Source organism: Odocoileus virginianus, chromosome 10, assembly GCF_023699985.2.
Source record: "Odocoileus virginianus isolate 20LAN1187 ecotype Illinois chromosome 10, Ovbor_1.2, whole genome shotgun sequence".
Classification (NCBI taxonomy): domain Eukaryota; kingdom Metazoa; phylum Chordata; class Mammalia; order Artiodactyla; family Cervidae; genus Odocoileus; species Odocoileus virginianus.
The window spans coordinates 35,746,802-35,818,511 of NC_069683.1; the positions used below are offsets into that span (position 1 = coordinate 35,746,802).

General features: G+C 48.0%; 1 protein-coding gene and 1 long non-coding RNA gene across 2 annotated transcripts; both read right to left on the reverse strand.

Moving 5' to 3' along the window:
- Positions 1 to 411: 411 nt before the first annotated feature.
- Positions 412 to 50,871, reverse strand: DKK3 (dickkopf WNT signaling pathway inhibitor 3). Its single transcript, XM_020904943.2, has 8 exons — positions 50,707 to 50,871; positions 49,875 to 50,102; positions 42,960 to 43,097; positions 40,091 to 40,174; positions 5,609 to 5,701; positions 4,153 to 4,297; positions 2,822 to 2,978; positions 412 to 2,010 (listed from the first exon to the last, which is right to left on the reverse strand). Exons 2-8 carry the CDS (start codon positions 50,085 to 50,087, stop codon positions 1,791 to 1,793), a joined length of 1,050 nt encoding a protein of 349 aa, XP_020760602.1. The 5' UTR covers positions 50,088 to 50,102; positions 50,707 to 50,871; the 3' UTR covers positions 412 to 1,790.
- Positions 12,993 to 16,528, reverse strand: LOC110144841 (uncharacterized). Its single transcript, XR_011489799.1, has 3 exons — positions 16,442 to 16,528; positions 16,186 to 16,300; positions 12,993 to 14,134 (listed from the first exon to the last, which is right to left on the reverse strand). It is a non-coding gene; the product is annotated as an uncharacterized lncRNA (long non-coding RNA).
- Positions 50,872 to 71,710: the final 20,839 nt, after the last annotated feature.

Below are 71,710 nucleotides of genomic sequence, written 5' to 3' on the forward strand. Positions count from 1 at the left end.
TGCAGGCGGGTTCTTTACCATCTGAGCCACCAGGGAAGCCCAAGAATGCTGGAGCGGGGAGCCTGTCCCTTCTCCAGGGGATCTTCCCGACCCAGGAATTGAACTGAGGTCTCCTGGATTGCAGCCAGATTCTTTACCAGCTGGGCTACCAGGGAAGCCCCAGAAGGGGCTTACAATTCCATTTACTCTTCCAGAGACAGTGAAGCACTGACATTCTTGAGGACTAATCCCCATCCAAAAATGGTTAACATTTCTAAAATATTTTGATGCTTCAATTGCCTGGAAAATTTGCCTTATGGAGGTTTTTTTTTCCTTTTTGGACAATGCAGTTCTTTTTTTTTTTTTTTTTTTTTCTGGCTGAAAGGGTTTTCTATTTAAAGTCAAAAAAAGAAGTCCAAGAGTTACAAAAGAGTAGTTTAAGTGATTTATGCTTGGTTTCTAAATGCAACATATGTGTTTATACATAATTTAAAACTCAAAGAAAGCATGCTTATACAATTGTGACTTTAACATTTAATAACTCTGGATGCATACATGATGGAAACAGTCCATGACACCTGAAAATATCATTTATGGAACAGCATACAATTCAGTGCTCTCAGCTTGGATATTACAACCGTATTTCATAGAGCCTTGCTTGGTTTGATTTTCTCCATGTGGCTGATAATGGTCCTCAGTTGTTGGTAAGTGATTTTACAAATTTAATTTATAATCCTGGCCCTACGATTACCTAAGTACTGTTTCTGGCAAGTTAACATATATTATGCTCCAGTCATGTGTACTTTCAAAGCTACTGATGTGACTGAGTGCCACAGGGGGCCGTGTTAGTACTTTCTGTCTCCACTAGAATGACAGCCACCCCCACAGCGCAGGGCCTGTTGTATTTCTAACAGTAGAAGTTTAACTTTACAGGGACATGTGAACCAGTCTGACTTTAGTTCCAGATGTGCCTCAAAAAAAAAAAAGAGAAGAAAAATCTCATCCTCCTCACAGGGGGCACTTTTGGCACACGGAAGCTGATGGGGAGCAGTAGGGTGAGCACGGGGCATGGAGTCACACCTGAGCAATCCGCTGTGGTCTTCATGAGCTGTGTGACTTGGGCAAGCAAGATGACATCTCTGAGCCTCCAAGATCCTGACTGACGGGGAGACCAACATCCCCCTTCAGCAGGCTGTGGTGAGAGGACATGGACTGCTGCCCTGGCACAGAGGTAGGAGCTGAGTAACACTGCTGAGAGGACGAATGCAGGCAACGCGGAAGACATCTCACCTGCAGCAGCTCAGGGCAGCACGTGCCTGTGCCCACGGCGTGAACAGCATGACAGATTCACTGGTTGCATTTTCACAGGTTTACATTTGCAAAGCAGGGCATCCTTCTCCACGTGTCTGAGAGTCCACATTCCCCTAAAACCCATCATGGGGAAATTCTGCATCCTCTCCCATCCCCTCCCCCCGAAAAACACTCAAGGCAATGTCATACAAAACAAAACGTGCCATCTGCCAACCAGCAGAGGCGGAGCTGCCAATACTTTGGATGGACCAGTTTAGCAGCCCTGTTCTGCTTCAGCCTCCCACACCCCAGTATTCCCTGGGCACCACAGCTGTGATGATGCACAGTGGGGCAGGGCGTGCTGGACAAGGGTGCAGCCCCTCATGTTGTTTCAAGCCAGAAGGAAAATGGACTGGGAAGAGGCCACGGAAAAAAGCCTGGTGAGCCCACACCTAGGGACACAGCTGGGGAAATAAATTAGCTACTTCTATTGCACATCTACCCACACAACAGGCCTGGGTCTAAATCTCCTCTTCCTCCAGCTGCTCAGAGGCAGCCCCGGGCTCCCCGAGAGCCATCTCCACTGACAGGCTCCTCTCCAGATTCTCCAGCTCCCGGCGCACTTCCTCCATGAAGCCGCCATCTTCATACTCATCAGGGGCCCCTCTGGGCACCAGGCTCTCCCCGTCCTCGTCACGGCCGCCAATGAAGGTGGGCTTGCACACATACACCAGGCTGTGGCTGTGGAGGGAGAAATCGGGAACCCTCCAACTAAGGCCCCGCCCTCTGCGCGACCCCAGCTCAACCTCCCCTAACCCTTGCCTTCAAACACGCTGATGGAGGGTCACCTGTGACAGGTGTCCTCAAACGGCAGCTCTCCCGTGTCTAGCGCAGGTCTGTCCTCCTGTGACTGACCCGCTGGGGCAACCCCAAGGACTCCGAGGTCTGACCGCTTACAGCCCCCTGCCTGCCCAGGCCCACAGGCAGAAGCAGCCCCTGAGAGCTCACCCGCTGTGCCCATGGGGAGCCCTGGGCCTCGTGGGCTGAGCCCAGAGTCCTATCTGCCTGCCCAGTCACCCTGGATTCTGCTGGGAAAGAAGGCAGAGCAGCGGCCGCTGAGTGAGACGCACACTGAGAAACCAGCCTCCAGCAGGCCTGATGCCTCGCATCCCTCCGTGGCCTCTAACTCTGCTGGCCGCTGTCCCGGGTCCCCGCCTGCCTCTCTGACTGCACCTTCTGTCTCCTCTGCCCTCTTCTCTGGTCGTCGTCATGATGGGCCTGGGAGCCCTCCCCACCCAGTCTTTTCTGAAGAGCATCTACCCAGGAGGCTTCAACTCCCCACCTGGATGAGCCCAAATCTGTACCCTGGCCACACTTCCTGAGCCCTCATTCCAGAGATCGCTATTGGGCCCTCCATCTGGAAAACCCAAGGACACCTCAAACTAAACCTGTCTTAAATCCACATCGCCCCCCAACTTCTGCTCCTGGGTCCCCACTGGGTGGCACCTCCTCTGCTTTCGGCCCTCGACAGGAAGGGCAGGTGGGGCCTCACCTATGGGGCTGGCAGAGGAGGCCACTGGCACATGGGCATCGGTCCAAAGCTCCATCGGGCTCCAGCTCCCAGGTGATGAGGTCCAGAAGCCGGCTGGCAGGGTCGTGGCAGAGTTCACCCTCCACGGGCAGGGGTGTGCACACAGGAAACAGCAGACCTAGAACCGGCCAAGAGCCACGTCTGCATGCCCAGCACCAGGCAGGCACCAAGAGAAGGATCAGAGAAATGGGGTGCAGCCCCCCACCTTCCACTGTGAATCCCAAAGTAGGTGTTAGGATTGAAGACATGGAATGATAGGAAACAAGAATAACAGCATGGCCTCAGGAGGGAACAAGCTGAAAAGGCTTGAGCAATTAGGACTGCCTGCAAGAGATGGGCTTGTGCTGGGTTTTGAGGCCAGAGGTCTGAAGAAATTAAGACTGGAAAAGAGCAATGAAGTATTTTTGGACAGGCAAGAATTACTGCAACAAAATACACATATATGTGTTCAAAGAAAAACAATCTGGAAGGATATAGATAAGACTTATCTGTACCTTCTAGTTTTCCTACACTGAAAATATATTTGTATAATTAAAATATGAAAAGTATGTGTGTATGTGTGTGTGTATATATATAATATAAAAAGAAAACAGAAAAATAGGAAAAAAAGGGGGGTGGATACACAATCAACAAAGGCCTGAGGCTGGGCTGGTGAGAAAGGTTGAGGCAATGAGATTCCCAAAAGACCTGAGGAGTGAGTGGAGAGAAAAGGAGGACAAGTAAGCTGGACCAGCGAAGGCCTTGGAAAGCCAACTGAAGGGTCTAATTGAAGTGACAGGACAGGAGCAACCACTGCTCCCAGAGGAATCTACCAGCGAGCCATGTCCCTGAAGAAAACTGCTGGGGCAGCCGGCACCGGTAGACTGGGGTGGAGGAGGGGCTAGGGGAGGCCTTCAGAAACACCCGTGGCTGGGAGAGCACTGAGCCAGCCTCACCTGGGAGGGGCAGTGGAAAAGGGGGCCACTGGCAAGAAAGTGGGTGGGCCTGGGGATGAGAGGAGTAGGATGCCCTCATCCACACATCTAGAGGTGTCCCTCCCTCAGGCTTATGCATCCTGAAAGAATGTAGTTTCGAGGCATCACAGCCCCCCTCCCCAAATGAGACAGGGACACAGAGAGCTGGCCTTCGGCCCCAGGCAGAGGTCGTGGGGCTGGGACACGTAGCAGTGAGTACCGGGGACCGTGCGCAGGAGGGGGTCCCTGAAAAGGTGTGGTGGCATGGACGGGGCCCCCGAGGCCCGGTGTGTTGGCACTCGGGACAGGGCTTGTCCAGCGCCGAGGGGAGCCGCGCACCTCTCTGGAAGGCACAGCACAGCCCCGGCTGGCAATCCCTCTGGTTGTCACAGATGGTCCCGTTACCGCCCGCGGCAGAAGCTTCGGTGCAGCGACCCCACACGCAGAGCTGGTCTCGGCAGCACTCGCTGTCTCGGGTGCAGACCTGCAGTAGGAGGGAAGATATACGATCCGGCTGCTCACAGACCTGGGGAGGCCAGCCTGTTCCGACCCCCGATCCTGGAGAGAGCACAGGTCAGCTAACCCACATCCTCCTCCCATTACAGACAGGAGGAAGCCAAGCTCCTAGGTCTGGGGGCCTTTTAGGGGTGCCAAGGGGGGCGGAGGTGAGAGCTGGGCAGGTAGAGGACATGGCATCTGCAGCTCGAGATTGTACAAAGGATGGTCGCATCGTCTCGGTTCCCCCACAGACTTGGACCTCGCCTCCTTTTTGTTAGGTAGGAAGAAGGCTTACGGCCCACAGACACAGGCCATGAATCTGACTGCCTGATTAAGGCCCCAGCCTGGGCAGCCCCATGGATGGGCGGGCCCTGGGCGCCTCGGCCCTGGAGTCACACAGAGAGTGTGGCACCCAGCAGCCGCCCAAGGGCAGGTAGGGCCAGGCGGGGCAGCAAGGAGCCCTCGACTTCCTAAACTTGTTATGAGGGAGGGAGGGAGGATTAGTTGCTCAGTCATGTCTGACTCTTTGGGACCCCATGGACTGCAGCTCACCAGGCTCCAGCATCTATGGGATTCTCCAGGCAAGAATACTAGAGTGGGTTGCCATGCCCTCCTCGAGGGGATCTTCCCAACTGAATCCACTCTCCTGTGTCTCCTGCATTGGCAGGTGGGTTCTTTACCACTAGCACCACCTGGGAAGCCCTATCAGGCCGTGTGATTGCCTTAATAACAGCAAGGACAAGAAAGTCTATATATGGCCTGGACTAAAGCATCTGTTGGGCAGAAGTAAAGTCTCTCTTCCCCAGCTTCCTGTTTCCTGGTGGAAGCTCCATCTGGAATATGCTCTGGCTTCTTCCTGGGCCCCCTTCTACCGTCTCAGAGCAGACTGGGAGGAAGATGTTGGGGGGTGGGTTGCCCCTTCCCTGCCCAAGGGCTGCCCTGCTGCTGCTGGCTGTGTCTACTGGGATGGGTCTTCCCCAGGGAACAGACGACGTGGGGCCTCCTCCTCAGCCCTCTCTCCCCATCTCTGGTATCTGTGAGGCAGGCGATGGGGCCAGAGATCACTAGGTGGGCAGAGTGGCAGCATGTCTGCAGACAGCTTCCTGATCACCCCAGGAGTCAGCCCCACTGGGCACCATGGACTGGCTCTTTCAAGTGTGGCCCTGGCTGGGCCCTTTAGGAGGCTTTCGGGGAGCCCCGCTGAGAACCGTGGGCTGCTGGCCGCCTCCCCCAGGTGCCCCCGCCTGGGGCCCCACGGCTCAGGTGCTGCTGCCCCGGGGTCTCTGGGCACACTCACGGCCTGCTGGTCCCGGCACGGCTGGCAGGAGTACTCGAAGCTGGAAAACTGGCAGTACCTGCTGGGCCCGCAGTCCTCGTCAATGATGCACTCCTGTGGGGGGAGGAGGGAGCGGCTTCGTCACTGACACGCAGACCAGCTGACCCGCGCGCCCGGGAAGGGCCAAGCCTGGAACGGCCTGCAGGCCAGCGGGGCCCTCACCCACCCCGCACGCCCAGGCTGCCGCCCTGCAGGGAGCCGCACACGGCGGAGTCTGTGTACAGCCCTCCCCCTCACACACCCGGGGCGGGAGCACAGAGACGCTGGGCCATTCTTGAAGGCAGAGCAGATGGATTTAATGAGGAGAGCTAATGGGCTCCAGGCTCAGGCGGCTGCACAGGAGGGCTGGGGTCCAGGCCCAGCAGGCCCCTGCTGACGGTGCGGGCAAGGGCTGCAGAGACTGTGCACCGGGGCGGCTACAGGGGGCCCTCCCGGGGGGCCTGGTCTGGGGTCCAGGGCTGCCCAGCAAGGAGCTGCCAGTGTGGAAGGAGGAGGGTGTGGCTGGCACCGCGCCCTCTAGCCCAGGTGCCTTCTCAAGGCTGCCAGCCCTGCTCGGCAGGAGAGAGAGTGAAGAAAGGCGAGAAGGCATCTCTCCACCCCAAGGCCCAGGAGAGGGAGGAGGCCCCGGGAGAGGCTGCTGTGGCCCGGCCAGTCAGCCGTCACTGCTACTTTAGCTCCAGACCTGCTGTCAGGCTGAGGCCTGGGGACTGGCAGCTTCCGAGGGAAAGAAGGGCAGAGGAAGTGAGGGGCATCAGATCAACCACAGACAACCCCTCATGGGGCCAGCCCCGGCGGGCTCCATGTCCCTGACCTCCCTTTGTGACTCCACCACCGGGGAGCAGGGAGGGGTTACTTGCCCCACGCTGCCAAGCTGGAAACTGAGGCTCGGAGGCCAAGGGGCCCCCCAGGATAGTACAGTATTCAGGGTAGGGGGGCTCCCCTCCACCACCTGCCCTTGGCTATGAGGGGGTTTAGGGCTCCAGATGCAGCTGTCTGAGACCCACGGAGAGAAACTCTCCTGAGGCAGGTGTCCTGGGGCCCCAGCAAGCCTTCTGGAAGGGTCGAGGGGAGGGAGGGACCTGCCTTCTCCTTCTGCCTGGGCATGTGCCATGCTGAAAGCAAGCGTGGAGCCAGACCCAGAGAGGCCCAGATGAGCGGGCCCTGGCCTGAGCGCTCTTGAGCTGAAGTACCTAGGGCTAATGGGTGTGGACAGGGGACCGTGAACAGGGTCTTCTAAGGACACCCCCAGGGTGAAAGTGTGAGTACAAGCCTAGGGATCAGCAGGGAAGCTCTGGCCAGGCAGCCAAGGGAAAGAAGCTCTGTTCCTAGGAGTGATAGGTGTGTCCCCTGGTCAACACTGCAGGCCTGAGAAGATGGGCATTCAGCCCAGGGCATTTGTAGGCTTGGCCCCTGAACTGGACAGCTGTAGCCCTGGCCTGGCACTGATCCCCAGCCTGGCACACCCCAGAGCACAGGTCATGCTTCTGTTCACCAAGCAAGGCTTGCCCAGCAAAGAGGACCATCAGTCCCAGCGGACAGCATCTCCCCACTGCCCCTCTGAGGGATGACGAGGAGGAGGCCAGCCTGGGGACACGGTACAAGTCACCCGCATGTGCCAGGCTCTGCGCTCACCAGGGGCTCCAGCAGGGACCAGGGCTCTGACGCCTCTGAATAAGTGGGAAGTGATTTGAATCTCTTCTGTCACTTCTCAAAAAAACTGTCCAAGTGTAACCGAGCAGGGCCCTCTGGGGCCTCCCTGGGACAGACCCCCATCCCCTGGCCTCTGTTGGCCTCTTGTTGGTAGAGTAACTTTAGCCTTTTAAGGCTTTCCCTGAGTTCCAAAGAACTCCTGTGCCCTACAGCAGATTCTTATTAGTTATTCATTTTATATACAGTAATGTGTATTTGTCAACCCCAAACTAATAAGGACCCGCTATGGAGCACAGGCAACTCCACTCAATACCCTGCAATGGCCTATGTGGGAAAATAATTAAAAAAAAAAGAGTGGCCGAATGTAAATATAACAGATTCACTTTGCTCTACACCTGAAACTAACACAACGTCCTAAATCAACTTTACTCCAATAAAAATTAAAAGCAAAAACCCTTCTCTGAAATCCACCAGGGATTTCAGGTCTTTTGTGTTCTAGCCACTGGCACTCCCTGCTTGGCCTTACAACAAAGGCTGCACCTTCCTTCACCACGACCTGGTGTCAGCAGATTGGCCTAACTGCATGTGGGCAAGCGGGCCCAAGTTTGGTTCAGTAACAGAAAGAGAGCATACGGCCCATCACCCTGCAGAATGACCTAAAACTGCTCTTCTCTGGGTCTCCCCAGAGTCCCATTCATCTTGGCCCAGCAGCCCACCCCTCCACCCCCCGCCCATGGCTTCCATCACCATGGGAAGTGCAGCAGGTCAGCAAGCAGGCGCTGCCTCTCAGAAGGAGTCGCTCTTGTCCCCGGCTCCCAACGCAGCAACCCAAAAAGGTCAGCATGCCGCCACTGCTGTTCTTACTGGTGAGAAAACTGAGGCTCAGAGACGGTGGCAGAGCCTCCTGAATCAGGGGCTGTGCCGGGGGCAGGGCTCTCAGCCTGTGTGACCCCAGAGTCCATAAGGAAAGCACTCAGCCACCGAGCCTTCCAGAACACAGACTCGACTCAGCCAGTTCAACCAGAGGCATCCTGACATATTTTCCAAAACAGAACAGCAAGAGCTTGGTGTAGGAGTGAGGGAGAGAAAAGCAGAGCGCCCACAGGCACCAAGGCTGTTCTCTGAACTGGGCTACATTTCGAAGCACTGAGATGCAAACGTGAATATAAGAAGGCCCTTGCCCTCGGAGATTTATCATTCAATTTTAAAAAGGCAACCCAGCAGAAAAGGAAAGAAGGGTAAGAACCGACAACTTACTGCCAGAGAAACTAGTTTGTTTTCCTCACACAGAAAAGATATTTGACCTCACCAATAACCAAGAAGACATGACTTAAAAGAGCAGAGTACCATGTTTTCACTTAGAACAGAAACAAAAGGCTGATCCTATTTGCAGAAGGCAGAATACTGATTCCCCCCGCCCCCACCCTACACAATGTCCACATCCTCCTCCCTGGGAGCTGTGGGCATGTCATGTTACATGGCAAGGGGATAAAGTCATGGGTGGAAGTGTGCTAATCAGCTGACCGGACGTAAGGAAAGAAGCCCAGGTTATGCAGGGGCATCCAGTGTAATGGTAAGGGGCTTACTGCATTGTAAGGAGCAGCAGAGTCAATATCAGAGCAAAGCCATATGCCAAGGCCCCACCCACCGAGTCATCCAGACCTCACTGGCTTGAATATGGATGCACCATGGACTGCAGATCAGTATCTCTCTAGACCTTCCAGAAGGACCACAGCTCAGCCAACACTTTGATTTCAGTCCAGCATTGGACTTCTGACTTACAGAACTATAAGATAATAAATTCCTGCTGTTTTTAAACCACTACATATATGATAGTTTATGATAGTGGATATGATAGCAAGGAGCTCAAACCAGTCAGTCCTAAAGGAAATCATGAATATTCTTTGGAAGGACTGATGCTGAAGCTCCAATACTTTGGTCACCTAATGTGAGAGCCGACTCATTGGAAAAGACTCTGATGCTGGGAAAAACTGAAGGCAGGAGGAGAAGGGGATGACAGAGGATAAGATGATTGGATGGCACCACCGACTTAATGGACATGAGTCTGAGCAAACTCCAGGAGATGGTGACGGACAGGCAAGCCTGGCGTGCTGTAGTCCATAGGGTTGCAAAGAGTCAGACATGACTGAGCAACTGAACAACAACAAATACGATTGAACAAGAAATATACAATAAGTTGTGATAGAAGCAATAGGAAACTAATATAATATCCAATGTAGGTAATATCCAATAGGGATTTGAGAAACTGAGCATTGCCAGATGGTAATTTGGGGGTTATTAAAATTGAAGTAGATATGCTTTGCAGGCAAATTCATCAGCATCTATCAAAAATGTGAAAGCATATAGATCCTTTGACTGAGTATGCCCACTTGGGTAGCTATCCTCAGAAACACTCCACATGTGCAATATCAGAGTTCAGGGATGTTTCAGGCTATATTGGTATATGTGCAATCCAGAATAATGGAAATGCCCAATAAGAGGGGACTGATTAAATTACTGTACAAGCATTTTGTGGGAAAATGGCACCAGGAAGATATTAAAAAGGGTGAGGTAGTTTTTTGCACTGTGATGTTTACCATCCATCAGTAAACAAAACAAGCAAGTGGAAGAAGCATGCAATCCCACTTCTGTAATGCAGAATAACAACATGTAGGACACGTGTCTGGACCCAGCACAGCGCCTGGCACGTGGGGGCACCCGATGGATGTATGTTGAGTGGATGGAAACACTCGTACATTCCTGGAGCAAACCGGCCTACAAAAAGATGACTGTTAGCAATGATTTGGGAACCAAAGCAAGAAAATATGCATATTCCATTAATTTGATTTCTCATTCTCCAAGAATCCTATATGGAATTTTCACTATATACTTTCTCTTCCAGATCTTTAATTAAAAAGATAATGAGCTGGGAATTTCCTGGTGGTAGAGTGGTTAGGACTTGGTGCTTTCAATACCTTGCAGCATGGCAAAAAAAACAACCCAAAAAATGAGCTAAGACCCTTTCCTGTTCACAGCTCTCCATGAAGAAAAGAACAGGTTCATCCTCAGGAACATCTTTCTTTCCCTGAACTGACTCCTATGCAGAACAAGGCAATCCCTGCAAAGTCACAGTGAAGCAAGTAATTTTTTTTTCTACGTATGGAAAATTTTTCAGCATGGAACTTTGACAAACACTTCTGAAAAATCCAAATGCACTAAAGAGACGGTTTCCTTTGCTGACATGTTTCTGCTACCTCCAGGGGCTCTGGCAGGTTAGATCAGCATGACTGTCGCCCAGGAAAGCTCCATGCTCTGTTAACGGTCTGCCAGCTTGCTTGTTGTGGGTGTGTATTTCCAGCAGCCTCTAGAAATGCTCTTTGAGAATTGTGATCATACTGGAAACCTTGGAACTTCAAACTGTGAAGAACCCCTAAAGGCCACAAGAGCAGAAAGAGAATTCTGGTTTTACCACTTCATAGCTATGACCTATCTCACGGCTCTGTGGTGCTGAGTTCATGCTCCGTGCATGTAGCCATAGCAACAAAAGACAAGGCATCCTAACCGCATCGTAGCCATAGCAACAGAGGACTGGGGATCCTAATCCCCTCAGTGCCTGATTTCCCCAAGGAGACTCCTTGCCAGGGGACTTGCTGTCAGCAGAAAGGCAGGTCTAAGCAACAGGGGCTGATGCCTCTGCCAACAACTCCCTATCTTGACCCCTGCCAGCACTTGGGCATTCCACACCTAATCCTGACCAGTCTCTATCCACAGAGTGTCGCTAAGATTAGGCAGCTCCCTGGACCACTTGTAGCAGTGAAGCGTCTCAGGCAGGGTGGCCTCTTTTTGTATGAAGACCAGGCTCTCCATATGGTAAGGCTGTAAGTTGGGGTCTCTCCTGAGGACCCCTCAGTGGTAGGGGGCAGGGTCCCACCTTCCTTGGTGTTAGAGACTTGGGAACAGGTCAGGTCCCCCTGCCTTAAGCAGAATTCCGTGGATGGGAGGGGAAGACATGGGTTGGTCCTCCCAGAGCCAGGCCTGATGTTGAGAAATCCAGGATTTTATTATTTTTAATAATTCTAGCTTCTTTTACCAGTGCTCAATGGATATGTTCATATTTGAGCAGAGGTTTTAAAGGAGTCTCCGTCCCCAGCTGGACATAGTGTGGCTGAAGAGGTAAGTTCTGAAGTGAGAGGCCCATGAGTGGGGAGAGAGGCTCGGCTGTGACCTGTCTAACAGGTGGTGGATGTTCTGGGTTCAGGGTACCTCTCAGGTCACTGGGTCTGCAAGAGAGGCTCCATGCTACACCCACAAGGTGAAATTAAAGTTGCAGAATGAAGGGTCATATAAGTACCGCAGAGCAGGTGGGATGAGGTGCTGGGACAAGAGGACAAGCTGAGCCCACACCAGCCGCCCACAGCGTCCGAGCACCAGGCCCAGTCACCGTGGGGCCGCTGCTGCAGCCACCCCGCACCACTGCTGAATCCCCCCAGCGTGGGCCTTAGGATCCATGCTTCCCAGATGTGGAAACTGAGATTTAAGGTGAAGAATCTGCCCAGGGTCACCCAGCCTAGACGTGGCGTTGTGAGTCCAGGCCAGTGGGTCTGACCCTAAAGACAGGATCTTACCATCTCCTCCTGAGAGGATCACCCTTCTTCCCTCCCTTCAGCACCGACCAGCCTCCTGTCCCTCAATCCCAGCTTAGCAGAGCCTGCCTGGGACAAGGCCTGGGCCCCACACATTGAGACAGGAGGCAGGAACTCAGGGCCAAGGCCACAGGCGTTTGGGCCTCACATGTCACAGAACCAGCTTCTTCAGAGGCTCCTCTGTCCTGGCCACTCCCTGTCTGTCCCCGTTCCTCCCTCCCATCCTGGTAGGGGAGACTGACCAACAGCCTGGAGGCCTGCCGTCAGGGCGGATGCCACTCGGGGGATCGGGGCTTTGTTGCTCTGAGGATGGAGCTATATTTAGAAGGCTCTGGCCAGCGGCCTACACAGCACTCAGCTCAGATGCCGGCAGGGAGGCCGGGAACATGCTGGAGATCTGGCAGGATGCTGGGCCGGGAAACGGCCCTGGGGCTTCAACACTATCATGAAGTAGTGGGAAATGGCGGAGGAGCCATTCTACATCTTTGAGTTTCCATTTCAGAGTTTCCCCAGGGGAGGCAAAGGAGGAAAATCGCACAGAAACCCTGCGAGGCTTTCTTCGGCTTCTGTGTGGGCAAACGAAGGGGGCACAGCATCTCTGACCCTCCTGCCGCCGCACTTCACTTCTCGTGCTGGCCAGGAGGATTCCTGCAGTCCCCAGGAATCCAGACTCTCCTGCATCATGAAGCCTGAAAGAGGAGGCCACTGGGGACCCTGCAGGGGCTGTCCACAGCCTCCTCTCAAGCCCAGGGCTCTGAGAAGCAGCCCGTCTTCAGAGGAACAAGCCCAGGGCACATGAAATGAGGGCCCGATGGCCCTCCACCAGCTCAAGCTCTCTGGCCCTCGTAGCGTCTCCCACTGCAGCAGGGAATGTTCAGAGAGCACCTGCTGCATGTCAGCACCTGCTGGGGCTTCCATGACTATCTCTGTCCCCACAGCCCCGTGAGGTCACTTCATGCCCCCCAGCACATGCCTGGAGAAGTGGAGTTGTCCTTCAGTTGAAAATACATAGATAAACCGAAGGCCAGACTCCACTTCGCAGGTAAGGAAACTGAGGCTCAGAGCCCAGGGTCTTTGATGTAACTGGCAATGCTAAGATTTAAACTCAAGTCCATGAGACCCCCAAGCTGAGACACGCTCCTTCCATCACACCCTGTTGCCTCTAAATGCACAGGTATGGATTGAATTATGCTCCCCCCCAGTTCACACGCTGAAGTCCTGATGATCCCGAGTATCTGGACTTGGGATACTGCCTGTCCTGTCATAAACAAAGGATGCTTCAGCCGTCAAGCCATCACATGACGGCGGCCCCGAACTGTGAGCCCTGAGGGAACTCAGGATGCAGACAAACCAAAGGGGCTGCCCAGGGCCAAGCCCTCAGTCTCACCCCCAGCTGTGCTCCCAGAGGGAACTCAGGATGGAGAAAAGCAGGTCGTTAGCTGCAGGTAGCTGAGGTGCCCATCAAAGGAGTGACTTCAGTGAACCCAGACTCTTTCCTCTTCTCATACACAGAAAAGCACTAAATTCCTTAACGTGAGATGTCTGGTTTTCTTTAATTAATAGTCACCTTTTGATGTTCTGACTACCTCGTCTTTGTTACAAAAACTCCTATGCACCCTGGCTCCCCCCGCCCCACCCTTGCCTCTTCAGAATAGTCCCTCGGAGTCATCTCAGGGTCCCATCTCCCAGGCTTGACGTCCTCAGAATGCTCACAGAATAACACAAAACTCTCACCCTGCAGGTTGTGCTTTTTTTCAGCAGACATGTCTCAGAATGTGACCATATTTAGAAACAGGGTCAGTGCAGATATAATTACTTAAGACGAGGTGATGAGGCTGGGCCCTAGTCCAACATACGCAGCATCTTAATGAAAGCGGGAAATTCGGGCACAGAGACAGACGCTGGAAGGAAGGAAGACCTTGTGAAAAATGGAGAGAAGATGGTCATTGACAAACTGCTCCCTCCCAGCCCTCAGAGGACCCACCTCGGCCAACACCTTGACTTCAGGCCTCCAGCCTCCTGAGCTGGGAGACCACACACTTCTGTTGAGTCACCTGGTCACCCAGCTTGTGGTCCTTTATTTTGGCAGCCCTAGGAATCTGACACCCACGGCCCCAACAAGCCTGTGGCCAAATCTCCTCTCTTCCAGACCTTCCAAATACGTCCAGCCTCTGTTGCTGAGCTTCCAATTTCCCTGGGCGAGGTGACAGAGGAGATGGGGTCAGAACAGATGCCTGTTCTGAAGGATTTTGACCCCAGCGACCAGAACAAAGGCCTTCTGGCTGAGCCCCCTTCAGCCAGAAAGTCCTGGCTGGTTTGGATGAATGCTCTTCTCCTGGCCCGAAGTGTGGGGTGCTGATGCCAAGCCCTGAATGCTCCTGGGATGCGAACACAGTACAGTCTGAGATAAACGAACGTCCCTCCCAGCTGTAGGACTGTTCTCTGATCCCCAGTCCTCCTGAGCAGAGAGACAGGCCCACAGAGAAAAGCAGACCATGGGCACAAACTGTCCTGTTGTGTCCAGGATGGGGGGCTTCTCAGGACTTAGGCCCTGCAGTGCCAACATTGAGAAAGCCCTGGGCACTCCAGGAGCACACCCCCAGACCTGTCTCTCCTGTCGCTGCACTCACCACACTGCTGGTTACTCCGTGTCCTCCACCCCCTCAAGGCCACATGGCACCTGTGTACCTGGGGCGGCATGAGTGGGGAGACGCAGGCTTTGGGGCTCAAGTCTGGATTTGAATACAGGTTCACTTACAAGCTGGGTGATCTTGGGCAAATTACTGAGCCTTGGTTTCCTTATCTGGAAAATGGAGAACCTTAAGAGGTTGTTGGACAGATGGAAAGAGAGAAGACGGGCACGCACTTGGAATGGCGTTTGGTCCTCAAGACTTAATCCTCTGGGCTCAGCTCTGTTTGCAGTTTAACTCACTGCAGGAGCTCAAAAGGTGACCATGGGAAGGCTTACGTAAGCTTTGAGCTTAAGTTCGGGCCAGGGGATCTCATTCTACAGTGATACCTTCCTACTGAAAAGATCCAGGATGTCAGGTGAAACCAGGACTCTCAACCTATCACCATGAGACAACCTTCTGCTTCACCCTGGAGCCCTTGGCTATGGAGGAGATACAGGCGAGGAGGACAGGTGTACAGACCTACAAGGGGACCTGGAATACAAGCAGGCATGCAAGGGGCTGGGAAATACATGATTCAATTTCACCCTGGGTGCTAGGCACTGTCTTTCAAAGTGAGCAAGAGAAGCTCAATTTTACAGACGAGGAAACCAAGGCAGTGAACTCACTTGCAGAGGTCATGGGTAAGAAGTGGTAGGGAGCGCCACTCAAGCCCAGGAGTCCCACCGACCCCAACCCAGTGCTCTAGGGAGATAAAAGCAGGCCCCAGGGGCCCAGACAGAGAGGCAGGAGGGAGACGTGTGGGACACGAGGCCTCTGGGGGAGGCGGGGAGCCGCCAGCTCTACCTCCAAGGGAAGGCAGGGTCCCCAAGTCTGGGCCCCTGGTGCAGGCGCCTGTAGCGTGAGAAGTGATGCTGCGAGCGTGCAGCAGGCCGTCTCTCCTTCATTCTACAGGGTCTCCCCGCTCCCCCGCGTCCTTCTGTGACCAGGACCAACTGCAGGAGCCTATAAGACTCCCGTGCCATTTGTCTCCAGCACAGCAGGGCCCCCAGCCTCTCCTGGATGCTGCCTTGGAGACTTTCAGCCAGCTCAGGGCAGGCAGGGGCCGCAGACCTCACCCAGGGCTCTGGCCTGACCCACAACACAGAGACCGCCCTGCAGAAAAGCACGGGCCAGAGCCAGAAGCCAATGCCAGCTGTCATTATCCTAAGCCCCGGTGTCTGCAAAGGCCTTGGGGCTCCTGGGGTTGCTCCACCAACCTCTCTTCCCCAACCACACAGCCCGGAAAGAGGAAAACGTGGCCCCGCTGGGCTGAGCAGGCCAGATGCCAAGAGCCGCACGCTGAGGCCCTTGGTGGCTGCATCACTAGGGACCTGGGCCCCGAGATCTCCGCTCCGGCCACCCCACCGCCCCCACCCCGGGCTCTCAGGGGAGATCTTCACACCCACAGGTCTTCAGAGATGGAGAGCAGGTGTTCCAGACTGCAGCCGGGACAGGCCACAGAGTCGGCCAGGCTCACACTCCAGGAACCACCCAACACATTCTTTCAGCCTGAGCCACGTTTCCTCTGGAGAACTTACAACCACATCTAATTCCAAAAAAGCTTCTAATTCACCTGTCTGAGTTGTGTTTAACCAATGGAGTGCTGTCACCTGCCACGGTTAGAAGCAGTCGAGTGAGCCCCTCACCCTCTCCCTATCTACGTTTCTGAGGCTTTGAGTTTGCATGGCCTGAAAAAAAAAAAAACAGACTGGATCAGGCCTGACCTTTGCCCAAGGCACACGGAACACAGTTAGTGCAGAAGAAACCTGCTGCCCGACTCATCAGAAGCCTACTCATAATTGTTCTGAAAACTGCTCTGGCAGACGGACCTGGAGAAGGCTGAGGTTGGACTAATTCAATCAATGTCAAATCGGAGGAGACGGGCAGCCCTCCAGGCCCGGGGAGCAGCCAGACTGCATCTGTGATGGTGACATAATAACCAAGTGTGACAAGGGCAGAGGTGGATAAAAAACAGGTGTGTCCCCCTGTGACCTGAGACAGGGGGGCCCAGAGTCCCGTCACGGGGAGGTCTCTGCCCTGCCTGCCCTAGCCAGACCTGGAAAGGTGGACTGCCCCCTCGGCTGAAATTTCCACTCACCCAGCAATGCTCGGACAACCCACTCGGCTCCCTAAGACCCTGACAACAGATGGGAGGACCCAGATGGGTCCTCACCATTCCTGCCACTGGAAAGAGATGCTCCTCACCCCTGCAAACTGAAAACTACACATCAGTGAGGTCCGAGCTCAGTTAGCAAGAGGGCCAAGGATGTCCAGTGTCTGGATCTGCAGGGCTCAAGGGTCCTGGACTCTGGATTATTCACCCAGGCTATGAGTTCCCATGAGAACATCTCCCTGCTTATACTCTATTTTGTAACTCACAGTCTCTCCACCTTCCCTGCCAACCATGACCTGGGTCCAATCTCTGTTGGCACACAGTTCCCAAACTGCTTTCCAGTCCAGGTTCCTTATCTCCTCAAGGCCCAACTTTGATCCCTGCTTCTAGAATGCCCTCACCTCCCCACTCTGCCAATTCATCTTCAAGGAGCAGCACAATGTGTCGTCTCAGAGACCCTCCTGACCCTTCCCAGGGGGTAGTGAGGGCCCATCTCCTGGGTGCCCCCCCACCCCCAGCATCCACCCCAGTGAAAGCTGGGTGGAAAGAGGATGACATTCAGGTTCCAAAGACCAGCAGGCATTTGTAAGACTTGCTGATCCTGACAGTGGAAGATTCAAGACTCGAGCTAGGGGTGGGGGGTTGGTTCTAGTGTCTGTAATTGGCTTTTCTCTCTGAGGGATGACCCTGTCCAGCATCAGCCAAGGTGACCTATGGCTGGCTGGTCTTTGGTGTCTCTAGGCAACCCAAGGTGGGTCATCATGACTCAATTTCCAAAGCTGTCTTAGATCTTTCACTTGAGTCACCAGCCTCATCTCACCAGAGCACTTACAGCATCTTTGGACTGTTTCTTGAAATAGGTAGTTGGAACAACAGAAAGCGCAGTTCCCTCAACCATCCTGTCCACCCTCGAAGAGCACCTAGGCTCACTTCTAACAAATCGGGTGCGGTGAAGCTGTGACTTTCAGGCTTAGGTCACAGGCAATACAGCCTTTTCTTGACTTGTCCCCTCTTCAGATGCTCGCCCTCTGAACCAAGGCTCTATGCTGGGGGGAAGCCCTGGCTACATACGTGGAGAAGCCGCAGCACCACGAATATCCCAGGCAACAGCCAGAAGCATGTATGTGAAGAGTTTCTAGAAGATTCCAGCCTTAGCCACTAAGTCACTCTGGCTTCAAGTCAGAGCTCTCAGACTATGGAACAGAGATGAACCATCTCACTGTACCTGTCCAAATTCCTAGCCCCTAATCCACAAGCATTCCACAGGCATGGTTGTTTGACACCGCTGAGGCTGGGGTAAACAGATCACCCAAGCAACCCTCTTGGGAGAGAGGATGGGCCCTCCCAGCCAGAGGGATCTGGGTGTCATGGGAGATCTCCCAGGAGCCGGCTGCAGGGAGTCATGACAAGAGTGTTTATGGAAAGGCACGTCTTGGTTCTTGTTTCCATAATCTTTTTCGCTGTGCTGGGTCTTTGCATGGACTCTTCATTGCAGCAGGCAGGCTTCGTGAGGGCTCAGCAGTTGGGGTACTCGAGCTTAGTCGCTATGAGACAAGTGGGCTCTCAGTTCCTTGCCTAGGGATGGAACCTGCACTGGGAGGTGGGTTCTTAACCACTGGACCAGCAGGGAAGTCCCACAAGGTTGTCAGCACTGGTCTACAGAGCTGCCTCTGCAGACCTCTCGGCCACCTCGGAGAAGTCTCGTCACCTTCCTCTTCCCCCTCTCCTGGTTCGGGGCTGAAATACTAACAGCTGGTGTGGCTCACGTTTTCATGCAGATTCTGCATCTCCTTCTCTCCAGTCCTGCTGAGCCTCAGCCGCTTTTTGTGATACTTGCAAACAGAATCAGAGGTCCCCTCTGTGTTGGCATTTTCCCCAGATGCTCCCATGCGGTTGCAGTGGGGTGGGGTGTCCAGTCAGGGCCTGTGGCAGCCACAGATCTGTGTCCCCAACCTCACACAATTCCTCATACAGGCCCTAAGGAAATCACCTCATGCATGCACGGCAGGAAAGTCACTTTAGTCGTGTCAGACTCTTTGCGACCCCATGGACTGTGGCCCACCAGGCTCCTCTGTCCATGGGATTCTTCAGGCAAGAATACTGGACTGGGTTGCCATTCCCTCCTCCAGGGGATCTTTCTGACCCAGGGATTGAACCTGCATCTCTTGCATCTCCGGCACTGAGAGGTGGGATTTTTCTTTTTGTTTTTTTACCACTAGCACCACCTGGGAAGCTCACTTTCAAACAAAGCAGTTCCGAGGATGAAACTTAAATGAAATCTACATTCACCTGCCCCCAGCTAAGCCTGGTACAGCTCACACAACTGGCTGTGTGATTCCTTCTTCATTCATTCAGGGGAAAGAATAATGTGGGAGATGAACCAGCAGTAGAGTGGGTTTCAGGGACAGTGTACCAGTGTCTGCTCAGGCTTCCCAAGAGTTAAGCTAAGTAGGTTCTGAGAATGTTTTTACTGCTAAGTTACATTGGATTCTCCTTGCTGTCCAAGGGACTCTCAGGAGTCTTCTCCAGCACCACAGTTCAAAGACATCAATTCTTTGGTGAGGAGATTAAACCAGTGAATCTTAAAGGAAATCAACCCTGAATACTCACTGGGAAGACTGATGGTAAAGCTGAAGCTCCAGTATTTTGGTCACCTGATGTGAACAGCTGACTCACTGGAAAAGTCCCTGATGGTGGGAACGATTGAGGGCAGAAGGAGAAGAGGGCATCAGGGGATGAGATGGCTGGACGGCATCACTGATGCAATGGACATGAGTTTGGGCAAGCTCCAGAAGATGGTGAGGGACAGGGAGACCCGGCATGCTGAAGTCCATGGATCAAACATGACTAGGCAACTGAACACCACCACACTGGATTCTACTTAAGATCCTCCCTCTCTCTCTAGGGAAGGATGGAGTTTCTTCAAATTTACTCAACTGGTTTCTTTTCACTCTCTTCACATGAGTCCATGAGCTGACTTGGCCCAACCCAGCCCCTTCAAATTGTTTTTCCTTTGCCTCGGGAAGAAAGTCGTGAAAAGCGTCATGTCCTGACACACCCTTAGCCCTGGAGAGAGTGTCTACATAAGATCTAGTTTCTCAAGACTTCACCTTAACAGAACTGTAGTCTTTAGTACACTTTATGGCTTGCTAACCAAACTCAAGAAGTTTCTATATATTTTAAGAGGACACTAATATCCATTAGCAAATACTTGATGCTTGGGTAATCATTTTTGGAAAATTATATTTTAGTGAAGAATATGATAGTACTTTGAGTCACTCGACTCCGTAATAAAATAACATACATGATTTAAAAAAAGATCTAGTTTCTCAGAGGAGATCGTTCTGAGGCTCAATCCTGGCTCACATGCTGGAGAGAAGTGGGCTGCTGGAAACTAGCCCATCTTCCTTCTCTTCTTTGTTCTTTGTTCATCTCAGCAGCTCGGGGCTGAGTCTGCAGGGCAGCAGGTCAAGTCTTCTCCAAGGAGGAACAGACTCCAGGAGCCGGAGTCTCAACATGCTAAAAATCTCCGATGGACATGTCCTGTGTCCTCAAGCTGAGCTGCTGGTGAAACAGGACTCAGAGGGAGACAGAGGTCAGGAGACACATCAGGAGGTGACTCCGGCCACCAAGCCCCAGCCAGGGCCTTCCCAGAGGAAGACTCGCCTCCCAGGAGTCCTAAGCCATGGGGGTCTGCAGGCTTCCCCCCTGGGCCGCCTGGTGTCAAATGGCAGGTCTGGGACCACTGCACATTCCGACCCTGAGTTTGGCCTGAACTCTGCACTTTCAACCCTGCACTTGCAAAGCTGGTGATCCAATTTTTTTCAAACTTCAGTGTCCAGTGAATGAATGGGTCTATAGAGTCTTTAGGCTTCAAATCACCTGAATGGAGGCTGGCATTGCTGGGGTGTGGGGGTCAAATCCCATCTACAGTGGGGGTGAATCCCACTCCAGGGAATGCAACAGACAGATCTCCTTCAGTAACCTCCCCTCCACTGGGGAGGCCACATCTAAATCTAAACAACTAAGAGGCCTCAGTACAGGCACTGGCCACTATAAAAACAGGGAGGGAACTTAACATTTTTCATGCCATGGACTCTTATGACAGCTTAGCAAAGTCTATAGATTCTCGGAATTATGCACTAGGTGAATAAAGGAAAACACACAAGATGACAAAGGAAAATGACTGCACTGAAATGCCATTATCAAAATATTTTGAGATACAGTGTTTTATGGACTTCTTTACTAACACAGTGAGCAGTAAGATTTACTAGCCAGTCTGACAATAACCTTAATTTCTAAGCAGCAATGCGTGTAAATGCTATTTCAAGTCATCTGCAACAGAGGCAAGAGAGCACAAAATCCACCTGACTGCTTCTGGGAACAAGGGTAGCACTAATGATAGTGTGGTTGGCTGTCTACTCCCAAGACTGAAGGAAGTGCCACTTGAATATAAAAGCTGGTGAAAATCAAAGTGCATTTCTTTTCCATGAGTTCTGTCCAGATTTAGGTGATTGTAATGCATATCCAAGGTTAAGAACTGTTGCTTTAGAGTCACCCATCTAGTACCCTTTAAAAAAAAAAAAAATACATCTCAGGACTTCCCTGATGGTCCAGTGGTTAAGACTCCAGGCTTCCACTGCAGGGAGTATGGGTTTGATCCTGGGTCGAGGAACTAAGACTCTACATGCCATGCATTGCTGTTGTTCAATCGCTCAGTTGTGTCTGATTCTTTGTGACCCCATGGACTGCAGCACACCAGGCTTCCCTGTCCTTCACCATCTCCTGGAGTTTGTGCAAACTCATGTCCATTGAGTCGGAGATGCCATCCAATCATCTCGTCCTCTGTCATCTCCTTCTCCTGACTTCAATCCTTCCCAGCACTGGGGTCTTTTCTAATGAGTCGGATGCCATGTGGTATGGCCAAAAGAAAAAGAAAAACAACTCAAAGAATTCCTTCAACTTTCTTTACGGAAAATAAAAAGGGAAAGATTAAGAAAATGTAAATCAACAGGAAGCAAAAACAAAGTTGGTTCCCCCACTCCATGCTGAAAAAGTCACTCTCCCAGCCGACTGCCAGGCTGCTGGGTGGGGAAGCAGACTGGCATCCACCCCGGGCCTCGAATGGGTTTCCAAACCCCTCGGTCCTGGCCTCTTTCCTGCCATCAGCAATTATGCGTTTCCTCCCCCCAACACTCCCCACAAAGTTCACCACAGTGAGGACTTAAAAGGGGACTTGTGGAATTGTTAAACCTTCCAAGTCGAACCATTTGTGCTAACGAGCTTGGAAAAAGCTTTAATATGTTTCAGTCATGGAAAAACATATGCTCTGGTTCTGCTCACAAGTGGCCATGTCTCATTTTGCTTCATCTTCGTGCAATGGCGGGGGGCACAGGAAGCTACGGCTTCAAGGGGGAGGCGGCGGGCCAGTCTAGGGAGAGTGGTCAAGGCACACCTAGACGTCTGACATCATCACGATGGCCCCAGGCTGCCCACCGGGACACCCATGCTGAGGAGTCCAGCCCCATCACCAGGCCTGCTCCAGCTCTCCAAGCTGAGACCCAGCCACAGGCTATAAAAAGGACCCACTACAGTGGGCTTCCCTGGTGGTTCAGGCAGTGAAGAATCCGCCTGCAATGCAGGAGACCTGGGTTCAATCCCTGGGTCAGGAAGATCCCCTGCAGAAGGGAACGGCTATCCACTCCAGTATTCTTGCCTGGAATATTCCATGGACAGAGGAATTCTCTGGACAGAGTATTCCATGGACTGGCGGGCTACAGTCCATGGGGTCACAAAAAGAGTCAGACATGACTGAGCAACTAAGCATGCGTGCATATCCCTACAGTGGTGGGTCCTACAGCTTCCTTCTCAATTCTCCTTGCTGGGTAAATCATTTAGTGTCACTGGACTACAATTACTTCATTTGTAAAATGATGACAAAACCAAATCGATTATGTTGCTATGAAGATTGAGTGATAAGCATGTCCACATATCATGGCCTGGACCAGACCTTCAGTTACTATTAGTGACCTCCCCTTCTGTAAAACAGTATACTTAGAAGAAGGCTAGGCTTTGGAATAAGACAGAACTATTTCCAGATCCTAACTCTGCCACTTACTGGCTGCACAACCTTAGCAATTTGTTCTGTGCTTCCTTATCTTTCAAGCGGGACTGGTACCCACTGTTTAAGGTGGGTTTGGTAAGAGTGAAGGAAAATAGCTTCTAGGAAATGGTCCACAGCACCTGGCACATAGTAGGTGCTCAATGAATATTCATTCTCGTCCTTTCTCTTGCCCTCCAAATCCCAGCAGAACTGTCAGGGGGAGGGGAGCAGCTCTGCCCAGGCCGGCACCAACCATGACTACTGGCCTTTGATCCAGCCTTTCTGCTGTGGGGTGTGGATTCTTTCTGGGGAAAGAGGTCCAGCAGATGGGACCCAGGATGGGGAAGAAACAGGAACCCAGAACAATGGGAGAAGCAAACGTCTACTGGACTTGGAGGAGCTGACTCAAAGGCCTGTTGCTTGCAGGGCCAGAGAGGGATGGAGTCTGCTGGGCCCCACCCACCTGGAGCCGCCAGGGCCCCACTGGCCTGGGGAGCAGGCCTCCCCAGTCTGTGAGGCAAGATGTTTTTCCATCCTGACCACTAATCACCAGGCAGTGGGCTCTCTCTGCCTTTTGTACCTGCTTCCTTTTCTGGGAGGCCATGAATAATGAGACTATGGAAAATTCAGACTGTGGCTGTATTTTCCACATCACATCACTGAAACGTGTCAGTGGCCAGACTTCAGATACGGGCACCCGCCACCCACTTAAAAGCTCCTCCTCGGTGGTTTAGAATGTTTCCCTTCAAGTGCATGATTCTCACAATCGACCGATGGCGAGAACTAAAGCAAGTGGGTGAGAGATTCCACGGTTCCCTAACCTGATAGCCTCTCCTGGTGACCCCAAGGGAAAGACCCCCTGGGTTTACTGCCATGCAGTAGTCCTTTCATGGTTTTGGTTTTTTATTTTGAACATTTTGGGAGAAAAGGGGTGTTCAATGACTCTGTATATAAATGATGGGAATGCAACTAGATGCAGAAAGCATCACGATAACCTCTTCAAAACCACCCCAAATTATGGCTGCAAACTTCCATGACCTTCCCTATCAGAAATATATCTTTATATTGAGAAGGCCAAAGTTTCAGAGGAATAGGAACATTCTACTGTTCAACCATCTACCATCTAGAGAATTTAACTTCTTTAACTCCAGTGTCCTCATCTGTAAAATAACACCCACCTCTCAGTATTATAAAGATTAAAGAATACATGATGTAAAAACACCTGGTATCCAACCCAGAAAACAGTAGGTGCTCAATAATATAGAAGAACACATGAAGGCAAGAAAAACAGAGAGGACCATTTTTTTTCAAGCAAATAAAAACTCATCTACATATTTGTAGCTCTTCGCTGAATCTTATCTTCAATGATGGCTACTTCTGTTCATAGTCCCCAGCTTACTCCTTGGTCATATAACTTTCATCTGTTAAATGTGTTCACTCAACTACTAAGCGCTGACTCCCTATTGATATAGAGGTAAACACAACAGACAAGGCCTTCTCAAGTTTGTCTTCTAGATGCTTCTCCTGGCTACCACTTCATCAACTTCTGATGTTGCTTCCTAAACCTAAGAAGACCCCTCCCCATTGGTCATCACCAACTTCTCAGCATTAGGCAGACCATACACCTGGTTACTAATCTCAGATGCCACAGAAGCGATGACACAAAGGCCCTGCTTCCTGAACAGGAAACTCCAGGTCCACACAGTGTATTAAAAACCCAACTAAACTGGATCAGTTCAGTTCAGTCACTCAGCTGTGTCTGTTTGTGACCCCATGGACTGCAGCACACCAGGCTTCCCTGTCCATCACCAACTCCTGGAACTTGCTCAAACTCATGTCCATTGAGTAGGTGATGCCATCCAACCATCTCATCCTCTGTCGTCCCCTTCTCCTCCTGCCCTCAATCTTTCCCAGCATCAGGGTCTTTTTCAAATGAGTCAGTTTTTCACATCAGGTGGCCAAAGTATTGGAGTTTCAGCTTCAACATCAGGCCTTCCAATGAATATCAGGACTCATTTCCTTTAGGATTGACTGGTCTGATCTCCTTGCAGTCCAAGGGACTCTCAAGAGTCTTCTCCAACACCACAGTTCAAAAGCATCAATTCTTCGGTGCTCAGCTTTCTTTATAGTCCAACTTTCACATCCATACACGACTACAGGAAAAACTATAGCCTTGACTAGACAGACCTTTGTTGAAAAAGTAATGTCTCTGCTTTTAAATATGCTGTCTAGGTTTGTCACAGACAACTGGATATGAGGTCCCAACTCCATCAGTTGCATGATTTAGAGAAAATTATGTGCCCCCTTCCAACCCCATCTCTGTTTTCCCATCTGTACAATGAGAGATATGGTCCACAGCAGGAAAGGGAAATGGATTTCAAGAAGAGTGCTTTTCCATTTGGTTAATAGCTGCTTGAAGTGCTGCTATCTCAGGTTCTGAAACTCTGGGCTCATTCGGAAATAACCACAGTTGACTAGTGATGTCTGCCACGTGTGTGGCAGTGGGAAGGATGGCAATGTACGTGCCCATGTTTTCAACTCTGGTCTACAGGAGCTCAAATGACCCTGTAAATTCTGCCTTTTATACTTCTGAAACTCAGTGAAATCTTGCTTCACTTTATCTTTGACACAAGATCTTTCTTCACACACAATAACTTTTTCATCTGTTTGGTCTAGCACCTGAGAAAGCTTCTCAGTTACTGGGTTTCCAGGCACAGAAATCTTGCAACAAAATAAATACATGTACTAATTTATCACCACCATATTCGGTAAATCACTGCTTCTGGACCACAGAGGTCCAGGAAATTAGGTCAGAAAGGAGAATCTACATTTATTCAGTTCAGTCGCTCGGTTGTGTCCAACTCTGTGACCCCATGGACTGCAGCACGCCAGGCTTCCCTGTCCATCAGCAACTCCCGGAGCTTATTCAAACTCATGTCCATCAAGTTAGTGATGCCATTCAACTATCTCATCCTGTTGTTCCTTTCCCTTCCTGCCTTCAATCTTTCCCAGCATCAGGGTCTTTTCAAATGAGTCAGTTTTTCACATCAGGTGGCCAAAGTATTGGAGTTTCAGCTTCAACATCAGTCCCTCCAATGAATATTCAGGACTGATCTCCTTTAGGATTGACTAATTGGCCTTCCTTGCTGTCCAAGGGACTCTCAAGAGTCTTCTCCAACATCACAGTTCAAAAGCATCAATTCTTCAACATTCAACTTTCTTTACAGTCCAACTCTCACATCCATACATGACCACTGGAAATACCATAGCTTTGACTAGATGAACCTCTGTTGGCAAAGTAATGTCTCCGCTTTTAATATGCTGTCTAGGTTGGTCATAGCTTTTCTTACAAGGAGCAAGCATCTTTTAATTTCATGGCTGTGATTTTGGAGTCCAAAAAAATAAAGTTTGTCACTGTTTCCCCACATATTTGCCATGAAGTGATGGGACCAGATGCCATGATCTTAGTTTTCTGAATGTTGAGTTTAAGCCAACTTTTTCACTCTCCTCTTTCACTTTCATCTAGAGGCTCTTTAGTTCTTCACTTTCTGCCATAAGGGTGGTGTCATCTGCATATCTGAGGATATTGATATTTCTCCTGGCAATCTTGATTCCAGCTTGTGCTTCATCCAGCCCAGCATTTTGTATCATGTACTCTGCATATAAGTTAAATAAGCAGGGTGACAATATACAGCCTTGAGGTACTCCTTTCCCGATTTGGAACCAGTCTGTTGTTCCTTATCCAGTTCTAACTTGACCTGCTTACAGATTTCTCAGGAGGCAGGTCAGGAGGTCTGGTATTCCCATCTCTTGAAGAATTTTCCTGTTTGTTGTGATCCACACAGTCAAAGGCTCTGGCGTACAATAAAGCAGAAATAGATATTTTTCTGGAACTCTCTTGCTTTTTCAATGATCCAACAGATGTTGGCAATTTGATCTCTGACTCCTCTATCTTTTCTAAATTCAGCTTGAACATTTGGAAGATGGTCACATACTGTTGAAGCCTGTCTTTGAGAATTTTGAGCATTACTTTGCTAGCGTGTGAGATGAGTACAATTGTGCAGTAGTTTGAATATTCTTTGGCATTGCCTTTCTTTGGGATTGGAATGAAAACTGATCTTTTCCAGTCCTGTGGCCACTGCTGAGTTTTCCAAATTTGCTGGCATATTGAGTGCAGCACTTTCACAGCATCATCTTTTAGGATTTGAAATAGCTCAGCTGGCATTCCATCACCTCCACTAGCTTTGTTCATAGTGATGCTTCTTAAGGCCCACTTGACTTCACATTATTGGGCTTCCACTGAGTGCCAGATTCTTTCCATGACTTATCTCTTCCTTCTAAATACCCTTGGTGAAGTCACTAACTCCTCCTTTCACAGAGCAGGAACCAGTGCTCAGAGCAGTGGGGCAGATCACCCAAGGAGCAGAGATTCCAACCCATGACACTTCAGACTCCAAATCCCACTGCTCTGTTCTCCCATAAAACATACCCAAATGTCATGTTTATTCTTTCTCTTCTCTTCAGGAGGTGGAGGTGAAAAATGAAACTGACAGTGGGTCTAGACAGAAAGATGAGATCTGGGCAAACATTTAGATGACTCAATCCTCATCCATCATTTTTCCTACAGTCTGCTAGGGATGGGATCAAGAGAAGATACTCCTGCCTGATTTGGGAGACCAGCTCAACTCATCAGGTTTGGGGCATGACTGTGAATTCTCTGAGAACATTAAATACCTACCTCTGCATCCCAAACCTGCATCCCAAGTCAGTTCCCTTCCATGGGCTCTGCCTCTGATCCCAGATGCCCTGTCCTCTGGCCCACCTCCCAGAAAGCCCTCTCTACCACCAGTGGGAGTTTTAAAAAACTGCACACCACCACAAAACCCTCTCCGTGGAGGCCTGAGCTGCTACCTGGGCTCCCAGCAGTCTGCAGTGCCCTGACAGGAAAGCGGGATTTCCCCAAAGCTTCTGGGATTCTTGTAGGAGACATTCTGGGGGATTTCACAAAGGAGGGTGTCGATGGGGCGTAGATTCCTAACCATCAGGAAAACCGCATCTTTGGATCCTAGAGATGAATTTCCAAGGATACAGCCTGAACCTGCCTACACCTAGCTGGTGGGTGAGCAGAGGTGGAAATGGTTTTCAGCAAGTAGGCGACAGGCTGGGGCTGTGAGTTAGCGCTTAGTTATATCTCTGCTTATTGGTATCAGTTACACCTCAAAGACACCCCTGAGACTATGGCGGCCATGCTGCAGAGGCTGCTAGTGGGCCCAGTGTTGGGAAAGCACTGTCTTGACCTAGGACAACAGAGCCCAGGAGTTTTAGTAAGCCCTTCAGCTTACACTGGGCCCAGGACTTCTCTCAAGTCTACAGTCATGGAAACCAAGAGGTAACACAACATTCTATCTCAGGCTCCACCGGTGGCAATGTACACTGGCATAGCTGCTATGGAAAATAGTATGACAGTGCCTCCAAAAATTAAAAATAGAATTATAACATCATCCAGCAATTCCACTCTGGGTAGACACACAAAAGAATTGAAGACAGGGACTCAGAGAGAGATGTGTACACCCACACTCATCGCATATGATTCACAACAGCCAAGAAATAGAAGCAACCCAAATGTCCACTGACAGATAAATGAAAATATACACACAGTGAAATACTGTTCAGCCTTCAAAGGGAAGGAAATTCTGACACATGCTACAATATGAATGAACCTTGAGGACATAATGTTAAGTGAAATAAGCCAACAACAAGAGGACAAATAAGAATATGATTTCATTCATATGAAGTATCTAGAATAGTCAGATTCATAGGGACAGAAAATAGAAGAGTAGTTGCCAGGGGGAGGGAGGAAACGCGAGTTATTGTTTATTGCACAGTGTTTTAGTTCTGCAAGATGCAATGAGTTCTGGAGACAGGCTGCATGGCAATGTACATGTTCTCATTACTGAACTATATGCTTAAAAATGGTTGGGAGGGTAGATCTTATGTCATATATATTTTGTGTGCATGTGTGCTTAGCCACGTCTGACTCTTTGCAACCCCATAGATCATAGCCTGCCAGGCTCCTCTGTCCATAGGGTTTCTCAGGCAAGAACACTGGAATAGGTTGCCATTTCCTACTCCCGGCGATCTTTGTGACCCAGGGATCAAACCCACGTCTCTTGCATCTCCTGCAGTGGCAGGTTGGTTCTTAATCACTGCACCATCTGGGAAGCCCTTATATATATTTTACCACAATTTAAAAAATGTTTTATTAAGAACATGGGTTTTAGAGGTTTGGCAAGTAAGTAATTTGTTTTGTTTTTTTCTCTTAGTACTGGCTCTCTACTCTGCTATCTATCTTGGCTGAGCCTCAGTTACTGCATCTATACAATGGGGTCAAGAGGATATGTGCCCTGAATGGCTGTCATGAGGATTATGTGAAGGGAAGCTGGTCAGATCTCAAGCAAGAGATCCTGAGCAAGAGCCCCATAAGCAGCAGGTCTTATGTTCATCATCATCTGTTACTAATACTGTCATTTTGATTGAGTCACTGAGCACTCAATCACATCATAGCACTGACTGGTTGATCTGAACGTTACCAGGATTTACCCAGGAAAAGAGAGATAGGTGGCTTTGGAGAAGGGATGGTTAATCTGGTCACTTTCTGAGTCAAACTGATCAAATGAGGCAATGTGGTCTTTGATGTTATTTTAAAAATAGAACAAAATGGACTCATGAGCTCTGTGAGTTTTTCAGAACTATGCCAAAGATCAAGAAGGGGCAGAGCCACAGATCTTATAGTCAGACTGAAAAGGCCCCAAGCTAGTCTGGAAGGATCTCCAGGCCCTAATAGCCCGGGACAGCCAGCTACCTGCACAGGGACCTCTTCCGCCCCTGACATGCTCAGGCTACTCAGAAGCCCCAGAAATCATCTTGTTCTGCAGCCGTCAGCCTAATGAGATTTCAAGTTCAATCACTGTCATTTATTTGGCCTGCCTATTGGCACCAAGCAAAAGCAGTGTGTTCTATTTCTAAGCAAAAGTTTCCAGATTCCAAGCCCTGAAGCCAGACTTTTTGCAGGACACAGATGACTGGCCCTTGACTTTCAGCCGGATTAAGCGAAATCCTGTCCCCACCAACGCCTATGCCATCCAAACCACGGCTTCCTGGCTCTTTTGACTGGGGATTGTGTGGAACCTCCATACCTGATACAGACGCCCGGTATGTTCCTAACAGCATGAATTTCCAACTCCTTGGCTGGGCTCTTGAAGCCCTTTCTGATCTAATTCCTGCCTCCCCGCAGCCTCATCTGTGGCTCCCGCAAGTACGCCTCCAGTTCTGGCATTCTAAACTCTGCAGTGTGCCTCAGACACATGTTCTATTTCCGCATGCCTCCCTGATCATGAACAAAGAATGCTTCTGCAAGGAATGCCCTTCCTCCCCACAACTGAGAACTCCTAGACACCGTTCAAAATACTGCTGAACTGCCACCTCTTTCAGGAAGCCTGCCAAGATGTGTAAAGTGGCTGAGACTTTACTTACAAGGTGGTAAGTGAGCTGGTCACAGTTTCATGGCTACTGGCAGAGACAAGAGACTCCTGGATCAGAGACAAAGGACTTTATTGCTGACAGCCCAGAAGCAGCATGACCTTCATGTCTGGGACAGTTCTCCTCACCCTCCAGTCCCAGGAGGCAATGTGGAAGGGCCCAGGTGGATGAAGTGTGTGTAGTAGGTATGCATCACAGCTGAGAAATCTCAAGCTTAGAGCACCAAATCTTATGTAATGGACTGCAAGCAAATATGCCCTCTGCCAAGAAGTAGAGCCACTTGCTGTACAAATATCCTTGAAAAGATAGGCTGGGGAGGGGGGATCAGGATGGGGAATACATGTAACTCCATGGCTGGTTCACGTCAATGTATGACAAAACCCACTACAATATTGTAAAGTAATTAGCCTCCAACTAATAAAAATAAATGAAAAAAAAAAAGAAAAGATAGTCTGAAACCAAAAGGCAACTACTACATCTGCTCATAAAACCTGCAGAAACTCCAGAGACCAGGAAGGATTGTTTCCTAACAAAATCTACCTCATCTGACACACACAACGCTCCCACCTCTGCCTCAGGAAATACATATGAATCCATGTTGTAATGACCCATTTACTTTTTTGTTTCACTGCTATTCTGGGTCCTCTTTGCTGTCAGGGACCATCTCTTACATGTATTTGCCAGACACACATGAAGTGCTCAGTGAACGTGCAAATAAATGGGTGAGTTGAATAACTAATACTCGAAATTCTGACAGCCATGGTTTGGAGGTAATCAAATAATGATAAAACACAGAGAGTTGACATTTACTGACTGCTTATTTGTACATTCTAGTTGCTGTATGGTTTTGTTATCCCAATTGTTTTGTTTTATCCTCACGAAGCACTATGTGCAAGGTACTTCGATGGACTCGCTTTACATACGGGGAAACCAAGGTTTGCAGCAGTTAATGGGTCTCACCAGTCACACAGCTAACAGCAGTGGAGCTGTATTCTACGCTGGCTCTTCCTGGGCCCAAGCCTTACCCAACCCCTGAAGTGTTCCTCCTCTCAGAGGGTACCTAAGCTTTGGTTTGGGGTGTTTGTGGAAGTGGCCAGAGAAGAAAGGAGGGAGGGCCTGTCTTTTTGTGTTTACAGAGGTGGCGGCAGTAGGCTGCACATCATCACCACCTACTCCAGGGTGTGACTCACAGCCCAGCAACCATGGCCAGGGACATGGAACACACAGACAGTCCCTGCTGGAATGTCACACCTTCCTAATCTGCCCCACACTGGGCCAGATGGTATCTGGTCTTGGGAACAGACTGGCATGCAAAACTGACCCTTCTTCCTGAGGAAGAGGAGGGATGAGATAAATCTGCAGAGAACTCTATGTTGCCTACAACTTACAATTCTCAAACAGTGATTCCCCTTGCCCTTACTAATAATCAAAGAAATGGAAACAAGGAGAAGACACAAGTGGTCACCCACTATAACACCCCATTGCAGGCGAGGGAGAACTGGTGAAGTTATTTCAGAAATCGCTGCTGACAGCAAAAACAGTACAACCGTCTGGAGGAAAATCGTAACATCTCTCAAAATCTTACATCGTATACACTTTGACACAGCAATTTAATTTCTAGGATTTACACAAAGAAAAACTTGCAATATTGTTCAAAAATAGAGATAGATGTCTACAGCAAAATTGTAAATAGTTCACAAACTCTTTTTAAAACATTCAAAACATATAGAAATCTATGGAGGCAAAGTCTCTGCAAAGTTAATTTCTCCCAGAGGTAACTATAGTAATGATTTTGTATACATTTTGCCAAGTGTTTTAATGTATACTTTTTTTTCTAAAAAATGAGATAAACTGTATGTATAAAATATGAGCTCCCCTGGTGGCTCAGAGGTAAAGAACCTGACTGCCAATGAAGGAGATGTGGGTTCAATCCCTGGACAGGAAGATCCCCTGGAGAAGGGAAATGGCAACCCCCTCCAGTATTCCTGCATAGGAAATCATTTCCATGGACAGAGGAGCCTGCGGGCTACAGTCCAGGGGGCTGCAAAGAGTCAGACATGACTTAGCCACTGAGAGTGCATGCACATATATCAAGTATATCTTAAATATACCGTCATATATGTAAAGCATCATATTGCTTTACAATTGCTTTTTCTTCACTTAATGTTTCATTGAAGACATCCTTTTATACCAACATATATGAAACCTGTGTGCAACTGGTTCATCAACTTCACAGTATTTTGATTTTGCATGTGGAATCACAAATTCCTTCTTGAAGGACATTTAGGTTGCTGCTGCTGCTGCTAAGTCACTTCAGTCGTGTCTGACTCTGTGCGACCTCATGGTCTGCAGCCCACCAGACTCCCCCATCCCTGAGATTCTCCATGCAAGAGTACTGGAGTGGGGTGCCATTGCCTTCTCTGATATTTAGGTTGAGGAGAGTACAATTTAATATTGCCAGGTTATAGCTCAAAAAGAAATGCCTACTCCTTAAACATTGCTCTCTTAGATCAACTTTATTTATTTGGGGACTGCTTATCCACTTTTTGGAATGATTCAGAGCTCTTCAATTTTCCCTATAATTCCTTCCTACTGGATGAAGGCATAAGGGCCTTATGCTTGGCCAGAAATTACTAATCAATGCAAAATAGAAACCTAGACACACAAAAGGACCCAAGTGTCTGGTTACAGGACTATAGAACTGCACATTCACAAGAGACTATGGATCACTCTTAGAACCACAAGCGTGTTGTTTCTATAGAAACCAAGATACATCCTGCCAACCTGGCCCCATCCGGGAACTTGTTAGCACCTGAACATCACTTATGCTTCTTCTTATTCATTAGGTCCATCTTTCCTTCTGTTTGTAACTCCAATACCCAAACCAGTCACTTATGACTCATGAGAACAAGAAGTGCAGGGTGAGTCAGGCTCAAAGCAGGGAGCACAAGCTTCTAGCAAAATACATGACTCAGAGGGTGAGGCAGGGCTCTAGAGAACTTAGCCCCAGGCCACAGACATCAGTGGGAAGAGGCCATGGAGTCCTGAAACACATCCTCAGCTTCCAGGGGAATTCCACTTTTGCAGTAGGTTCCTGGGACCCAGGGGAGAAGCCAGTCAGAACCCAGTGTTAATTACTTTTCGGTAATAATGAGCCTCACACAAAGAGCTTTATAAACCTCTCCTTAAAGACTCACCCAGTGTTGTGAACCGAGGATGGTTAGCTTCATTGGATAAAGAAAGAAACAGAACCACAGAGGACAGAGCGTATGAGGGTTAGGATAGGTTTGAACCTAGGTGAGCCTTACACCTTGTTCAGACTTCACTCTGCCCCCAGACTGACAGACAGAGAAGGGCAACATCTCCCGGGACTTGGCAATGCACTCAGCCCCCCAATATACACCCAAAAGAACTCTCCAGGAGGCTGAACCTTTGGGTAGTGACCAAAGTTCTCCAAGGCAGGGATCCTTAACCTCTGGGATTTAATGCCTGAAGATCTGAGGTGACACTGATGTCATAATAATAGAAATAAAGTGCACAATAAATGCAATGCATTTAGTCATTCCAAAACCATCTCCCCCACCCTGGACCATGGGAAAAATTGTCTTCCATGAAACAGGTCCCTAGTGCCAAAAAGGTTGGGGACTACTGCAAGGAACCTGTGCCTGCTGCTGATGCATTTCTGTTCAAATAAACTGCAATGACTGGTCAGCATGGTGCCCTCTGTAATTCCATAAAATCTATACAGCCGACTTCAGCCTCAGAAATCATGGCAGAGGGACCAGACAAAGCCAACACCTCACCTGCAGTTACTCTGTGATAAACGAACGAGCTGGGGACAAGGAAGAACTCAAGGTCTCCTGGGGAAAGAGGCCATTCAACATGCTTTCTCTGCCCACACTCCTGCTGAGTCTCTCTGGGCTTTGAAGTAACAGGATGTTTACTGTTCAATGGGAAACAAACAAATCTTGAAGTCCAGCCACACTGACCATCTGTCTTCCCCCAGACTTGAAGACAAATAACAAGCAAAGCATCTTCACGGCAGAGAAGACGACATTGAGTTCACACTGGCGGAGAAGTCCATCGCCATTTTCCACAGTCTGCTGTCTATCCTGATTGTTCTCGTGGACAAGGAAATCATGGGATGACTCAAATCATTACTCTCTGGACAAATCTGGTAGTGAAATTTGTCTACCTAGGCCCTCAGAAGTTTCAAGAAATATCTTGGAGCTGGTTGTCTGTGATTGAAACAGTGGGTTCAAGTAAGGTATGTTCAGCTGGAGAAAATACCTTATTATGTATGATATTTTAAATCATACTCTAATGTGAAAACAGAAAAGACAACAGATGCACAACGTGCTGAGCTCTGTAGTTCTGAGTTATATTTTAATGAGTACACGTCCCTTCAAAATGGTGCCTTGGGTAATTGGGCCAGATGCTTCGTATCTGGGGACACAGTTATAAACAAAAGCCTTGTATGTGTGCATAATGGCTTATCTGCTCTCCGGCTTCCAACACGCCACTTCCCTCCTAACCCACTGCATGAAAGCAGCAGAGCCGTGGTCAGCCCACCCAGTGGCCCATCAAGGGAGACAGGCGGAGGCTCCACACAAAAGCTTCACAGAAAGACGTCAGACCATATCACAGTCGCCCGTGCGCTCAGGTGAAATAACAAGCTGCCATGTCCTTTCCCCTTTCGAGTGTGAAAGCAAAAACAGACCAATGCCTTGCACGTACTGTGCTAGGTTTTCTAGACGGGCATATAGTGTTACTGTCTGTGACTTTCCATGGGCCTGCTCGGGTTACCATATGTATGAATACACATCCCAGCATCTGAAGAAAGGAAAATATGGGGTGTTTGGTGGTTATGTTTAATTGAATTCATCTGGGAGTTTTAAATCCTGAGAATTCAGCCCCTATTTATAGTAGTTTAAGGTTTGAACAGCTTACGATTTTTTGTCCTTTTGAGAGGCAAGCCTCCCTTTTCCATCCCAGGGAATGCTTCATCGACACATAACGCATTTTCCAGAGCCAACGGTAAAAACCATTAAATTGCCAGACTATGGAATGGGACAATGGTGACGATGTTCAGCCATTCTTATGCCTCTGAAGGCAATCTAGTTACGGCTTCCCACTCAGACACAAAGAGAATTCAAACGCAAGAATTCTGTGGGCATCTGAAACCAGACCTTGTTTCTCTGACTCTTGGCAAGACACTTGACAACAAGCGAGGCTCTGCAGTAACATACCATTGTTCTTGCCACATGACCTCCCTTTCACAGGCGCCTTGTAAAGTCTCCAGTCTGTTCTCTCAAGACCCCATGCAATTCAGAAGGCACTGGCCAGTCAAGCATCAGATGCCCTGGGTCACTCTCCTACTCAAATTGGAGTTTATTCTCATAGAAAAACTTGCTGAGTTAAGAACCCAAGGGCCTGTGCAGGAATCTGGAAAAACTCCGTGATTCTCCACCTTCTGGGTTTCTTGGATGTGTCTCCTCCTGTCACCCTCCTGAATTCTCAGGACGATCATACACAGGGGTTCAGGTTATGCACCGCACAGGGGTGTACCTGCAGGTCCTCCATCTCACAATCAACATGTGAACTTGCAAAAGCAGCCCTGGGAATTCTGGGCCCCCCAGCTGAGCCCAGAGCAGGGACACACAGGCTGTGCAGACCCTGGAAAACTGGCACAAACTTGGGGGCTGCAGCACACAAGTGCAGGCGCTGCTCCCTGACCCACGTCCACTCTTGGCATCTTTGAGATCTTGTCTCTCACCAATCGGCCATTCTCAGAGCTTGGTTCCCCCTGCCATAATGCTCCAAGCCTGACACAACTGCCTTACTTGGAGGGCAGAGCAGGGAGCTTGGGATGTATATCAGGGCCTCCAGCAGTTACAAAGATGCTCACAGCAGTGCTGCTGCCCTCTGGGCTCTGGGAGGCTTCCCAGAACAAAACTATGCAATCATACAATCATACACCTTTTTTTCTTGAACACAAAAGCTTTTTTTGTAATCCACATCCCTGAGAGTTGTGTTTCCCCTGTTCCCTCACAGAGACTTAAATCTGGAATACTCTAAAGCTTTTCCCTCTTGGTACCATCTCTTTGTCTGGTTTTTCTTTTTTCTTTTTCTATTCTCTTTCTTTCTCTCATTTCTCCCACCTTCAAAAGCTGGCCTCTCCTCTCTCCTGACCTTAGTCAATCCTACCTTTGCTTCACAGGCTTCTGTACTTTCAGAGTTGGGAGAGATGGTGAAAATCACTGCCTCATTAAAAGATGGGGGGAAATGAGGTGACCTAGTTTGTAAGTGACAAACTCATGCTTCCAGCCTGTGACACTGGGTCTCTTTCCATTTCACCACATGGCTTGCCCCCCATCAGCTCCCAGGTCCCTTGAATGGGGGGTCAGTACTATCATACAAAGCTGACTGGACTCCCCCTGCCTGCAGTAAATGTCTGAGTACTGTGTCAAAAACAAGCAAAAAGAACCCATCAAGTCAGCAGAGGAAGAAAATAATAAAGACTAGAGAGGAAATAAAAGAGAAATTTTTTAAAAACAGAAAAAAATCAATAAAACCAAGAGCTAGTTCTTTGAAAGGGTAAACAAAATCAACAAAACTCTGGCCAGATCTGCCAAGATGAAAAGAGAAAGAACCCAAATAAACAAAATAAGAAGTGAAAGATGTGAAATCACAATTGATGTTACAGAAATACAAAGACCATAAGAGAATACTATGAACATTAGACTCTGTGGGAGAAGGCGAGAGTGGGATGTTCAGAGAGAACAGCACTGAAACAAGTATACTATCAAGGGTGAAACAGATCACCAGCCCAGGTTGGATGCATGAGACAAGTGCTCGGGGCTGGTGCACTGGGAAGACCCAGAGGGATGGGGTGGGGAAAGGGCGTGGGATGGGGCACACATGTAAATCCATGGCTGATTCATGTCAATGTATAACAAAAACCACTACAATATTGTAAAGTAATTAGCCTCCAACTAATAAAAATAAATGGAAAAATAAAAAAAATAAAAAATAAAAAAAAGAGAATACTATGAACAATTATATGCCAACAAATTGGACAACTTAGAAGAAACAGACAAGTTCTGAGAAACATAGCCACCAGAACTGAATTGAAAAGAAACAGATAATTTGAACAGACTGAGCACTAGAAGTGAAATAGAATCTGTATTTAAAAAAAAATAAAAACCACCTTCCTGCAAACAAAAGTGCAGGACCAGATGGCTTCACTGGGGAGTTCTATCAAGCATACAGAGAACTTACACCGATCCTTCTCAAACTCTTTCAAAAGACTGAAGAGAATAGCCCTAAAGTCATTTTATGAAGTTACCAACACCCTGATATCAAAATCGGACAAAGACAATACCAAAAAAGAAAATTACAGGCTGATATCTTTGATGAATATAGACGCAAAACTTCTCAACAAAATATTACCAGACCAAATCCAAAAACACATAAAAAGATCTTACATCATGATCAAGTCGGATTCATCCTACAGTCATAAGGATGGCTCAGCATCACAAATCAATCTATGTGATATACCATATCAACAAAAGAAAAGACAAAAACCTCATGATCATCTCAACAGATGCAAAAAAGTATTTGATAAAATTCAACATCCATTCATAATAAAAAACTCTTACCAAAGTGGGTATAGAAGGAACATATCTCAACATAATGAAAGCATACCCACTGAAGTTAATCTTCAACAAAGGAGACAAGAACATACAATGGGAAAGACAGCAAGTGGTGTTGGGGCAGCTGGACAACTGCATGTAAATCAGTAAAGTAAGAGCATACTCTCACACCATAAAAATAATCTCAAGATGGCTTAAGACTTAGACATAAGACACGACCATAAAATTCCTACAAGAGAATACAGGCAAAACATTCTCTGACATAAACTGTACCAATGTTTTCTTAGCTCAGTCTCCCAGGGCAATAGAAATAAAAGCAAAAATAAATAAGTGGGATTTAAACTTGCAAGCTTTTGCACAGCAAAGGCAACCATAAACAAAATGAAAAGACAACCTATGGACTAGGAGAAAATATTTGCCAATGATGTGATCAACAAAGGCTTACTTTTTAAAATTTACAAAAAGTTCACATAATTTAATAATAAAAAATAACTCAATAAAAAAAACAGCAGAAGACCTAACTAGACATTTCTCCAAAGAAGATAAACAGATGGCCAAGAGGCACATGTTCAACATCACTAATTCTTAGAGAAATGCAAATCAAAGTTACAAGATACCACCCTCAGCCAAAAAAAGAATAAAATAATGCCATTTGCAGTAACATGGAGGCAACTAGAGATTATCATACTAAGAGGAGTCAGAAAGAGAAAGACAAATACCATATGATATCACTTATATGTGGAATCTAAAACATGATACAAATGAACTTATTTATAAAACAGAAACAGATTCACAGTCATAGAAAGGAGAAAGGGGGTGGGGAGGGATAAATTAGGAGTCTGGGGTCAGCAGATACAAACTATTATATAAAAAGACAAACAACAAGGTCCTACTGTATAATACAAGGAACTATATTCAACATCCTGTAATACACCTTAATGGAAAATAATATGAAAAAGAATACATATATATGTGCATATAACTGAATCACTTAGTTATATACCAGAAATGAACACAATATTGAAAATCAACTATACTTCAATAAAAATAAGTAAATAAAAAAAATTTTTTAAAAAAGAACCCATTGACTACCAACCACAGTAACACCATCTCCCTAGTGGTTATGGGTACACTGCTTCTCTTCTTATGATAAGGTCACAAGGGGTCAGGTTTTATCCCTGATCCCCTCGGAAGGCTGGGGATGCATTAGGCACCGCAGAGGGAGGAACATGTGGTGGGAAGTTTGCATAAGGCTCCTGGGCACAGAGAGGCTGGCCATTTCCAGCCCCACAGAGGAGGCGCTTCATACAATGGACTTGAATTACATGGCAGCCACTCCGTCTGCTCCTCACCAGGCCTCTGCATCTGAAACCAGCCACCTCTTTGTGAAGATAAGGTGCAGCAGAGTCACCTCTGATCTGGAAGTCTGGAGAGCAGTGACATCCTGGGTCACCCTCCAACCTGTGCCAGGCCTTCCTTCTGTGACATGACGCCCCTCTCGTCATTCAGAATCTATAATTCTCTAAAATGCAGCCCACCTCCAGACTAAGCAACAGGTTACTGAGTAGCAAGTGCAAGCATAAGGGGCCCAAGTGTGAAGCCTGGAGCAGAAGGATGCCTTTCTCTTGGGCCACTGGGTTTCACTGGAAGTTTTCTTGCTCTCAAACTGCCAGACCAGACCTGGGATCAGAAAGGTTGTGGGTCTGGCCAGCGGCTTTAGGGGATTTTCAGGTTAGAGGCACTGGGTCTTGTTACCAGAAACCCCCAACCAATACACCCGACACTTCAGTGTTCCCCTTTCAAGGTCGAGAGCAGCCGTGCAAATGAAAACCGAATTTGCCATGTCCTGCCATTTCTGAGGCAAAGTGATAGAAGCAGAGCCTGTTACTGGACTGCACCTGTCTGGCCAGAAATGTAGGAATTGGGGGATCTAGGCAGATACAAGGCAGGAGAGGCGCACGGGAGCTCCCTCCTTTCTGCCCACGGTCTGAAGTCTGGGTCACCTTTGGCAGGCTTAGCAAGGGAATGTGTGCATCGGGATGTGAGTGCAAGGAAGATGACAACTCACGTGGCTCCTTTTGCCTTCTTCATCTCCCATCGACGTAATGACTGTCTCTGAGAAGACCATCTGTCCAGTCCGGTTGTTTGTGATCTACAGGAGAACAGGGACAGTGAGTGTGAAACAGAAGGGATTCTGGACAAATCCAAGTTGTTGGTTTTTTGCTGCTTTCTATTTTCTGAAGCAGCAGCATCTGTCAAAGTAGACAGAATGCCCGCTCCTCCCTGTGTTTCTGAACTCCACCAGCAGCATCAGAACAGTGATTAAGAGAGAGTGCAGAGTCTACAGCATGGGGCTGCCAAGGGGAGGACTGAGGAAGTCTGTGTAAGGCACGCGAACATTTAACACTAGCTATTTTTATCATTCTTGGGGCTTATTCAAGCTCCAAGTCAAGTTTCTTTTCAACAACTACAGGCCTGGGTAGTGAAGGAAGCAGGTTTTAGCTAGAGCAGCCCCTTCCTGATTCTGGGGAACTGTTTTGTTTCCTCAAGAAAGTGCTTAATTATGTGGCAGCCTTGACGGGAGGGGAACTTGGGGGAGAATGGATACAGGTGCATGTATAGCTGAGTCCCTCTGCTGTCCACCTGAATCTATCACAACACTGTTAACTGGCTATACTCCAGGACAAATAAAAAGTTAAAAAAAAAAAAAAAAGAAGTGCTTAAGCATGCTGAGAGAAGGCCTGGCCCCCTATTCCTTTCGCTATTGTCTGCCTGGCTTCTGTAGCCAGGAGTGGGCACGTTAAAGCTGAGCCTTAGAAGCCTGATTGGAAGCCTGATTGAAACTCAGGCCACTCTCGCCCCATCCAAGGCCAGGTCTAACCCTCATGTTGGTGATAAAAGAACAGAGAGAACCTCAGGAGCTAGGGGATCCGTGTTCTTTGACCCCTGGCTCAGAGACCAACGGCCGTCTAGTATGTAACCTGGAACAAATCGTTTCTGTTCTCTGATTCACAGTTTTCTCATTTCTAGGTCATCTTTAAAGTTCCTGCCAGCTCTAATATCACAGGCGTCTGCAGCCAAAACAAAGTGGAAACTCTTAGCCTAATGTGCAACAGTGGATCAAATTCCAGGTCTAATTCCAGTTCTGAGGCATAAGGATCATGTCTTCACCAACATACTTTAAAATTTTTTATGTAAATAATTCCTTTCTCCAGCAAAGAAATGATGTCTTCTTCCTTTTATACCAGATTTTCACAAGATTAACCAATGCTATATATTTTTAAAATTATACAGTCCTGTATGTAAAGATCCAGGGACTTCTCTGAGGTTTGATTACACTAAGGTGCATTTTTGTATTCCTAGGAAGAGAAATATGTACAATGTTTTCCAAACCTGTTTCACCACTGAGCTCTTCTTTTATAAAGCATCATGCAGGACAGGAGCTCCATGGAACCCACTCAAGAACTACTATACCATGCAGATGCCATAACTTCACCATAAGAACAACGGCAATATTAACAGTAAGAAAAATTTGCTGCTGCATAATGCTTTACTGTTTACAACATCTCTCACACACTTTAACTCTTTTGGCCCCCACGACACCATAAGGTATTACAGATGCTGATTTTCCTATTTCTTAAACATGGTTAGTGAGGGTCACATAGTTGAAAATCATACTTGTTACTAGCAGGACACACACTTGGGTATTCTGACATTCACAAGGAGCAAATTTAAGCAGCAGCCAAACCTATTGGCTAATTATTGTCAGAAAGGATGACTGAATATTGGTTTTGACAGGAATAAAATAATCACTTTTGGAGACAAAGACTGGAATTCTCCAGTCTTCAGATGAGCAATGCTAAAGGATTCTGTTTGGCAGGTGGCTCATTCATTTCTGTGGGGGGTGTGCTCTGGAGCTGGGGCTGTGAGTGCATAGTGGGACTAGAGCCACACAAAGGCCACTTTATAGTCAAGGCAATGGCCCATGAGAATTGACCCTTTAATCCGCTCTGGCACAGAAATGCTATTGTGTCAGCTCAGTCATTACCTGGACACTTGAACAAAAGCAAGGCTCTTTTGTGAGAATCTTCATGGCCTTGTGCATAGGCCTTGAGATGAGATCAGAGGTCAACTTTACAGCCTCTAACAATGACCCAACATCTGCACACCAGACTCTCTTTAAGAGAAAACAGGCCACATGATTTGATCTCAAAGCCCTACCTAAGTCACCCTGGAGACATCTCATGCTGGGGGCAAGTGAAGGCCACCTTCCTTTGCAATGTTTTCTTCCTCAAGTCAGACTGAGAACAAACCTGCTCACTCCTCAAGCAAGATTTTGGACCAAGAGACACTTAGACACATGATAGGTTGGAAAACAGGCCACTGTAAAATTTTGAATGGATAGCCAGCAAACAGATGAATGTTTCATCTTGTGGCAATAGAGGTTTTCCATTCTGAAGACTTGAGTATATCACATCTGAGCTCCTCCTAAGGAGATGGTAAAGATCTATTCAGCGCAACATGAACTCTATTTCAACTCCCTACTGAATCACAGATAAAAACCTGTGAGATAAATTCCTCAAATTCAATACTGGGAAAGTCTTTCTCTAAACACTTATTTGCTTCCTTCTTTCAAGTAATAAAAATCCCTGAACATTCCTTTGCAATTGGACTGGCAGGAAGACTAGAGTTAAATTTATTGCTCCAATGCAAAAGCAATTTATGTTTTTGATACATATCTTTCCCCTTTGAATAATCTCCCTCATTCCCTCTGGCTTTTAACCTGTATTTTACCATCTTTATGTGTATTTTTGACTTGTGTATCAAATATGTAAACATCTGCACACCAGACGCTCTGAAAGAGGACACAGGTCACAGCTTAATCCGCTGATGGGACTGGGCACTGAAAAAAGGAGGAAGTGCTGGCCACAACTTACCTTGTGAATTTCTCGGTGGACATGGATGGTATTATTTCCCACCTTGGTTTCTGTGTTGGTCTCGTTGTGGTAGCTGGGAGGTAAGTGTGCTAGGTTCACTTCTGATGATGTTTTAGCAGCAGCCTCTTCGGCTTCCATCTAATTAAATCAATGAATTTAATGAGCAATATTGTTTTCTCCTGATACACATCAGAGTCCATTAGAAAAAAGAACTACTTCTCTTTTCCTCTTCTGCAATAACAATGGTGCTGCTGATAAGTACCACTGAGAACTGAGTAGAACAAGACATTGTTCTAAATCTTTTCATATATTATCGTCTTACATCTCACAGTCTCCCTATGGGGTGGGTGTTAATGTCCCCGTTTCACAAGTGGGGCAACTGAGGCTCAGGACTACTAGGTAACTTCCCAAGATTCCCAGGGAAGGGCAGCGTTGGGGTTTGAGAATGCCCCCATTGAGCAATCTTGACCCCTGAGAGATGCTCTTGGTGCCACTCCCATCTCCCCATGTCCTAATCAGGAGGTCACTCACATGCAATTCCCTTACATGCCAGCAACCAACTCTGTTTCTCTGAGAGCATTCTCTGACTACAGAAGCGTGTTCAGTCTGCACAGGGCCAAGTGTTAGGTAGTGAACACCCCAGGGACAACTCTCAATCCGGGAAGAACAGCCTGTGAGGTTGAGTTCCCCAGTGCCCTCTCCGCCCAGGGGGACAGTTTCTCTCTCTCCGAGGACCTCAGAGAGATGGAACCCTAGATGTCCCTAGAAGTCACCTGCTCATCAGCACAGCCTTTATTGCCTTCTTCCTTTTCCATCTCACTCCCCTACTTCCCCCTAGTGTTTTTGGGATCACATCACAAATAAATTACATGCACGCTAATTCGCTTCAGTTGTGTGTGACTTTGCAACCCTACGAACTGTAGTCCATCAGAATCTTCTGTTCATGGGGAGTCTCCAAGCAAGAATACTGGAGTGGGTTGCCATGCCCGCCTTCAGAGGATCTTCCTGACCCAGGGGTCAAACCTGTGTCTCCTGTGGCTCCAGTACTGCCAGCGGATTCTTTACCGCTGAGCCACTGGGGAAGGCCTGCAAATAAATTATTCGCTCCCAAATCCTTGTTGCAGGGCTGAGTGGGGGTGGAGACCAACCTAGGACAGCCCTTCCCCATGACTGGTAGGGTCACAGTTAAGAGTCCTTCCCCTTCCACCTTCTGAGCACGAGAGCCCTGAAGGGGTTCAGATGACTCATTCCGTGGGACACCCTTCTTCTGGCCCGTCTTACACAAGTGTTCTTTGCTAATGTAGGTTTCTGAGGCCACTGTCCTCCAGTCATGAGCATCCATGGCATCTCTACCAGACACATCAGCCAGATTGAATCTGTACCCACTTCCAGACCCAGACTTGATGAGCGGGCTAGTGACAGTTGGACCGGTCACAGCCAACTGGACTCAAACAGAAGCCACATCATGGACTAGCTGAGCCAACCAGACACTCTCTCTAGGAATCTAAAATGAGAGACACAAAGAGAAGCTGTAACTGGTGGTTGGCAATTCCCCAACAGTGCAGTCTTGACTCTCGGCTATTTTTATTCCTTTAAATGAATCCTCAAAAAGGATTTTACTATTTAAAAAAAAGAAATCACTGTTCTCTATTCCCTTATATACTATAAGAGGTCCATCTTTCCCAATCTTTCCCAACCAGGTTTGCTGAGCTAGGTATACACGGGGAAAGAATTCCCATGTCTCAATGGAACACAGAGACACTGCACTAGAACTGGAAGCATGAAGAAAATCTAGTCAGCATAAAGGCCCAGAAAACCAAACGAGGACTTGGTCAGCAGCCACTGTGCACTGTGTTCGACCCTGAAACAACTCCTGACATGTCTTAAACCTGATCACTGCCTCCATGCCTGGGCAACAGCTATGTCTGAGTCATTGCACTAGTCCCTTCCATATCTCCTTGTGTATTCACAGCAACTCTATGAGGAAGTATTATTTGCCTCATTTGCAGATGAAGAAAATGAGGTTGACAAAAGTGGAGGAATGTCTAAGGTCATTACATTCTTAGTAAGTGGCAAAACTTAGATTAGAACTCAGGTCGGTCTGACCCCAAATTATGTGTTTTTCCCAGTATAAGATTCTGCTTGTGCTTTTACTGGGGAGATAGGGCATCTTCACACAAGCTAGTTTGAGGATGATTATGAAAGTCTCTAGAAGTCAGTCAGGTTCAAAGAAGAGAGGAAAAAGGCTTCTAGGTGGAGGGGAGCCATGATTAGGCTGGTCTCAAAGGACAGATATGAGCTGGATTGAGAAGAGCATAGAGGAGGCAAAATGGTGGCAGCCTGGATGAGAAAGGAGTGTCATGGGCTAGGGCAAGGGGTCCATGCTGGACCCCAAATGGATAAAATGACAACAAAGTAGAGACAGATTGACAGATGGATCCCGGGTATAGTTCTAAAGCAGATGGTGTTAGCCTAGTTCTCAACCAGAAGGGCACCTCAGAGTCATGCTCAATGCTTTAAAAAATATCTACATATCTGGAGCTGCCAAATTAAAATTTCTGGAGGGGGGCACCCTACAAAACAATGAGTTTTCTAGATGATTCTGAGATATTCCCTCCCCTGTATTCACCCCCAGGTAAGAACCTCTGCACCAAACAATGGGGAGCTGCAGCAAGCTCTGAAGACTAACTGGGACATAATACAGAATCGACAGAAGGAAAAGAATGGAGTCAGAGAACTAGCTAGAAGCAGGCTGAGAGTCAGAAGTTATATCTGCGGAGGGGTCTTCTATTTGGAGGGGCCTCCAAATAAATCTAGAAGAACTCAGAAGCCTTTCTGAGAGCTCGCCACTAGATTTGGCAAGAAGTTGCCCCCAGCAGCGTCCGAAGGCAGCAAACTAGAAAGTACCCAGGTTCTGGAGTCAGGGAACATGGGGTTAAGTCCCAGCTCGGCCACAAAGCAGCCACATGATCTTCAGCAAGATAACAAATACTGGGGTGGCTAATTCGTAACTCCTTACAGAAAGACCCAAATGATCTTTTTGGTCAACCCAGTATCTCTAAACCTCAGCTTTCCTGTTTGTAAAATCGTGATGATTCTACTTTATTGGACAGATGTAAGAATTAAAGCTCATGAAATCTGAGAACTTGGGCCAGTATCTGCTATTCTGCAAAGGTATAATAAAGCAGTTTAGAAGAAGCTAGTTTGCCAGGGGATATCTGGGTAGGGGTGGAAAAGGCAGAAGTAGATAACATATGTTGGAAGGGTTTGCTAATAAAATAGAGGAGAAACGGATGAGGTTAAGAGAGGAGACTTAGGACAAAGAAAAAGCCTTTTTAAATTTGTTTTAAGGGAGAGATCCTGGGCTGTTTAATGATAGAAAAAGAACAGCTGGAAAAGAATAGGAGCCTGGGGATGCTAGAGGGACTAAATCCAGAAGGAGAATAGAACATTAGTGCTTTTACAATTCCTATAGGAATCAGACTCCTTCAGTCTGGCTCACATATAATTGACAAGGTACCAAATTTAGAATTTGCTCTGGGCTGAGCAGATAGTCTTTATATAAAGCCATTTCCCCCTCAACCAGTGGTGATTCCAACAGAATGAGCTAAAGCTCTTTCATGGCACCACAAACTAAAAGTACAGCTTACAATGGAAATTTCAACCACAACTATTACTGCTGCTAGCAAGAGAAACTTAAGCCTGAAGCAACAGGACTTGTTTCATAGAGGAGGAATGTGAATATTATTTAACAAGGCACTCACAATTTGTTAACTCGGTGTTTGTTAAAGGAACAGAGTAAGAAAAACTGGAGAGAGAAATTCAGGCTTGGTGTTGGCATTCTTCCTAGGAATAATGAGCTTGATAAGAACATTCTATTGTAAAATATGCCAATTATAGATGTGGTAATGGAGGGGTGGGGAGTGGCTTTATCCTCAAAATATGTTTATCAGTAACAAACAGCCCAGACTGAACCATTTGAAGATTTGCTTCCTCTCAATAATGACCCTATAACCAGAGTTAACTTTTTTCCCTTAAGAGAAATCAGCAGCTTGAGTCAGCTGGAATATTTTAAGTGTCAGGAAGTTACTTGAAAGCAGATTCATGATGCAACTATGTAAACAATTAATGCATCTGGCTGCAGGTCCTTTTCTGTTCTTCACTGGGACAGTAAGTAAATAGCAATTATCTTGTGTTTATGAGATTTAAGGGGCTTTCTGGCAATCTCTTTTTAAAAATTAATACTACCAGCCATAATCCATTGTGATTCTATTATATATCCGACACTGGTGGTTCTTTTGCTATCATCCATACTTGTGCTATTAATATGATGATAATGAGTATGTTTGTCTGTGTGTTAAGTCACTTCAGTCGTGTCCAACTCTGCCACCCTATGTGCTGTAGCCCACACCAGGCTCCTCTGTCCATGGGATACTCCAGGCAAGAATACCAGAGTGGGTTGCCATACCCTTCTCCAGAGGATCTTCCTGACCTAGGGATCGAACATGGGTCTCATGTCTCCTCCACTGGCAAGCAGGTTCTTTTCCATAGTGCCAGTGAGAGCCATTATTTATTGAGAATCAACAATTTCTCATAGTCCTTACAACAGCAACAAGAGGGGGCAACTTATATTGCACCAATTTTACTTAATCCCATTTTATTTTTTGGCCACTGCATGCCTTGTGGGATCTTAGTTCCCCAATCAGGGATTGAACCCAGGGTCACAGCAGTGAAAGTGCTGAATCCTAACCACTAGACCACCAGAGAAGTCCCTACTTAACCCCATTTTTGACAACCAGATCACATGCTTTACTTACATCCTTTCATTTAATTTTCCCCTTTACCCCAGAGGTGGACACTTCCTCCACTTTGGAGCCTGGATTCCATCACTCATACGTGGCAGAGCTGGGATGAGATAAGAAAGGTTGGCTCCCACTGAGTCGGGGGGGCGTGGCAGCCAATGTCTCTCTGGGTAGCAGACTGCAGAACTCAGGCAGAGCCACATCTGGAGCAGGAAGGCTGGGGCCCAAGCAAAGGCAAGGTGGCCAACTCCCATGGAGTGAGCACCAGTACCCTGGACTGCTGGGCCCCAAACTGCTCTGATCAGTGAAGAGACTGAACGGGCCCTGCTGCTCCCTCGGCCCCCTCACCAGGAGCTACCAGCAGAAGACCATGCTGTGTGGTCAAGTTCACACTTGAATAAAAATGGGGAGGTGACCTGATGAGTCTCAACGGGAAGCCGTGGGCAGGAGGGAAAGTCCTAGAACCCAGCGAAGGGAAGCAGATGACCTGCTCTGGAACCAAGAATGATGTGTTCAGTTTAATCAGTGAAGGTGCAGAGTTAAAATTCACTGGGGCCTGTCTGACATCCCTGCCCCTTTCATTGTTCCGTGTCAGGATTCTCTTGCTTTCACAGGAAACAAAGTCCACATTTGGAATCTGGCCTGTCCAGTGGATGTTCAGGTACAGCTACCCAGGCAACCACCTTCCAACCCAGCGTCTCCTTCACCAGGGTCCAGGGTCCACCAGGTCGACTGTTGTGGGAAGGAAGGGGAATGATCCCCAGACTGAGCAGGTGTGGGAGGAGAAAGCCATCTCGCCTAGTAGATCAGAGCCAGCTTTGGAGGCTTTGCCCAAATGCAGTGTGGAGAAGCAGGGACATGGAGGCACCTGACCTACCAGCATACACATCTGATTTCTCACTGACTCCTTCCCTGGGATGGCTGGCTTCTCTCCAAAGGCAGACTGCAGCCAGAGTCAGGCCCAAAGGAGCCACGCCCACCCACCCCAGGCAGCAGGGACCCCCAGCTGGGAGAGCTGGACCACTTGCACCTTCTCTCCAGGCAACCCTGGCAATGCTTGTGTGCTGACCACAGTGGATGCCATCCACAGTGTTTGGATCTGGGAGGCAATGGAAGCAAGAAACAGGCAAAGTTTTCCCAAGATGTCTGGTATCTGATAACTAACAGCTGCTATATATGCACATCTATTGTACTCCAGGTGCCACACATATCACAGATTGAATTCTCATGGAAAACTGAGGTAAAGGATGTTAAGGGATTTGGCCAATGCCACCCTAAGATGAACGGCAGAGGAGGGCCCTGAGCCCAGGATTGACTCCAAAGCACCCTTGGAAATGCAGTGGGGGGTGGCCTTTCACTTTGCCCCTGCTCCTCTCACCCACCACTCACTGACACTGATGGAGACTCCCAGGTTCCTTCTTTGCCCCGCATGGCATTTGAGGAAGCCCAGACAGATTACCAGCACAGCTCAGGGCTTTCTGTCCCCATATGGAGAAGGGGATGACAGAGGATGAGATGGTTGGATAGCATCACCCACTCGATGGACATGAGTTTGAGCAAGCTCCAGGAGTTGGTGATGGGCAGGGGAGCCCGGCGTGCTGCAGTCTGTGGGGTCACAAAGAGTCAGATATGACTGAGCGACTGAACTGAATAGCACCCTAATTGTCTCTTGGGAAGATGGCACAAGTTCAAAGCCCAACAGACAAGATAGGACTTGAGATACCTGGAGCCTCTTCTGCAAAATCACAGTGCTGGAATATCAGGGGCCTTGCAAGCATCCGCTTAAAACAGAATGAGGCCAACTGCACACCTGAAATTAATTGTAAGGTGATGGCCGGCAGCCTGCAAGCAGGTGGTGACCCCAGTTGTCCATGGGTGGATCCAGCCGGTGTCTCTGGGTGGACAGCCTCAGATCCAGAGCATTTGGCAGGAACCAGGTGGGATCTGGGATCACTACCGCACTGCCTCCAGATAACTCGAAATCTGCTGCCGGCTGTGCCCAGCCCCTTAGCGGACCCGAGGACCCTGGCCAGACGTTGGGGCACTGTTTCGCCAGCCCCCACTATCACCCGCCTCGCGCTTCCCGGAGCGCAGGCCCCTCGGGCGCACCCACCTCCTCCACCGCGCTGCGCAGTTTGTACTGCGTGTCCTCCATCAGTTCCTCAACCTCGCGGAACATCTCGTTGAGAGTGGCCTCCTCCTGCGGGTAGTTGAGAGCCGGGCCGGGCTCGATCGGGGCCGAGGTCACCGTCGGAGCCGGCGCGGGGGCCGTGGGGACCGCCGCCGCCAGCAGCAGGCAGAGCAGGGTGCCCCCGAGCCGCCGCATCTCCGCCGCCGCCGCCTGCGCGTCCCAGAATGCGGTCAGAGGCGCGCGGACCACCAGCTCGCCCGCGCCGCCGCGCCGCCCCGCCCCGCCGCCTCCGGCTCTCACAGCCTGGCCCGCCCCCGGCGCCCCGCTTCCCCGCACCCACCCCCAGAAAGGAGGAAACCGAGTCTCCGGAGGACGCAGCATCCCCAGACCGGGAAGTCCACCCCCACCCCCACCCCAGCCCCGCGCCCGGATCCTCTCCGTACCCCCACCCCCATACTGGAGCACAAGCCGCGCTCTGCTACGGCCCCCCGGGATAGCTCCCTCCTGCGAGCAACAGAACCCAGGCGCCCCTACGCTTACACCTATCTCCCCCCAGGGCCCTCCCCCCGCCCTCCACGCTCCCTTACCCCGCCTGGGTCCCGGGTTTGAGCCCTGTTCCGTTCTCCACCAGATCAGAGCTCAGTCCTGCTGCCGCGACCCTACTCCCACCCTATTAGATCCCCCATCTTGAGTGATCAGGGAACTGGTCAACACCCCCACCCCCGGGGCTGGAACCAAATCCGACGTCCCAGTCCTCCTCCACCCACCCCGGAGGGACCGAGCTGAGCCACCCCCTTCCCCGCCCTTCACGCACCCCAACTGGACCGAGCTGCGCTCCGGTTTGGACCTGCCAGGCCTCGCCGGGGTCTGCCTCGAGGCTGCGGAGCGAGAGCTGCTTGGTGGGCGGACCTCCGGCGCTAGGAGCTCGGCAGGGATGCGGCAGCGCTGGTACCCCGGCGAGCCCGCAGCGCTCGCCCCGCCCGCCCCGCCCCTAGGGAGGGGCTGCGGCCCAGCCCGCCGCCATTGGCCGGCCCGGGCGCCGGCGACCTCCCACCCCAGGCCGGCCTCCTCTGCCACCGCCCCTGGCCCTGCGGGAAGCTGACCCCTTCTCTGCATCCCGTAGCCGCCCGGCTTCCCAGGGCGGCATTGTCATCTCTGGCCCAGATTCTTGCCACACTTTCCATGAGGTGTTCCTTCTGTGTCCACCCTCGCCACCTTTCCTTTTCCAGGCTATTCTGTGCCTGGAAGGCTGGCACTCAAGGCCCATCACAAACTACTGGTCATAGTCTCTCTGCCATGGTTGACTCCTCCTCCAGCCAAGAAAATCCACCTGTAGCTCCCGCAATAGGTCCTAGGTCCTGAGAACGTCAGCAGGCTCGTTGAGGGCGGCAGAGTGGTTTAAGACCAGACTCTGCAGTCAGGCTCCGTGGTGTCAACCCCAGCTCTGCTCCTTAGGAATTTTAAGAATCTGGCCAAGTTATCAGATTTGTCTCTCCCCAGTTAGCCCAAATGTAAAATGGAGGTTGGAGTATGACAATTAAAAAAAAAAAATGCTGCTCACCATCTGGTTCTGTAAGAATGAAGTCACTAGCCCCCTGAAGCTGCTAGCCTTCAGCATACCCTGAAAGGAGTTCAGGGCAGAGATGGCAGCTGAGGCATTCTGTGCTCTGGGAAAATGGCAGAACAGGCGTTCAGATAGTTAAGATATTTTCAGGAGGGAGATTTATGAACCTGAACTCTTGCATCATCCCATTCTTAGAAAAACACTAAAACTACTAAGTAACACATGTGTTCCTCATGACTAGCAGCCACGTTTTATTGAGATGTGGGCTTGGTTGCACTTATCCCCTTTGCCAGAATCATGGATATGCTGACGTTCCCCCCTCCACCTTAGCTCTTTGGAGCAGTTCCACAGAGCTTTCTGAGAGGCTGTCTCATGGGCCGTCATCCTCAGTAAGTCCACAAGGAAAACGGAAACTCACAGCTCTCCTGTTGTTATTCTGAATTCAGTTGACAAGTAGTAAGGGTACCTTGCAGGTAACAAGAATAAAACAGGGAAGTGGGGTATAAAGCTCAGTTTATTGTAATAATGATAACAGAACTTGGTCTATTCACAATATTCTCCTTAGTGCCCAGAACAGAGAGCACTCACATAATTTTTGGAAAATACCTGTATTTTATTTGCCAAACTGCCTCCTGTTTCTTCCTGTTACCCTTTCTGCCTGGACAGCCTTCCCTTCTCCCCTCAGCCAGACTAACTCCATCCCATATTTCAAGACTCAGAGCTGCTTGTTTCCTGGCCCGACTCCATCTCATTTCTCCTCTAGGACCCTCCCCTCCCCTCCACCCATGTCCTTTCCCATGGAAGCCCTGACTTGCCATGGTCTATAGGTCTGGTCACTGGCCCAGGAGCTGCTAGGAGGCAGGAACTAATATGCTCACCTTTGTGTCACGGGGCTTCAATTATATTCCATACTTGGTCACCAAGAAATGGATGGACTGGTCATTTTATCAGCTACTATTGATATATCAATATAAGCAGTAACACTACTGAGAACTTGCTATGTGCCAGCAACACGTATCAATTCATTTAATTCTCAAACAATCTCTGAGGTTGGTACTACTATTTTACTCCATCTCACAAATATGGAAACTTTCCTAAGGTCGTGTAGCTCATGTGTAATTGGTAGAACTGGGATTTGAACACAAAAATCTGGCTCCGGAGCCTTCACCCTTCATTGCCAAACTCTTCTCCGATAAACTTGGTCAGGAAGTATTAGAGGACTTGGGAGCATGAGATAAGCAATTTCTGCAGGTGACCACTTAGAAAACATGTGTTTAGAGGAGAGAATTCAGGACATGCCACCCCAAAATATGCCACTTTGATACATTGATTATTTTAAATGGAAGGTGCTTGAGAAACAGCAGATGTACCTGCCCTTTTCTCCCTAAAAATAGGCCATAAAATTTCTCGGGAGAGAGATGCCCTCCATGTACCAGGGAGAGAACATCCTTATCACCAGAGAGGAAGTCAATGCCAAAATGGATCTGTACAGACACACTTTACTAAAATAACCCTTATCTTAGATTTGCCCCATATCGCTCCCAGTCACTTCCCCACAATTCACTGTCCTTAACCCAGCGCCCTTGGCCTTGTCACTTCTTCACAAATCTATCATTTTTTTGTCTAAAAGGTGTATAAGCTTTCTGCTCTAGGTACCTTCTCAGGTCTTCATTTGCCTGTGAAGTCTCCCAGGTACATGTAAAATACTTTTGGAGTGGGGCATGCAGCCTGTGGAGTCTTAGTTCACCGACCAGGGATGGAAGCACCAAGTCCTAACTACTGGACCCCCAGGGAAATCCCTACATGTAAAATTTTAATAAAATGTGGATTTTTTCTCCTGTTACTCTGTGTTTTGTCTGTTTAATTCTTAGGCCCAGCTGGGGACTCTAAGAGGGTAGGGGAGAAGTTTTTCCCTCCCTACAAGGACCATGGCCTCTTTGGCGTGTTCATCCAGCTGAGTCCACAGCAGAGTATCAGTCAGGAAGAAGGCATATGGGGGCCTTCTTGGCATCAGGCATGGTGCACACCCCAAATCTGTAGTGAGGGATGGGACTCAGAGAAGTCAGACCCTCTGCCCAGAGTCAGTCAGCAAGTGAGGTTGGTCTGGAACTAGACTCTGAGTGTGACTGACTGTAAAGCTGGCCCTCTTAACTTTCCTTCTCATGATTGTCTTTGCACACGTCTTCAAATCACTATATATCACCAAGATGTAGCTTCTAGCCATGTTCTCTTCAATTTCTGGGCCTTTGGATCAAGCCCTGCTAAAAATCCAGGGAAAGCCCATTCACCCCCAGCATCCCCTGATCTACAGCTCTGTCTCAGCGATTCGTCAGCTTTCTCAGGGTGGCTCAGCCTGTGCAAAGAGCCCAGAATGCAATCTCCCCCACCTTGCCACTCTAGGCACATACACTAGGAAGAACTTAAAGCAGAATGGAGACACTTTGGGGCCAAGACAAGACTTGTTGTGGTGCAGATTTACAGAGCAAACTGTGGAGTCCTATTCTGAGGCCACTGCAGTGGAGCCCAGAACCAAGGTCACCTCCAGAACTGACTGAGACCCTTCGTAACCATTGCCAACCATTGCCATGTCCTTGATCATCACCAACAAGCTTCCTGACCCCACATGAGGCAAAAAATGCCCACCCCAGTACCCACCCCATAGCACCCTATCCAGTCACCTAATGCCAGCCTTCCAGCAGGGATTTTCTTTGTCTTGAGGCTATAAAGATTGGCTGCTTGCCCATGAAAAGTGTCGGCTCTCCCTTGAGCCAGCCTTCTATTCTAACAGTGCCCCATGGACTATCCCTGGCCTGTCAAGAGGGGTTGGCCTGCTGTGCTTCCAGTGCCCACATTGTCTCTGCTCTTTATTCTTAATAAACTCTTTCCTTTCTGCAATACTCTGTGTTTGGAAAGTCTTTTCCAAACCTTGCTCAGACTGCCTTGACACAAATCATGGTCTACTATTCCCCCACATTGCTGACTTAAGAGACTAGAATTTTCTCCAAGTAAGGCTTGTCTTCTGCCTTATGTCTTTTGCCCTGAATTCTAGAGTTCTTGACTTTTAGGCTCAACTTTTAAAAAAAGAAAAAGAAAAATTTGAGCTTCCCACAAGTGACAAGTGAAGGACAATGCATCCCCTCATATGAGGTCTAAATTTTGTACCCTGAAATGTAGGAATGTATCAATAGGGCCTTTATTAAGTGAAAGCAGCAAAAAAGAGATAAAAGGGAAAAAAGAAAGGTAAGAAAATCTACAATCCTCAGATGTAAGTGCTCCCCGAGTTCAGCCTGGTGATATGATCTTATCACCAACCTGAGGCAGGAAAACTAGTGGGGCGCAGGGGTAGGGGGTAAGGGGGATGGGGGTTGTGTGTGGAGTGGGAGATGGGAGGTGGGGGTGGAGGGGTGGAGGGGCGGGGCAGGCAGGTGGCCAAAGAGATGGGCCCTAACCAGACCTACACATATTCTGGGCTCCAAGAAGCTCAGGGACAGGAGTGGGGGGAGCCCTCTGGGTTTGGGGTCTGACTTGAGAAAGGGTCACATTCTGGATGTTCATTGTGAACAGACAGGCCCAGGGGCACACAGAGCAAGCAGAGCTGTCCAGACTGATCATCTTTAGGGTAATGAACTTGCTAAAACACCATAATTTCTCTTATATCCCTGGTCTAAGCTCTACATCCATCAGAGACATTGTTTTCTTTCTTTTAGGGTGTTGGAAGCACTTCAGAATTATCATTCAAAATGTTTCTAAGTCCTCACATTTTCTCTCCTGGGGTCTCATATTGTGGTTGAAGAAGTAGAAGCAGAGAGGTTGTCACCTGCTGGAAATTACATACAAAGTCAGCACCCACACAACAATTTCAAGTGTAGCTATCTGCACCATAGACGTCTGCTCACGGCCATGCGTTTGAAAACACTTCTTAGTGTCTTTAGCAGAAGGATGGGTGAACAGGTTTCTACAAACAACAGAGAAGAAAATGGCAACCCACTGCAGTATTCCTGCCTGGAGAATCCCATGGACAGAGGAGCCTGGCGGGCTACAGTTCATGGAGTCATGAAAGAGTCAGGCAGGACTTAGCTGTTAAACAACAACAGTTAGAGGTACGGACCAATATTTCTAGGCAACAGCATGGGTACATTTTGAAAGACAAATGTGGCAATTTTCAAAATGAGTTGCCCAGAATGCTTTTTGTGCTTATTTTAAAATCTCAAGGCAATTATCTACTGTTTATGAAGGCTCCAAAAAGGGGAAAATAATAGAAATGGGCAAGGCTATGGTTTTTCCAGTTGTCATGTATGGATATGAGAGTTGTACTATAAAGAAAGCTGAGCTCAGAAGAATTGATGCTTTTGAACTGTGGTGTTGGAGAAGACTCTTGAGAGTCCCTTGGACTGCAAGGAGATCCAACCAGTCCATCCTAAAGGAGATCAGTCCTGGGTGTTCATTGGAAGGACTGATGTTGAAGCTGAAACTCCAATATTTTGGCCACCTGATGCAAAGAGCTGACTCATTTGAAAAGACCCTGATGCTGGGAAAGATTGAGGGCAGGAGGAGAAGGGGATGACAGAGGATGAGATGGTTGGATGGCATCACCGACTCAATGGACATGGGTTTGGGTGAACTCTGGGAGTTGATGATGGACAGGGAGGCCTGGTGTGCTGTGGTTCAAGGAGTCACAAAGAGTCGGATACGACTGAGCAACTGAACTGAACTGAACTGAACAGAAATGGGCAGGCTACCTCTGAGGTGGAAGGTAGGGGAAGAGGTGGAGAACATCTTCAGTCACATTTGTAACATTTTATTTCTTTAAGAAAGAGAATGTAGCAACCTGGAGTTCTGAAGCAGAAGTGTCCAAAGACAAATGACTAGTTGATGAGCAACATGTGAGTGAGTATATGGGTGTGTCTGTTGTATTATTCTCTGTATATTTAAAATATACAGAATATTTAATATACAAACTTTATTTAAAATAGTTTGTGAATAAATTGGTGACTCAGTGGTAACGAGCCTATCTGCCAATGCAGAAGACACAAGAGATGTGAGTTCTATTCCTGAGTCAAGAAGATCCCCTGGAGGAGGGCATGGCAGCCCACTCCAGTTTTCTTGCCTGGAGAATCCCATGGACAGAGGAGCCTGGCTGGCTACAGTCCATGGGGGTCATAAAGAGTTGAACACAACTGAAGTGACTTAGCATGTGAATAAACTGAAATAAGCAAAAACTTAAAAGGCAAACATCCCTACCCCAGCCCCCCAGCCCTATCCTACACCCCTCCAAAACAAAACAAAGCCATGCAACCTCTTAGAGCCACACAGACTTCTTAGATCTGTTCCTGGCAGAAATGCTGCCTTCCTCAAGGCCCAGCAGTGGCCCCTACTGCTATGAGGTGAGAGGGGAGGAGGGGAGGGTCCACACCAGGCCCAGTAGAAGAGGCCTTTCTCTTCATAAAAGGCCCTTCTGTCTGTTCCAATGGTTGGAAGTTTTCCTCCTGGAGTGGATGCAAGGGTAAGGGGAGCTGGACTCAAGTAATGACCCTGGGGACTGGATAGGGCTTATCTGTCAAACCCTCCCCCAACTCACTGCCACCACCGAGATAGGGTAGAGTTTGCAAACAACGAGACCTCAGACTTTCACAATTTAGAGGCACACAGTCTGGATAGGTGACTATTGTACCCTGATTTTTAAAACTTCAACCATTTGGAATAATTAATTAGACCTAGGAAGGATTTATTCCACATTTCCCTTTTTCTTTCCCTTCCATCTTATTAATAGATAGACTACACTGAGCATAATTTGGAAACAAATGTGAAGGGTTGGCTCAGAGATCAGGTCTCCCCATGACTATTTAGTATTTAGTAGCTGTTTGCTGAAATGCAGGCCCTGTGAGATTGTCCAGGATACGGGGCTCTGCAACCACCTCCTGTTCTGTCCAGCAGGCAGTAAGTAGGGAGTCTGCACTCAATAAGGAAATCTTGAATGAATGTGGGCCTGTTAGGGGCTGGGATCCCCACCCACAAGGAGTCTATAGTATAAAAAGAAACAGACAAGTAAGCAGATAATATCAGGGCAGTAAGACAGAGGAAAGGACAAGAGAACTTGATTCTTTTCAGGACATCCATAGGAGGTGAGAGGAGTCCACTGTGGTCCAATTATCTCTAGGGAAGTGGGCAATCCTGTGGTATCTGCATGGATGACCCATCTCTCTCACCCCTTTGATTGGATCAGGATGGACACCTGTCTAAAACCCATCTGTTTTCCACCTGAATTTTAAGGCTGGAGACACCGTTGTTCAGCTGCTTGAGGATAAAAGCCAACACAGTAAAAAATTAGAGAGAGAGATTGAAGGAGAGACACATTTAGAGAAATGAGGTTTGATAAGTGTGAGAAAGGGGGTGATGGGAGAGAGGGGCAACCTCACCCCATGATGTCATTCTGGTTCTTGGTTCTAATATTTCAGGAGTTTGAAACCCAGCTGCCCTTAGACTCTGAGATGTTTGGGGATTCTCATATATTTCTCTTTTTGTTTCAGCTAGGTTTCATAACTTTCTTTTACTGGCTACCAAGCTGCCTTAAATGTCTAGGGCGGGGCTGCCTATATTATAACAAGACAATCTGCATCAAGGAAGTTTGCATTAGAGGAGATCCATGACTAAGAAACAGAGGACCACCAGGTTCAGCAGAACAGGGAATGGTCAGCCAGGGGTCTCCTCCCCTTTGCTAGCCTCTCTGACCCAAAGTGCCAGTCACCAATTTTATTGAGGCTTCCCAGTTCCTGTCTGTAAGTTACGATTGTTATGAAGAAATTGGTGCCAAGATTTTTCTGAATGGAAACTCCATCTGGCTTTGGAAAGAGTGTTCATGTGGATTCAAGGTTTCCATGAGTAACTGCTACTGAATATCCAAAACATATATTTACTGTGCCAAGTTTCCGTGAGTGGGTGAACAAAAGAGACCCAGAGGGCCGTATTCCTGGCTGTCACCCTCGGACTGAGATACTGCAAGGATGAGCCCCAAGCCTGGTTGTCTTGCTTTGCTATTTAGCAGGTGGGTTCATGTGCTCTGTATATTCTTGCATGTGTATCTGAAGAGGAGGATGGCAAAGGACCAAGAGAATTTTGGTGGAGCCAGTGACAAAAGAGAAAGAGCCAAGAATTGATGTTATCAGGCAACCATAGAGGAAGACTATAGACGTGTTTCCACCCAGTTCTTTGCATTGATTTGGGTCAGAATGGTGTGCTTATTTCTCCCGTGGAGCAGTTTTCAGTGCTGGCTCCATAATAGAATTACCTGGGATGTTTGCTAAACAATACAGATGCCTGAATGTCCTTTGGAGATACTGATTCAGTACTTGTGAGAAAGGGTCCTTCATGGTACATTCTGGAATGGTCCTCACTGAGAATTCATTTTTCATTAAGTCTCACCAAAAATCTCTCCTCTCATGCCCTCAGCCTGTCCCCTGACCTGCGCAATAGCCAGCAGCACTTGCTTCTCCCAGATGTGACTGGAAGCTGCTGGAAAGATGGCTGGACTTGGAGCTAGATAGTGCTGAATTTAGGTTTGGGCTCTGACCCTAACTGCCGTGATGTGACTATCCCAGGATTCTCTAGCTTATGGGCACATTATGCCCAAACCACAGGGCTTTCAGCCCACACCTGCTGCCACTGAGATAATCTGGAAAGTCCCCAAGAGATGTGTTTGTGCGTCTGTGATTCCATTCTGGTTTCCAGTCGCCTCCACTATCACCATCTTCAAAATTGTTTTGCCACCTTGAAGATAATGAGTCAAAACTTAATAGGGGAAGAGCTCAACAACGTAGCATGGTGTTTCCAGTGGGTGGCTGCTGTTGGATTTTGCTACGTTTAGATCTTTGCTGGTCAGCAGTAAAAAGGAATGAACTATTAACACACAACAACAACACAAATTCATCTCGAATGCATTATGCTAAGTGAGAAAGGAGCCAGATACAGAACGCTATATACACTGATTCCACTTATGTGATGTTCTAGAAAAAGCAAAACTACAGGGACTACAAACAAGGCTGGGGTGGAGGGAGGTGTTGACTGTAAAGGATCACAGGGACCTTCAGGGTTTCTATACTTTGCTGATGATGGTAGCAGACATACACAGTTCGTATCCTTTTGTCAAAACTCGTAGAATTGTCCACTAAAATCTCTGAATTTAATATATGCAAATTATACCTAAGCTAAAAGAAAATGGGGGGAAAATATGCAATTAACTTGTCCAAGGTCTGGGCCAGGGATTCAAACAGGTGTGTGGAACCCCTGGATCCAGACTTTGAACCGCTGGGCAGTGAGTGCTCAGGAAACTTGGGCAGCTCCAGGGGGAGGCACACCTCTCAGGAACCACTCTGTCCCTGGTCAGGAATATCAAACAAAGACGTTCCAGGTGGGGGCACCGTGGTGTGGGGAAAAGAACTGTGTTCCAGTCATGGTTTTGCTACCTTCTAGATTTATTATTATTATTTTCAATACGAATTCTTTTTAAAAATAATTATTTATTTAGGCTTTGCTGTGTCTTTGTTGCTGCTTGCAGGCTTTCTCTAGTTGCGGCAAGTGGGAGCTACTCTGTAGGTTTGGTGTGAGGGCTTCACGTTGCAGTGGTTTCTCTTGTTATGGAGCATCGGCTCTAGGCATGCAAGCTTCAGTAGCTGTCGATCGTAGGTTTAGTTGCCCTGAGGCATGTGGAATCTTCCCGGACCAGGGATCAAACCCTTGTCCCCTGCATTGGCAGGCAGATTCTTAGCCGCCGACCCCCAGCAAAGTCCCCTTGTAGATCTGTAATCTTGGATAAGCTGATTTCTCTTTCTAAACCCTAGTTTTCTCATCTTTAAGCTACTTTCTCCTTTGCTAGAGGCACTGCTGTGTTATCGTAAACGAGGAGGAGTCGGGGAGCAACCCAACTCTGCATTACTTTCCAGCCAGGTGACTGGCACAAGCCTCTCCAAGACTCTGAGCCCCACGTTTTGCATCTATAAAAGGCCAGGCACTGCATCGACCTCGTGGGACTGATGAGAACCTTACAAAAAACAGTGCCTTAAGGCACTCAGCAAGGCGCCTAGCACTTAGCAGGCATCAGTGAGTATGAACTATTAAGATATGATCACTTCCACATCGTTGCCAGGTCCGGCCAACAAAGCTCTTGCAAAGCGAGCTGGGAACAGAGCTCCCTTTGTGTGCCCTCAGCCAGGGCTCCGGGGAAGCCTGAGTGAGGGGAGTGTCCACAGCAATTTTGCTCAGACCGTGAAGGGTTGTGGAGGGTCTTGTGCAGACAGCTCTTCTCTGTTTATGCAGGCAAACCTTTTGTCTGCCTCGGTGCGCAGAGCCGCCAGCACGGCTGGGTCAGAGGAAGTTCACAAAATAAACACGCTCTGTACTCAGAACACGCTGCCATCCGTGCTTAGGTCCTGCAGCTGAGGCGCCTACAGTTTAAACTCTTTTTCTTTTCTCGCTCATGGTCTGCATACCCCTTCCTGCAATATGATTTCCACCCAGTCCCTTGATGATATGTGAGCAAGAGTCAAAGTCCAAAGTCCCATTGCTAACAAGGGAAAGAATTTCTATGATTGGAGCAAAATTGTCTTCTCACTTTTATCCCCCTGTCATGGTCACTCTTGACTGTGGTCACTCACACCTTCCTGATCTAAAGTAAACACTTGGAGTGGGTCTATTTGCTTAATGTCTCTGCAAGGCAATAGCCCCATGCCACTATGACTGGACTATTCTGGAAATTCACCCTGCTGGCCCTGAGGCTGACCATTGCTGCTGGACAGCACCTATCATCTTTTTGGCTGGTGTCCTTAAACCTTAGCAAGCATCAGAATTGCCTGGAGGCAGTGGCAGTGGGTCTTAGATTCCCGGATGAGGCCCTGGGCTTTGCGTCTCTAACAATTTTCTAGGTGATCTTAATACTATCTGTCCAGGGACCAAACCTTTAAAATATCTATTCATAATTGTTGGAGGAAATACTAAGCTTCGCCAGAGAGCAGAAGATGGTGGCAGTGTTGCTGGTAAGCCTCCAGCCCAGGTAAAACAGAGAGCACAACGGCAGATAAAGTCAGAAGGGAAACTGAAGTGCTTTCCAAATTTTTCATTCTATTTTCTGCCAACAGCTATCAGCAAACATTCTTGATGGGGTTCAAATTAAGAACCAAGAGAGGAGAAATTGGTGAAAGATTTGCTCAAGGAAATGGACCATTGAAGCCCAGAGGGACAAAGAATGATGTTTATAGAACACACTGATAATTTGAAGAGCCAAGCTGAAAAGAACAGTGTTGAGTGTCACAGCCAAGGTTAGGTGAGGGGAGAAACAGGTAGACAACAAAATGTGTGCAAATTAGAAACACAATAGGATATAGTACTTGCCACAGTTTACAGCAGGCAGTGCAGGCCGGGGCTGGTGAGGAGTCTGCATTTGTGAACTGATGGCTATATAAATCCTGGTGGAGACAGCTAATTGTTTAGGGGGCCAGACAGGACTGAACAATTCTCTTAAAACTTAACTGTTAGATGGCCAGAAACGTTATGTTTTAAGAATCATATTTGGTAAAAACTACAATGAGATACTGTTTTTACCTATCAAAAGAATAAGGTAGCTCTATCTTTTCTCATTCATTCATTCATCCATTCATCCATTTTATTTCTTGGGTGCTTCCACATGCTAACCTCTGCTCTAGGAGCTGGAGAAGATCCTGAGGTTGGGAAAAATTGAAGACGAAAGGAGAAGGGAGTGCAGAGGATGAGATAGTTAGATAGCGTCACTGACTCAATGGACTTGAGTTTGAGCAAATTCCAGGAGATAGTGAAGGACAGGGGAGTGTGCAGTCCATGGGGTCGCAAAGAGTTGGACATGACTTAGCAACTGAATAACAACAAAAGGAACTGGGAATAGAGATGGACAACACAGCAAAGTATCTGTCTTTGTTGAGTTTTCATCCCAGATGGCAGAGAGAGACCTTCAAACCTACACACACACACAGAATATTTTATATTTTAGGAGGTGATAAAATAAAGCCAAGGACTGAGAAGAATGAGCAGAGTTGCTATTTTAGATGTGTTATGGAGAAACCTCTGATAAGGTAATATTTGAGCAGACACAAAGAAAGTGAGGAATGGTATCTGATAAAGGTCTAGCATGTGGAATAGGTAAAGAACTCTTAAAATTAAAAAGCAAAAAGACAACCCCACTTATTAATGGACAAAGGACTTGAATAGACATTTCTCCAAAGAAGATAAACAATTAACAAACATATGAAAAGACACTCAACAGCTTACACCTTACACCTAGAATCATTACATTAGTCCCTGGAGAAATGCAAATCAAAGTGACTTCATACACATCAGAATGGCTATAATAAAAGAATAAGAAATAACAAGTATTGGTAGAGAGGTTGGAGCCCTCAAGAATTTCTGTTAAGTCTGTAAAATGGCTTAGCCACTGTGGAAAACAGTTTGGTGACTTCTCAAATTGTCAAATATAGAATTATCATATGACCCAGCAACTCTAATCTTAGAATTGAAAGCAGGGCCTTAGCACATATATGTCCATAACAGAAAGGCAGAAGCAGCCCAAAGTCATCTATGGATGAATGGATAAACAAATTGTGGTGTATTTACACAATGGAATAGTATCAGCCTGAAAAAGGGGTGAAATACTAATGCATGCTACAACATGGGTGAACCTTCAAAACATGCTATGTGAAAGAAGTTAAACACCAAAGCTCACGTTTTATGTGATTCTATTTATATGAATATCCAGAATAGATAAATCCATCCACAAATCTGTTCAAGACAGAAGTCAGGCTCTGGTTACCAGGGGCTGGAAGAAGAGGTGAATGGGCATAAACCGCTTGATGGGTAAGGAGTTTACCTTTGGAGTGATGGGAATTCCTCGGAACTAGATAGAAGCTGTGGTCGCACAGCATTGAGTGCAATAAATGCCACAGAATTGTCCACTTTAAAATGGTTGACTTGGACTTTTCCTGGTGGTACAGTGGATAAGAATCTGCCTAACAATGCAGGGGACATGGGTTTAATCCCTGATTCAGGAAGATTCCACATGCTGGGGAGCAACTAAGTCCGTGCACCCCAACTATTGAGCCTGTGCCTTAGAACCCAGGAGCCACAACTACTGAGCCCATGTGCTGCAACTACTGAAGCCCGAGGGCCTAGAGCCTGTGCTCTGCACAGAGAAACCACCGCAGTGAGAAGCCTGGGCACCGCAGCGATGAGTGGCCTCCACTCTCTGCAGCTAGAGAAAGCCTCACACAGAAACGAAGACCCAGGGCAACCAAAAATAAATGAAGTAAAATTTTAAAAAAGTGTATGACTGGGTTATTTTAATAAAATGACAGTTTAAAATAAAATAAAGTAGTTGACTTAACATCCTGTGAATTTCACCTCAGTTCAGTTCAGTCGCTCAGTCGTGTCTGACTCTTTGTGACCCCATGGACTGCAGCACGCCAGGCCTCCCTGTCCATCACCAAATCCCAGAGTTTACTCAAACTCATGTCCATTGAGTAGGTGATGCCATCCAACCATCTCATCCTCTATCGTCTCCTTCTCCTCCTGCCTTCAATCTTTCCCAGCATCAGGGTCTTTTCCAATGAGTTGGTTCTTCACAGCAGGTGGCCAAAGTATTGGAGTTTCAGCTTCAACATCAGTCCCTCCAATGAATATTCAGGACTGATCTCCTTTAGGATTGACTGATTGGACCTCCTTGCAGTCCAAAGGACTCTCAAGAGTCTTCTCCAACACCACAGTTCAAAAGCATCAATTCTTCTGCGCTCAGCTTTCTTTATAGTCCAACTCTCACATCTATACATGACTACTTGAAAAACCATAGCTTTGACTAGATGGATCTTTGTTAGCAAAGTAATGTCTCTGCTTTTAATACTCTGTTTAGGTTGGTCATAACTTTTCTTCCAAGGAGCAAACGTCTTTTAATTTCACGGCTTCAGTCACCATCTGCAATTTCACCTCAATCCATTATTAAGGGGAAGGAAGTATAGACTAGCATGATCCCCCAGATAAGCTGCTAGGTCAAAAAAGGAAAGTACAAAACAGTATGTGTATGATATTGTCTGTCTATCAGCATGAAATATCCACTATTAACCTTTCTGTACCTGAAAGGTTTCTGTACAACTTGCACATTGTCCATATACTACTCATGCAAAAAAGGGAAAGTGAATTAATGAACTGCTTTTAAACACAGCGCTGACCTCAGAGTCAGACCAGGTTTGAAATCTCAACTCAAACAGGCGTCAACTGATAACTTTGTGTTACTCTCAGTCACAGTTTTCTCTTCTGTTTTGGAGGCACAATAACTGTACCTACTGTCTGGGGGTTGTCAGGTACATTAATGAGATCGTGCAAGTAAAGGACCCAGTGCTTGGGATGCTGTGAATGCTGGATGAATGGTGGGAGTGCTTCCTACTCAGAGCACTTCTGATATTGACTATGTGGGCTTTTCCCACACCAACCACCAGTTCCACAACCCTTAGACAACCGACTGGGTGTCTTAAAGCTCAGTTCAGTCCTGATGCTATTCATTCAAGGTTAGTGCAGACTCTTAGGTTAAAAGCTCAGCCCCACATGACTGTCCCCACATCTGATACCAGTCCCAAGTCCCAAGCTGTCACCTGTACTTCTGACTGACTAGCTATAAATTGGAGGTTCCCATGCCTCCCTCCTTCAGATTTGATAATTTGCTGGAAATGCTCACAGATCTCAGAAAAGAGTTTTCCTGGCTGTTACTGGTTTATTATAAAGGATACAACACAGGAACAGCCAAATGGGAGAGATGCATATGGCAAGGAATGTAGGAACGGGTGTGAAGCAGATTTGCGCCTTTTAGGCATGCCACACTCCCAGCACCAACATGGAAGCTCTCTGAATTTTATCTTTAAGAGTTTTGCTGGAGGCATGATTGATTGAATCAATGGTCACTGGTGATTAACTCAATCCAAAATTCTCCCTTCCCCGAAGGTCAGAAAGTCGAGGCAAAAGTTCCAACCCTCTACTCAAGCTGGTCTTTCTGGTGACCTCTGTCTTCCTGAAGCTATCTAGGGTCCTCCAGCCTCCAGTCATCTCAGGAGCATACAAAAGACACTCTCAGCACTCCAGAGATTCTGAGAGATTTTTGGAGCTGTACATCAGGAACTGGGGGCAAAGACCAAATATATTTCTCCCACAGGATGTTAAGCAGATCCTTACAGAAGAAAGAAAGAGAAAGAGCAAGAAAAACACTATTTAGATCCTGCTCCCCAAATCTAAGCATGCTTTCTCACTTTTGCTAGGTGATCTGGTGGAAGAGCCCAGGAAGTTTTACATACCAAGAAGGGAAGGTCATGCATCAGACCCTGCAGTGATGCGCTCTGAGCTGGGCGAGGTGGCCACGGATGGTGTCGTGAGTGCTAGTGCACATGGGAGCAAAAGCAAGCCGTGGCCAGGTGGACACAAAATTACTTCAAAGAGGGATTGAGAAAGCCTGCTGGCATTGCTCTAAAGTCAGCTTCTTTGTGGCCCAACCTGGCTATACTCCTGAAGCCCAAGGTGGGTGCCCGGGCCCCCCTCGAGGTGCAGTCTGCAGCTTCCGAGCACAGGTCCATCCTCTGCCTCCTGCCCCCAGTAGTCTGGCGCCCAGAGTGAGATGCTTCCCCAGCCACCTGGACTTTCCCCTGGGCTGCTGAATCGGTTTCCCGGGAGTCAGCTGAAAGAAAGTTGCGCTTACCCAGAAGCTCAGGAGAGGAGTGGTGAGGGTCAGGAAGGATGCACTCAGGGCAGCCTTGGGCCACTCGGTGGCTCCCGAGAGAGCAGGTGCAGAGCAGGCACATAGCTCCTCCTCGCCCCCTGGGCTGTCAGGCTCTTACTTCAAATACAAACAGCCATTCCATTTTAAATTCCTATCGCGATGCTTGGCTTTTGTCCCTTGGGGACTTTCCTGGTGGCTCAGATGGTAAAGAATCTGCCTGCAGTGCCGGAGACCTGGGTTCGATCCCTGAGTTGGGAAGATCCCCTAGAGAAGGGCATGGCCTCCCACTCCAGAATTCTTGCCTGGAGAAATCCATGGACAGAGGAGCCTGGAGGCTACAGTCTATATGGTCACAAAGAGTCAGACATGATTGAGTGACTAGCACTTGAAATTTTATCATTCTCACTGGACCATGAGCATCTTAGGGGCAGGTGCCTCTGCTTATCATCATTCAGTCCATTGTGCAGGAGGGCAAGGCTTCCCCATGGGCAGTGTCATCTCTGCAGGGCAAGAATTGGTTCTTGGGGGGAGAAAAAATTCTTCTGTTTATATATAAAGCACAGAAGTTTACAGTATGTAAACAGATATATAGTGTGTGTGTGGTACTAAAATGTTATGGGGGGAGGTAGTTAGAAAATATTGCCTAAGAAGGCTTGTAAGGGAGAGACAGGTGTATGTATGGTTGAGTCCCTTCTCTGATCTCCTGAAACTATTATAATATTGTTAACTGGCTATACCCTAATACAAAATAAAAAGTTTAAAAAAAGTCTGAGAGTCCCTGGAGCAAGAAGTCAGAATGTCCGCTTCTCAGGATGGAGCTCTTAATTTCCTTCCCTTGTCCTGTTGTAAGGATTAAACGCAGTGATGGAAGGTGGAGCACACAGCAGACACACAGCACATGTAAGATCTATGCCACTCTGGCGGCCGCCTGGGAGTGCCAGTCTCCCAGAAGCTGGTCTTTCACAGTCTCTTTGGCTACCTCTATCAGCTGCCTACCTGGGCACCTGCCCACTGGCTGCTGCAGGCACAGGTGAAGGTGCTTGTCACTTGGGGTTAGCAGGCCCCTGTAATACAGAGGTGAGGCAGGTCCACGCCGAGCTAAGAAGTCCAGCCCAGGGCCCCTCTCCACCACTGACGCCATGGACGCAGACCAGGCCCTTTGCGGGGCTATCTCTCCCCCTGCTGGCTGGCCATCCCTCCTCTTTGTCCAGCTCCACAGAAGGCAGGAGAGAAAAATCTCTGACCAGAGCACTCCCAAAAGGGCTCCTGTGATCAAAAAGACAGATAATAACAAGTGTTGAAGAGGATGGGGAGAGATTGGAGCTCTCACACACGGCTAGTGGGAGTATATATAACATGGTGCAGGTACTTTGGAAAAATGTCCCAGTTTCTCAAATGATTCAACATAGTGTGAGTATATCATCCAGCAGTTCCACTCCTAGATATGTATGCACCCACGAGAAATGAAAACATGTGTCCCCACAAAAGCTTGTACATGAATGTCCACGGTAGTATTAGTCATAACAGGACAAATGTAGAAACAACCCAAATGCGCATCAACCGATGAATGGAGAAACAAAGTGTAGTGTGTCCATAGGTTTATGTGCTCAGTCTTTTCAATCCCATGGACTGTAGCCTGCCAGGCTCCTCTGTCTATTGGGATTTCGGATTTTACTGGCAAGAATACTGGAGTGGGTTGCCATGTCCACCTCCAGGGGCTCTGCCCCACCCAGTGGTTGAACCCTATATCTCCTACATTGGCAGGTGGATTCTTGACCACTATATCCATACAATGGAATGCTGTTTGGCAATGAAAAGAAATAGAGTCTTGATACACGTTACCACATGGGTAAACACGACACAAGTGATTATTCCGTGCTTGTCTTACCCCGTCTATCTGAAGGAAGCGCTCCAGTGATTTGCCTTCCTCATTCCTGTGTCTCTACTTACCGAGCACTTGTTCTTGGGCAGATTAGGGTTTAGGAAATTGTTACTAGATTGAATTACTAGTATTGCTTCCCCTGTTCCCACCTATACTATGAGTCAGCGCTTGTTCAAGATCACAAAGCTAGCTTCCTTTAAATGTTTTCACTCTGAATCTGAGTCCTGATATATTAGACTATTCAGTATGCTACCTGACTTTCAGACAGCTCGGGAACGAATTCACTGTTATCCTTAGCAGGTGGGTAGAAGACATTAGCTGAATATATGATTTGGACGATAGAAATGCCGCAGGAGCCCAGCACTGTTTGAAGCCTGCCTTTCCCCCAGGGGGTTACTGTTCAGAGTGACAGGAGAAGAAGACCACAAATCCTTGGGTGCTGTGAGCCTTCCTCCTCTCAAGACATCTGCCCAGGATTTCTGTCTGTGTGGATTTGGGAAATGATATTAACATTTGCAGAATCTTAATTACTTGTCTCAGGAGCCAAGTGTATCTATTTATATGCCCATGTCACATTTATTTATTCATTCAGTGACTAGTTAGAGACTTACCAGTTTTGATGCCTGGCTCTGAACATGTAGAAGTGAAGTCAGGGTCCTATGTCTGAGGAACAGAGACTTGTTTTCACCTTTTTTTTTCATCAGTTGAGAACCAATATCTAACAGCCTCTCTACCTACTTTTTTTTTTTTTATCATTTTCACCTTTATTATTTTTTAAAAAGTGTTTCCCACTAAGCCTAGAATACACTCAGCTCTAGACTATTTTGTAGGCTTGTTGCAGGAGTCCTGAGGGCTAGTTTTTTACCTGTTGTGTTTTTATTTGACACACACTTACTGTGTACTTAAGGGCAAGTCAGGTGGCCTTTCCGGGCCTTGGTCAGTTCCCAGATCTGTGGGGTATCCTCTTAATGTTCCCCAGCTCCTAGGCATAGTGTGAGGGCCGTGCTGAACCCTGGATGCTGAAAGGGCTTGCAGCGAGCAGAGATGAATGGGCGTGTCATGCATAACACTCATTCTGCACTCGCCTGAGCCATCATCACAGTTTGGAGAGAATCTGGGCAGACAGTCAGAGAAAAGAGAAACTTTTTATTTCTCAGTGGAAACACCTGCCTTTTGGGACACGGATTTTAAAAGCAGCTGCGTGATCATAAGTCATCTCTCCTTCCTGAGTCTCAGTTTCCTCGTCTATGAAGTAAGGCTGTGGGACTAGATGGACAGGTTTCAAACAAGACTCCAGAAAAACACTCACTGGGAAGAGATGCGTCTATCCCCACAACTGCAGACATAATTTTAAAAAATTTCCCCCTCATTTTGCATATTTGGCGTTTAGGTAGGTTTTCTGTTCTTTTTTTTAATAAAAAAAATTCTGGAGCTAACACAAAAAGGAAAATAAACCCTACTGCTTACTAATCTGTAAGGAATATCCTCCGGCTCTGGCCATCCTTCACACACACACGTGGATCCACGTGCTGCTTCTCAGCATGTGTGCATGCCTCTTGCTTTAGATGTGCAGCCGGGCCTCTGGGTACTGAATTCCTTTGTAGAGGAGAACTGGCATTGATCGGCGGTCTGCACTTCACTCAGAGATGACCATTTTCCATAGCAGCATTCCTGAGTCTGAATAACCTTTGGCAGCTAAAAGCCAAGAAAGAAATGCAACAACTGGGCCAGGGGAAAACTTTTTCCAAATGCTGGAAATGTGTTTCAGTTGCAGGTGACGGGGTTGCCGGGGAGTTTGTGGGGACAGCGCCACCTTGTGGTTCCTGCGGTCATTTTCTGGAGCAAGGACTGGCAGCTGCTAAAGCCTGGGTCCTGGAGGAATGCTCTCCTGCAGCTGGGGATTTTAAATTTACTGGGAAGGGTCTTTCTGGGACCACAGCCTGGGTCGTGCCCAGGTCCCGTTCAGGCATCAGGCCCAGGGGCCTGACTCTGAAGCCCTTCTCTGGAAGCCGCCGCACTGCTGAGGCCTGGGAAGGTCATGGGGCAGATGTGCAGTTTCTGGGGAGATGTACGCTGTTGCTGGTGGGAGAGTGTCTGGATCAGGAAGAGAAGGGCAAAGCCTGAGAGGCTATGGGACAGCTGACAGGGCTGAGGCCAAGTTGGGAAGATGGTCCACCAGGAAGTACATAGAGGGAGTAGGAGGTGGCAACCACCTGTCCAGAAAGAAACTCAAGATTAAGGCAAGGAAGAGAGGACTGTATCCATCATCTTGACCTCATTCTGACCCCAACCCCAGACCCTGAATGAGCCTTCTTGCTCTGCCCCTCTCTCCCTGCTGGGAAGATAAACAAAATTTAAGAGTTTAGCCCAGCGCTCGGCACATGAAAATTCCTGTCCCTTGTCTGTCTCTCCCCAGTCCATTCTGTGGACCTAAGGGTGACAGGATGAACCCAGCACAAGCAGCGTGAGAACTCACAGCCTGGTACAGTGCTGTCTGTTACAAATTTAACACGAGCCACAGATAGCAACTGCTTATTTATTTTAAAAAAATTTTTTGTAACTACATGAAAAGAAGGGGGAAAAAAGATGAAATTACTTTTTAATAATATATTTTATTTAATCCAGTATCTTGTGATGTCAACAAGTAATTAAAATAATAATCAGTAATGATATATTTCATATCCCTTTTTTCTCCGCACTGCAATTCTGTCTGTATTTCACACTTGCAGCATGACTCTCTCTGCCCTCCAGTATTGAAAGGCTGCGAGAAGCCCTGTTTACTCTAGCTAGAAGATGGAAGCAACCCAGATGAATGGATAAAGAAGTTGTGGTACATATACACAATGGAATATTACTCAGCCGTAAAAAGGAATGCATTTGAGTCAGGTCTGATGAGGTGGATGAACCTAGAACCTATTATACAGAGTGAAGTGAGTCAGAAAGAGAAAGATAAATATTGTGTGCTAGCACATATATACTGAAGAACTTATTTACAGGGCAGCAGTGGAGAAACAGACAAAGAGAACAGACTTATGGACATGGAGAGAGGGGAGGAGAGGGTGAGATGTGTGGAAAGAGAAATGTGGAAACTTGCATTACCATATGTAAAACAGATAGCCAACGGGAATTTGCTGTCTGGCTCAGGAAACTCAAATGGGGGCTCTGTATCAACCTAGAGGGGTGGGATGGGGAGGGAGATGGGGGGAGATTCAAAAGGGAGGGGACACATGTATACTTATGGCTGATTCATGTTGAGGTTTGACAGAAAACAACAAAATTCTGTAAAGCAATTATCCTTCAATTAAAAAAAAAAAAGAAAACAAAGAAACAAAAAAAGAGACTGCTGGAAGTTTCAGGGCTCCCCCCAAGCAGCTACCTCTCTGTCACTCAGCCCCCAGTGTGCCCTGAGGCCAGCACGTGCCACTCCCTAATGCAGGGCCTGATGTCCTTTCCTGTGAAATACCAGGCTGGACTGCTGACCTCTGACGTTCTTCCCTGCTGTCATAAAATGAAGCCTGACCCCAAACCTGACCCTGACCTGCCTGCCCTGCCGCCCACAGGTAAGAGGCATGGCTCTGCTTTCCAATGAGAGAGGCATGCCCGTT

Coding starts and splice junctions, on each gene's coding strand:
- DKK3 (XM_020904943.2), bottom strand. CDS start 50,087: ATGCGGCGGCTCGGGGGCACCCTGCTCTGCCTGCTGCTGGCGGCGGCG. Junction 2,979..4,152: donor GTGCTGTGCCTTCCAGAGAG/GTGCGCGGCTCC, acceptor GGCCGGTTCTAG/GTCTGCTGTTTCCTGTGTGC. Junction 2,011..2,821: donor CTCCTCTGCCAGCCCCATAG/GTGAGGCCCCAC, acceptor CTCCCTCCACAG/CCACAGCCTGGTGTATGTGT.